Here is a 72,089-nt window from a genome sequence, read left to right as displayed (position 1 = left end):
AATCTTTAAACATGGAAACAGAAAAGATTGTAACAACTACAGAGGTATCTCTTTAATCAGCGTTGTGGGTAAAAACTTCTCAGGTATTGTTGAAAGGAAAGTGCGAGTATTAGTTGAGGACCAACTGGATGAAAATCAGTGTGGGTTTAGGCCTCTTAGAGGTTGTCAGGACCAGATCCTTAGCATACGGCAAATAATGGAGAAGTGTTATGAGTGGAACAGGTAATTGTATCTATGCTGTATAGATCCAGAAAAGGCATATGACCGGGTTCCTAGGAGGAAGTTAGTGTCTGTTCTACAAGTTTATGGAATAGGAGGCAAACTTTTGCAAGCAATTAAAGGTCTTTACATGGATAGTCAGGCTGCAGTTAGAGTTGACGGTAAATTGAGTTCATGGTTCAGAGTAGTTTCAGGGGTAAGACAAGGCTGCAACTTGTCTCCACTGTTGTTCATATTATTTATGGATCATATGTTGAAAACAATAGACTGGCTGGGTGAGATTAAGATATGTGAACACAAAATAAGCAGTCTTGCATATGCGGATGACTTAGTTGTGATGGCAGATTCGATTGAAAGTTTGCAAAGTAATATTTCAGAGCTAGATCAGAAATGTACGGAGTATGGTATGAAGATTAGCATCTCCAAAACAAAAGTAATGTCAGTGGGAAAGAAATATAAACGGATTGAGTGCCAAATAGGAGGAACAAAGTTAGAACAGGTGGACAGTTTCAAGTACTTAGGATGCATATTCTCTCAGGATGGCAACATAGTGAAAGAACTGGAAGCGAGGTGTAGCAAAGCTAATGCAGTGAGCGCTCAGCTACGATCTACTCTCTTCTGCAAGAAGGAAGTCAGTACCAAGACTAAGTTATCTGTGCACCGTTCAATCTTTCGACCAACTTTGTTGTATGGGAGCGCAAGCTGGGTGGATTCCGGCTACCTTATCAACAAGGTTGAGGTTACGGATATGAAAGTAACTAGGATGATTGCAGGTACTAGTAGATGGGAACAATGGCAGGAGGGTGTCCACAATGAGGAAATCAAAGAAAAACTGGGAATGAACTCTATAGATGTAGCAGTCAGGGCGAACAGGCTTAGATCGTGGGGTCATGTTACACGCATGGGAGAAGCAAGGTTACCCAAGAGACACATGGATTCAGCAGTAGAGGGTAGGAGGAGTCGGGGCAGACCGAGGAGAAGGTACCTGGATTCGGTTAAGAATGATTTTGAAGTAATAGGTTCAACATCAGAAGAGGCACCAAAGTTAGCACTGAATAGGGGATCATGGAGGAACTGTATAAGGGGGCTATGCTCCAGACTGAACGCTGAAAGGCATAATCAGTCTTAAATGATGATGATGATGATGATAATGATTGTGCTTAGAGCCATTTGAACCAATCTGAAGCTCGACTGCACCCCAGTGGTACGGTTGCCTGTTGGCGTCACACGTTTGACCACAGTGAGACTTCTGGCCGTGAACATTCCGTATTAAAGGGCTGACACATATGGTGCTCAGTCAGCTATGACACTACGGTATTGGCAAACGGTACTGGAACCATTGTCAGTACGTCTACTATTTCCCAGGTTCCATTTGACTTCTCTGGATAAAAATCTACGTCGACTTTCCATGAGTACTAATTTTTTACGGTAGTGTATATTTCAAGTTTTATGGATAAGACATTTCACACAACAAAAGGAAAGGTAACAGAAATTGCATAGTACCAGTAACCAGAATATTTTTGTGATGTTCTCTATGCCACTGTAACAGACGCAGAATGGAGGAACTAAAAGCTAGACCAGCTATTGCCCTTGGACGGTTGGAAGAACACACAACACTAGTTGCTATTGCAACAGCGTGGCCCATACTGGATGGTCAGTATTCACGAATATTACAGAAACCGTCATCTGAAGCGAACAGATTCGTATGAGAAAATGTCCTATCCTGTATTAGAGACAGAATACATATAGTGTACGTTGTAAATATAATTTTTTTTGTATTCTTCAATGCACTCTTTGGTTTACACATGTACAATAGTTAGCAAACATTACAACATCGGTTTAACAAATTATCAATTGAAGAATACATACCTATAACACATTCATCTCTAAGCACACACGTAATATTACAGCTGTTGGACAGTTCACAAAAAAAATGTTAGAATATCCCGCCGTCAATTGAGTGCTTTTTTGCGCTCTTGGGCGAAAATGTTTTGTTGCTTGTCTGAGAACCTCTGCTGTTCTTTAATGAGGTCACAAGCGTCCATGATGCAGCTAAGGAATTCATCTCTCGTACTCGTCCTTCTTTTGTACACGTCAGACTTCAGTGAAATACCCGCAGAATTCCCTACAGATTTAATTATTTCTTCTTCCTCGTATACTCTACACGCAGAGCAATGAGATGTTTTTATATGTAATAGTTTCTAGAATTGCAATATTAATGGCTAGCAATGGTAATAAAAAAAATAAAAAAAAAGGGATACGCTTGGTACGTTCTTTTTCTCGATAAATACTTGTTAGTTGCACGTCACGTGTCAGCCACATTGTCATACTGGTGCCGAAAATCTAACATCGAGACGTTGAACTGGTGGTAACAAAGAGGCTCAGACAATACGTGGTCAATATTCTATTATATCTTAGTATATTAATAACGACGTTATTTCCCAGAAAAAGTTCATCGAAGTTAATGTACTGTACTAAAATAGACGGTCTTTCTAGTGCGAACGGCGATTACTTTCGACGTGTTTAGTACTTTAAATGACGTCACGTCAAGATCTTAACAGAGGCCTCCGACCCGTGCTTCAAGATGTTAATGCTCAGTACATGTAACGGTAACTGTGCATTAACTCGACGTTGAAAGGGTCTGATCTCACCGTTACAGTATCAGTTTATGCTACATAGGCACATCCCATTCGATCTTCAATGAACACAGCACACCGCTTCACAAAACTGCCTCGACACTGAGGCACGGAGTAAAATTCTTTGTAATGGTGCTGCCACAGTAAGCACTCGGACTATTGCACGTGATTGTTGCATGACGCGTGTTTCCAGTATGACTGAAGAGACCATTCATTCACACATGCGTTATCACCCACTGAACACCCGACAATATTCACTATCTCGTTCAGTTAGGTGATAGTTTTAGCCCTGTATGTCATCTAAGGGCACGCTTCTCCCTCTTCCGCAGAAAGTAATTGTATTTTTACTCGTATTACCTGTTTGGAGTAAAAATTTTGCAAATGCTATAAATAAAGTGAAGTGCCATCATGACTGTCACACATTTAGAAATCTATCGACATCCAGTATTAATGAGAAAGCTTCTCTAAACCGAGCCATACATGTGACAATCTGAAAACTTTCACAGTGCACTGCTCACTAAAAAAGAAAAACAGAACAAAGCTAAATATTACTGACTTCCAGCGACAGAATTTTAACATTGGCCCCGAATACGATCTCAGTGAAATTAATAACATGGACTATGTTTGTCACTCCTGCACTCCCTAGTTTAAAAACTTCGAACTTCAGGTATTTTTGTTGAACAGCGAAACCAACATTCGGTAAGTCAAGTGCAGATGCAACGTACTTAGCACTCCCGTTGCCAGTAGGTGATAGGTTACCGGTCTACTTCATGGCGTTTTGAATAAATACGTTTATTTCCCTCTATCAACATCTTGTACAGTTACGATGTAATCCACGTCAGTAAAAATGTTCATTTGTCTTTTACCATTATTTTACAAAATATCTCCAAATCGCTTTACAAAATGATGAGAAAAACATTTTTCTTAACATCGAAAACGTCATTGATGCTGGATGCTTATTGTAAGTTTACTAATAAACTTATGTCTTATGGATTGTAAGTCTGTTTTATCTTTCGCCAAGGAAGTTTATTCACCTCTTTTTCTATTGTATAGCTTTTTCCTGTATCTCTACAGTAACGCTTACGCTCATTATTATTTAATTCAGTGAATCATACCATATAACGGATACACATGAGTTTCAGACAAATTCGGGAAACGTGCTCAAGATCACTTAGTAGGTAATAACAAATTGAAGGAACACAAGCATTCACAATATTGTAAGGAACAAATAATAGATTACGTAATGTTACAATCTGTTTCGTAAGAATGAATATTAATCTGCAGATAGCACTCTGTGAAATGAGAAATGCTGTAAAATATAATAAAGGTTGTAAGCAGTTTCTGCTTACCTTAGTGGGACATTGCAAGGACAGCGTTCAGAGGTCGGCAGGGCCGTCGTTTATTAACTTAACGCCACTTGAAGTGCAGACACTGTCGTTTCGGAACTGGAAATTTTGTCTAGCAAATTTAATTTAAGGTGTCGAGCAACCTGGCAATGGCACCATTTCTCGTTAGTAAACAAGATTACTAGTTGTGCCAAATTCGTGTTTTCACGATATATATTTCCCTGCCCATTAGTGTCTGCTTTACATATCTACCTTCAGTTCTCACTGAAATAACCATTAAATTACGTGTTGTAACTACCACACTGGACAGCTTTTAAAGAAGGAACCTCAGTTTGTTTGGCTTTGCCTGGAACTCAAGATGTAACTTACCTCAATTTTTGCCATTATCCACGTCTCAACAGATCTACGTAATTTCAACATACTGCGTAAATTTGTTTTAACTTCTTAATTTTCCAATAAGCTCTGAGATGTTGGCTATAGGTATTTTAAAAAGGATGTTATTGTGTTACAAATGCTGCATTTCAGTTGTCAGCACAACATGGTTATGTTCTGTGATGCTATGTGAAACTAATACTGTAGCAAGTAATTATTAATTACATGCATAATGTTTAGATGACTTTTAAAGCACAGGAACTCTCATTTCTTATGTGTATCAGTGTATATTAGTACCCATCTAAGAATGTAGTTTCTTCTGTGTCAGACCACGTGTAGCATTATCTGCCAAAGACGAAAAAGATTAGGAACTGCAAGATAATGTTATTATCATAGTTTGAGGAATTCTATAATGTTTGACACTATCAGTAGAAGATGGCAATTATTTATAGTGCAAGATAAAGACTATCAAAGAGTTTCTGCAAACTATTAGTAATTTTACGACCAGTTTTAGAGATGAATTTTGCAAATTCTTCTTTTGTGGGGCCATGTTGTCCGTAGTCGCTTTACAGTTTCTGAGGGTATGTTTGTTCTGTCGTTGCAACTACAAAAATGCGTCTTTCTTTCACCAAGCGCGTTTCGCTTTATTGAGGTCAATCATTATCAATGGTCTGTAATTACGTTTTCTTACATTTTTATTTACTTTAGATCGAAATAGAGTTCTTCAACAAATGTTGGTATGTACTTACGGTGATGATCTCTTACTTTCTCGCATACATCGGGAAATGCCGTCTGCTAGCTCATCGTTTATGCTTTTCATCTTTAGACACTGGTAGTTGTGGTCTAACTTTAGGTTGTTCTGCAGCATTATGAAATTTTGATGTTTTTCACACCACACTTGTAGCATTGTATACTGTGTAATTTTACATTTCTAAGTATGTGTTGTGGTTGTCTTGTAGTGTTGCCAACATAATCTTCGCACTAGTTTCCCTTTGACCAACAATCCTTCTTTTTTTATGGGTGAGGAAGGGAGAAATTATAGTAGTCTTGGTAGTGTGATGGAGTGTGCGTTGGAGGAGAACTTGAAAAGCAAGAAGTGAAGAAGTGAAATGATAGTGTGAGGGGGGGGGGGGAAGAGTGGGAGGGGATGAAGGATGGAAAAGGCTCTTTCCTTTTTCATGTAATTTCATCAATTACTTTAAATGGAGCCTGGTTTCCAATATTTATTTCGTCATTGAGCAACTGTTTATTTTGTGTTAATGCGTTGTGTTTGTGAAAATTTTCTTGTAGAGAAAGAGGTGTCTTGTCTTTAATTGTTCCTTTGATATTCATACCTTTTTCCACATTGCTTTTACTATAGCTTTCTTGTTTTAGATGATCTGCAAATATTGAATGGTATCTACGGTATTTAAGTGGTCTGCCATTTTCTCTATATCTTGTGTCGAATGTCCAGCCAATCATTCCAATGTATATTTTTTCACAGTCTCTGCAACTTAGCTGATAGATATCAGACCGTTGGCTTTGTCCAGTTTTGATTTCAAATATTGGATGTGCTTTTGTATTGAATTGATTGTTTTGTGAGCAGTGTTTGTGCATAGTGTTTTGAATGTGTTACGTGTTTTATATGTCAATATGTTGTGATTGGTTGTATGTACTGATGTAGTTTGGTTAGTTTTTTCATTATTTTCCTCTTCATTTTCCTGTCAAATAGTCTGCTATTGTTTCTTTGCGTCCATTTTTTAATGTTGTGCCGGCCGGTGTGGCCGTGCGGTTCTAGACGCTTCAGTCAGGAACCGCGTGACCGCTACGGTCGCAGGTTAAAATCCTGCCTCGGGCATGGATGTGTGTGATGTCCTTAGGTTGGTTAGGTTTAAGTAGTTCTAAGTTCTAGGGGACTGATGACCACAGATGTTAAGTCCCATAGTTCTCAGAGCCATTTGAACTATTTAATGTTGTTTGTTTTATACTGGCTAGCTCTTTCTGATAAACATAAGTGTTTAGGGGGATCCTGTTGAGTCTGTTTAACTTTTGACTGCTGCCTGTTTGTGATTCTGAAGGCCATTTGAGGTTACATTTAAGATAATGTCTCTCATTGTGGGTTTTATGTATATGTGAAATGTGTGTTTGTTTATTGTCTTTTCTTATGGTTATGTCTAGAAAGTTGAGTGAGTTTTCTTGTTCTTCTTCTACTCTGAACCTAATGCTTTTTTGTACAGTACTTCTGTCTTTGTATAGTTGCAGTATTCTGTTCCTATGTTCGTCCATCGTGCATATTATGTCATCCATGTAACTGGACCACTGGATAATGTTGTAGTTTTTCTTTTTTATTATGTCTTCAAACATTAGTTTCTCTGTATGATTCACGAATATGCTGGCTAATGTTCCCGAAAGGGGTGAACCCATGGGTAGACCTTCTTCTTGTATGTAGCATTCTTGATTGAATTCAAGATCATTTTGCTGTGTTATTAAGTGTAATAATTTTATTGCTTCATCTGTGTGTCCTTGAGCTAACAGGCAGTGTGTTTTCAGATTTTCTTCATTGTTTTTATGGTTTCTTTAACAGGGATGAAACTGTACATAGTTTCTACATCGAAAGAGAGCAGAGTTGCTGTGTCAGGGATTTTAATATGTAGTATATGTTCTGTCAGTTGAGAACTATTTAGCACTGGGTGAGCTGGGACTGCAGTTTTTTTTTTTTTTTTTTTTTTTTTTTTTTGCTATGTAGAAGCTGCTCTGAAATTCGCTATTGGACAGAAAATCATTATAACACAATCTAACAAAGGCAATACCGTCTTCCTCACGAAGACAAATGAATACATAGAAATACAGATGGATTCATCAGCAAAAACATCATAAAAAAGTTAAAATCAAAGCCAACTTACGGATTTCAAACACATGTCAAAAACATGCTCCAAAGCATTTGCATTTATAGACAGAGAGAAACAGAGAATCGTACAAAAAAATCCTGAAGTCCCCAACATGAGATGTCAACGAAGGGTCCACAAAGAAAACTATCCAGTCCATCCAATAGTAAATTTTATAGCAGCTCCTGCATACATACTAGTTTTGGAGAGTTTATAGGTGAGAATAACATTGTTTACTTGTGGATTACTCTTGAGAGGTGCACTGTAAGGTTTAAATTATATCAGCAGTAGTGGTCATGTGTGTTTTGTAATGTTACTGAACCAGTTTTATGTATTTTCTATACATTAATTGTATAATATTGAGGTACGACATGAAGATCGAACTATGCTCACCTACTATAATTTGTGCCAGTAGAGCCAATAAGAGAGCCATACATATTTAAATATGTTATACATACAATTCAAACGTGGAAATATCTAATTTGAAAATGCTTTGTGGTAACTTAGTGTGCTTCAACAGCTAGATTTTATTTATCAATATGTGCTGCATAAACTAGAGTTTTTATCTGTAGTGCCAACATAAAAGCCAATGTGCTGTTTGAGGCTTTCCCAGCGCTGCATCTGCTTGATAGGTTCCCGGGAATTACGCCGAATAATATTGTAGAAACCGCAGAATATTTCAGCGAGACAACTGCCCGCCATCTTCAGGTGCTACTGTCGCGTCGCTGAGAAACTCGCCAATTTATATGTTGGCTTTCGAGAACAGCGCAGGGGCCAGCGGGGCATAACGTCATCGAAGACCAAACGTTGACAAACAAGCCAATTGTAATTTTTGAAAATGTTGCAGAACGATCGATGAGGAGTGCATGGCTTGTGACATCATCGATGGGTGGCACGTGATGAACAAGTTTATGATCTCAAGGTCATCTGTAGATTTCATAGAAATTAGTCATCATGTGCATATATATTTCCGTTTTACCAGTTTCGACAAATTAATTTGTCAACTTAAGAAACATACAAATTTGAGGGTATTATAAACCTTCAGACCTCGTATACACATCTATGTTAACGTTGAGCAGTGTATTACATGAAACTACTTAGTGTTGTTTTATCATATGCCAATATCTTCTTCATAGAAGTACAATCCCATGACATGTCCAAAATTGTACATATCATAAGCGATTATTGTAAACACAAATTCACAAATTGATGATTATTTAGACATACTATAAGGCATCTTGTTCCCTGTAGCTGATCGGATGAAGTTAGTTGAGCTTTTATAGTTCGTAATTTTTCTGTGTTGGGGGGTTGAGAATAATGATGATAGCATATTCGGCTTACTGCTTCTGCACATTTCACACCTTTATTTAGTTGAGTGAAGATCGACTGTGGGGTGTGCATCTATCAGGTAAAAGAGACATTCGCTAGTTATCTAGACATGAGAAACATCTTAGTTTACTTCGTAAATTATGGGGTTGATTTAGAATCTGTTACATCAGCGAGATTGGTATTCGCAGGTGGAAATTTCATTTTTCGTCTCTTTGTTTCTAGCTATTCAGTGGTGTAGATTTATAATTTCCAGTCTATTTCTTTAGAATTATATTGCGTGCGCGATCGGGAGGCTGCTTCTGTGTGCTTGATATCGAGAAGTACCGTGAAAATCATATAATATTATGGTAAACCATGCGAAAATACTTGCGTACTTGTAACCCTAGATTCTGGAGATGGGTGGAGAAACGCGAGCATGCAGGTTTGGAGCAAAAATAGTAACGCGTTTGTACCGATGGGGGGGGGGGGGAGGGGGACGAGCCAGTCTCTGCACAACAGTTCTTCTGAGAGCGACTTCGATCCACTGACAGCTTTCTGATGTGAATGTTATGTTTTTGTATGGTGGAGGATATAAATTGTATGTTTACTACGTCGACACGATACCCGGTGATGTATTGCTGGGTTGGAGATTGGTTCCACGCTCTTATTTTCAAGCTCGTTCTCAGTGGGAGAGCTTTGTAATTGAGTAAGTGAGTTTCCATATTCGACTACATGTGTGGAGCTTTGCGAGGTTTAGTTGTTGCTACAATATGGAGATCAGTGTAAAATAGTTTATTGCCGCTGAATCTCACAACTGTAGAAAGAAATAAAGGTTGGATGGTGCTTCCCTAGGACTGAGGACCATCGTGACATATAGCCGGTGTGAGTGTAGGTATTCCATAGTTTTTTTGGGTGCTGTACAGATATAAAAAATAACAGCACTGTTTGTGTAAAATGTTTATATATTGCAGTGTAAAGTTAGTGTGGTTCATGTTGTAGCAGGACTTGAGAAGATGACTGTGTGACCTATCGTGAGGGACATATAGGTTCAGCACATCGATAACCACTAGGTTATGAGAGAGATTTTTTACGTGGAAAATTATGTGCGCTATAGACACTGAGATTCAATCCAGAAACACAGCCGTCAATAGGAGACATTACCACTACATCGAGCCGTGTCACACAGTAGCAGCAATCGTAACATTTAATTGTAGTTACACTGGTAAATATGTTCCTGGCTTCCAGTATTCTTGTGAGTCTCATACGTATTTGATGATCTATAAACAACTCTACTAGTTTAACTGTCAATGCACTTTAACGCTGGCCGGAGTGGCCGAGCGTTTCTAGGCACTACAGTCTCGAACCGCCCAACTGCTACGGTCACAGTTACGAGCCCTGCATCAGGAACGGATGTGCGTTATTTCCTTAGGTTAGTTAATTTCAAGTAATTAGTTAGGTTTAACTGGTTCTAAGTTCTAGGGACGGATGACCCCAGAAGTTAGGCCCCATAGTGCTCAGAGCCTTTTGAACCATTTGAGCCACTTTAACGATCTATGCAAGATAATTTTACCACAGGAAGTGCCATCTGCAGAAAGAAAGGAAAGGTGGATGGGTCTTCGATACCGATGGCTGCAGTAGTTCGACGGGTAAATTCGATAAGAGTGAATCATAATGCTCGATTCATTCACATCCTTTGTGCTGGGATATAGGAGCCTCTACATTGGGGTGGGAACGTTTGTGTGTGTTGAAATTGGGAAGGGTAACACATGATGGACTGGGGTATCACTTTACGACCGCTGGGACGAATGTATTCGATGTTATTCTACGCTGTTTGCAGTTAAGCACAGTTAGATGCGTCTCTCATGTCGCGCTAGGAACAATGTGCCTTGTGCTACTCTGTCATCAATGGTAAAGACACGTGCAGCCGGGAGGTGTCTCGCATACGGGAGCAGTGTGAGTGTGCTTGTGACTGTATACCCGAAAATGGAGGCAGCATTAACCTGCGTCCAGTGGTGTCTACGACAGTGGAGTGTTTGCACCTCCGCCCAGTCGTGTCAGCATTGGTGCCTAGGTGAACACGTATGTCGAGAGGAATTTCTCAGGTATCCAGCATGAAATGGATGTCTCTGCCTCATGCGTGTGGACATCTGTGTGTGGTTTGACAGCTCATTGTGATGTCACTTCACAGGAGCTGCCTGTAGCCTCCTCTGGGGTCTAGTGGACAGAGTGTGGGGGTGGGGGGGTTGTGTTTATGTGCATTAATTGCGTGTCTGTTGAATTATTTCGTGCGCAGGTCTGTAGGCTGTGCTATGCATTATTTGGACAGTTTACAGTTTTGTGCCTGCACTGTGTACTGCATTATTTAGGAGCAGATTGCAGGTCTGTACTGAAAGTAATTAACTCCAGCATGTGTTTTCTATCAGCGTGATAAATGTGCTCCATCCCTAAATAAATTGTTCAAAAATTAATAAAGTACACTCATTCCTTGCTCTGTCCATCAGCCTAGCACAGGCAGAGTCGTTTTCCCGCCATTTCACGCCACCATCTTGGATTACATCACTGCATGAACGACAGCTCTTTCTGGTGGTGGTGCTGTGTACTAGGTCTAGACCGCATGTTGATTACACTGTTTGCCGCCATCTTGGATAACGGTACTCGCTTCATCAGCTGACATCACGGACGACTGCGGCCTCTGCTGGTGGTTGTGTGTACAGGTCAGTTGGAGTGTGGAGCTCCTGGTGAACACACAGATGGTGGTGCTGTCTCTAATTGTTTAAATAAAGACTGGTACATGATTTCGATAGTTGATGATTAGCAAGCAAGTTTGCAGAGTCTTTTAGATGGACTATTATTTTGACAATTTGCGAGTTGTTTGGCTCTCTTGATGTAAATGTATTGCATTATATATGAGTGGTTTGCATGTCTCTGGGCTGTGCAGTGCGTTATTTTGACAGTTTACAATTAGCAAGTGCGTGTGTAGAGCATTATACATGAGTTATTTAGGAGTAGTTTGCAGTTCTCTATGCTGTGTGGCATGTCAGAGCGTGTGTTCTGTATCACTGTGATAAATATACTCCATCCCTAAATAAATGGTTCCAAAATAAATAAAGTACACTCCTTCCTCTCTCCAGCAGCCCAATGTAGGCTGAGTCCATCTCCCACCAATCCATAGGAAGAGGTGGAGCGCGGGTAACTTAAGTTAGTGGAGGTGAGCTTTGTCTCCTGTCATTCTGTTACATTGGTAGAAAAATCCCAAGTGACCTATCTTTACCTCCAAAATTCAAACTTGGCGCCAGTTCCTAGGACGAGGTGGCGGTCAGGTGACTGAGGTTAGTCAAAGTGTCCTGTCTTTCGTGCCATTTGCTTAGCTTAGTTGACGTACGTGAATTGACCTTTATCACCAAAATTGAAACTTGGAGCCTGTTCCTAGGAAGAGGTGGCATTTGGGAGATTTAGGTTAGTGGAGGTAGCTAAAGTGACGTATTTTCCCTCGATTTTCTTAGGTTAGTAGAGATAACTATGTGTGATGAATTATCCTGTTGGAATTTTAACTTCCTGCCTTTTTTCTGGGGGGGGGGGGGGGCGAGGGCTTGGCACTTTCCCATCAAAAGCCGCCATCTGGGATAATGAAACTTGCGTCATCAGCTGACGTCATGGCCACCATCTTGGATGACATCATGTGGTGTTGTCAATTCTACTCACTGCTTTGTTGGATGATGTCTGGAGACCAGATGACACGATGACACAGCTGGAGGGTAACCCAAATTGAGAGCCTAGACACAGGATTATAAAAAGCCAAATAACGTTGAGTACAATGAACAACACGAGAGCACAATTGGAAAACTACTGAGCTCCAGGCTCCTGCACTGCTAGCTTTATTGTGTGGCCATGCATGCTGATATGCTGATATGGCCCATACGTAGTATTTTGTGGCAACAGTAGCATTAGAAAATATTAAAAACACCGTCTAGAGGTTTTTGTCTGTTCCTGCGTTCTGCCTGGTTTTCGAACTTTGTCAGCTTGAATAACAGATCTGTCCTCCCCCGAAATGGGCGCATAGACCCTGAAATGTTGTGGAAGATGTTTCAGAAGGTGGTCGATGGCATGACTGGTGTTCCCCCGGAGAGCCCATCATCAGCTGGGAGAAGGAATGCAGACCACCAGGCAATCTGCTAGGAAACAACAGTATGGGTGAAGACTGCTGATGGGTCAGACGTTGCAGTGAATTCTCAGCACCCAAATCCACATCCAGAGGAACTCCGACGGTGCCCTGGAGTGTAAATTAAAGAATTGGCAATGGCGGGCTACTTGGAACACTGAGTGACCCACCAATTGTGATGCATCAGTAGGCACAGATGGAATTGTTTTATGTATATTTGTAGGTGGGGATATTCAACCGCCAAATAATTGGTAAAATCCATGGTAAACATTGAGCTGTCCTTTATTTTGAACGATCTGCTTCGCTATTAGTTTCTGTCAAATGATCACTATCAAACATAAGCTGGCATGAATGGCAGCAGGGTTGTACCATAATGGTATAACATTCCAGCTCTTCATGTAACTTATGCTTGATAATAGTCATTTGAATGAAAATAGTAGCGAAGTGCATTGTTCGAAATAAGGCACAGTTGAAGCTTCGCCATGAATTTTGACAGGTTTGGTGAGTTCCAGGACCCTTGGAGTATGAATGTATCATGTGACCCCACCCATGGCTGGACACCACTGTAACTGGCATCCACAGAGGTTTTGTTCCATATGAATGTGCACGGACCATTGAACATAGGGGATATCATTTAGTGTGTCAATCCAGGTTCCAAAGGCGTTAGGCCTGTATATAGAAGAGTGGCTGTCAGGACTGGGACAAGGCCGGTTCTATGCCACTCAGCATTGTTGCCAGATGTGTCATCGTGTCATCTGGTCTCCATTGTTTATACATCAATGGGGATGCCTTTCTGTGCTCGCCAAGAGACTATCAACATTCTTGGCTGGTCGACCGCTTCATCCTGATCATGCCCGATTCTGGTTACTACAGTCCAGTCATCCATACGTCAGTATAGTTGAGAATTGTTGACATATCCAAATTACCTCATGTCTTATTTCCCATCATACAGAGATTTACCGCAAATACATCAGGTTGGCTTCTTGAACGTTTATTTAAATCTACTAAACATAATGTGATTTGCTTGGAGTTCAACTGTTCCTTGATTGTGCATCTTATGAGGGTACAGAGTGCTCACATGTATTTCCCGTATGTTAATAAAACATATGTATATGCTGAAAAGCCACAGAACCTAGTACGCTTGCCTAATATCGTGTATGAGCCCGCTAGCACGCAGAAGTGCCGCATCATGACGTGCCATGGACTTGACTAATGTATGAAGTAGTGCTGGAGGAAATGAATTCTGCAGGGCCGTCCATAAATCCATAAGAGTACGAGGAAGTGGAGATTTCTTCTGAACAGCACGTGGCAAGGCATCCCATATATGCTCATTTGTATTCACGTCTTGGAAGTTTGGTGGCCAGTGGAAGAGTTTAAACTCAGACGAGTGTTGCAACTCTGGACGTGTGGGACGTCGCATTGTCGCACTGGAGTTGCCCAAATTCGTCGGAATGCACAATAGACAATAATGGATACAGCTAATCAGACACGATGCTTACGTACATGGCTCCTGTGAGTCGCATCTAGATATATTAGGGGTCTGATATCACTCCAACTGCACTTACCTCATACCATTACAGAGTGTTCACCAGCTTTAACACTCTCCAACTTCATGGATTCATGAAGTTGTCTTTATACCCGTACACATCTATCCACTCGATACAATTTGAAACGAATTTCGTCCGACCATCCAACATGTTTCCAGTCATCAACAGTCCAATGTCGGTGTTGTCAGGCCGAGGCGAGGCGTAAAGCTTTGTGTTGTGCAATTATCAAGGGTAGAAGAGTAGGCCTTAGGCTCCGAAAGCCATTATCCAATATGCTTCATTGAATGGTTCGAACGCTGACACATGCTGATGGCCAAGCACTGAAATCCATAGCAATTTGTGAAAGGGTTGCACTTCTCTAACGCTGAACGATTCTCTTCCGTTGTCGTTGGTCCCATTCTTGCAGGATATTTTTCCGGCCGCAGCGATGTCGGAGATTATACGTTTTGCCGGATTCGTGATTTCACGGTACACTGGTGAAATTGTCGTACTGGCAAATCCCCACTTCATCGCTACCTCGGAGGTGCTGTGTCCCATCGCTAGCGCACCTACCATATCACCACGCTCAGACTTACTTAAATCGTGATAACCTACCATTGTAACAGCAGTAACCGATCTAACAACTGGACTTTTTTGTCTCATATAGGCGTTACTGACTGCAGTGCCGTATTCTGCTTGTTTACATATTTGAATACTCATGTTTATATCAGTTTCTTTGGCGCTTCTATATATATAAAGTTCTCCAACGACCCTCTTGTAGTTGCGGCTACCAGTAGAAGTTAATGTCTGCTTGTTGGCAATACGCTGAAGACCAGCTATTTTTGAGGGGGCAGTTAGTTTGAGTTGTGCTATCGGCCAGGACAGAGTGAGCTGAGCTTGGATAGTGCATTCATCGACAATGCTCGGTAGTCGTCTTAATGCTCTTATAGTGTGTCCGTGCTGTGACCGTTTATTGCTTAAGTTTCAGTGTGGAAGCGGTCGGTGACTAACTGCGGCGTGAAGACTGAAACGCTGAATGTTATCAAAAAGTTTTTTAATGTCTGGTGAATATTTGAATAAATAATAATTCGTGACTCCTCAACAATCGATATTCTCATTTGATCAGCCTTCATAGTATCCCTCCTGGAGCAATCTTTTAATGACATTAGCTGTACAAACAGTTTGTTGGAAAAGAGAGATTGTGACCAAATATAGGGGAACTGTAGGAGTACCGACAGGGTCGTTATCATGTACAGATGTCAAAAAGTCAAATCAATAAACTATTTCTACAATTTAGCTTGTTTTTTTATTCACTATCCCCATAAAACTTGTAGCATAGCAAGCCCTTAAAGCACATTGATTAGCCGTCATGCTGAACTAAGTTGTTACGATGCTAATATGTCATATTTGATGCAATTTGTAGCTACACATAACAGTTACGAAAGTATGCAGTTTGCATAATGCAGTGCACGAAACCTCTCATCAAAACAAGTCATTATTATTTTGGTTCGTTGTAATAACTTGTCAGGAAATGCGACGTCTGTGTCTAACGATGCAATACATACTGGTTATCATTTAGTATCTGATCATGGAAAGAAAGGGGATACAGTCTGTAAAACAATGTAGACAGCTCTCAAACACTCATTATGTTCGGTAAATGTCGCAGTCTTCCTTGAAAATTCGTTTCTGTAAGTTTAGCAGATTACAACGTCGAGTAGGGCTAACATCTAAATAACAAAAAAAGGTATGTTAGTCAGTCGACAACTTCATTTACATTTTCTTGTGTAGCGCATTATTGATGCAGTCCCCTGCCCCCGCCCCCTCCCCCCAACCCCCCCCCCCCCCCCACAAAAATGGTGCTCGATGAGGTGAAGCATTATTGAAAAACTTCTAAAAGCATGAGGTGACGGAAGTTCGATCTTTGACTCAATAGTAAAATAACCTAAAGTAGATATGAGTTGGAAATGACAATATCCGTACATATTTTTTATAAATATTCTGAACAGATTATGCATGGGGTAGCCATTGTCGCACTTAATTTGAGGATTAACAGTTTAATTTTGGGTTCCAAGTGTACCTTAACCTGTAAGCAGATAGGTAGTGCCAAACAATGAGCCACGTGTATTTTGCACTGTCATAGAGCAATAATACATACAATTTAAACTTGCGAATAACTTCTTGACATTCAACTTGAGAGTCTATTGTGCTTTGTACCAAGTAAGCTATAAATATATAACATCAGTCATATTTGCGTACAAAGTCGGGGTAGAGAGAGTACGATAACCGACTCTGAGGAAAATACTATTTTGCAGTTTGGTTTCAGTGGTCAGGAGAATGTTGGGCTGTAACCGGCTGTTTTGTTTAGATGGCAGTAAAATAACGCGATGGGGAGAGCATAACGAGTGTGTGTTTGTGTATGTGTGTTTGTGTGTGTGTGTGTGTGTGTGTGTGTGTGTGTGTGTGTGTGTGTGTATGTGTGTTTTCACTTGTCTGTCTCTGATTGCCAAGAAAGATACTTAGTGCAATAGAGGGTAGGGCAGGGACAATGCAAGTACGTGTAAGAGAGGGTAGGGGAGGCACAAAGCAAATATGTAGTGTAAGAGAAGAAGAGAGCGTAGGGGAGGGACAATGCAAGTACAAGGGGAATTGAGGAAGGTTCTCTTGGGCACTGCTCCTCCCTGATGCCCATGTCGTGGATTTCATTCTGAATGCCCAACTGCATTCGTACTTTCATGCAAGAAATTTGAAGGGTAATTTTGCCAAGGTTCATGTATGCAGACTGAGTCTATCTACATACCGTAACGTGCTGTGATGGTGAACCTGAGTGGTGAAAAGTCTGTATAGAAGAATTTGAATCATAGCAAAGAGCAGCTATTGTCAAAGATCTATGTATTGTAATTACTCAAACTTTACAATACTTTTGCGAGATACATCGATAAAGATGAACAACATCCATACTGGCACTTGTCAAGTGGGCTCAGTATTAAATACTGCGCTATATTAATTAGTACTAATACTCTAAATACGAAGGGTATGCAGTAACACAGCAAAATGTGAATCTGAGATTACTGCATATTGTTTGACACTTACGTGTAACTTTTTGCCAGTAAACTTGTTACCTATAAAACTACAGTACCAGCAGATCAGAACTATCTGTTCCATATTATTGCATTTTGCAACGGCATTAACTTAAATGGTGGTAATTACATTCGTTAACTTTAGGACATAGATCGTTCACAAATGCTTTTACGTGCATGCACCTCTGAAGGAACCACACAGGCTCTCGCAAATACAGACACCGCACTTACGTATTTCATGCCATAGCCAAAGCAGTCTGATGAGAGAAAAAAAATCCTCTCCCTGTACAAGAAACACATAATTTTGCGAGCAGAATGGGAACCAGACATTGGGACACATAAAAATTGAGAACAGTTCTGGAAATGTGCTAAGATAGCCGAAGTACTGAAGCTGACCTCTCGTCATGAGAGGGAGATCAGGATTCTACTCACGTTTCGGTGCAAATTTTAATATGATTCCAGCACATTGTATAACTCGTTTGCTACAGTATTCGTCGTTTGCTTTCATATAGTAGTTGGCAAAATATCTTTCACTTTAAGGACTTGGTACGTTATAATTTTACGATTACATTTATACCTGTATCTCATGTTAATCACTGTTTAATCTAGTTTGTAGAGCTTACAGTTAGAAGTTTTACTGTCTTATTTCTTACGAAAAATTATGATTCTGTGCAAACTGGACGTTGGTGCATACATGCTCCTGGTAATTCAAATGAATAACTTAAAGTTAATGAATATGAAGGCCTATTCTTGCAACACAAATTCTGTATAAAGCACGCAGAAAATTGTAATGAAAGATAATAGAAAATCTTATCGAACAGCGTAATTAGATAGCCAATATCGAACATTTACTGCGTTATTGGGATGCAGCACAATCTTAAAGAAGGTTCATTGTATGAAATAATAAAATATCAGCATTGGAGATTGTAAAATTGAAGGGAACGAAAACCAATTATTTATATTTTCGAAATATGTATATCAAAAAGCTGTTGAAATTAATAATCTTACACAATAAAGTACAGGTAAATTTAATATTTAAAAATATGTGATTCATATTTGTTATACATCATTGTAGAATATGTTATTGTACCTATAACTTTTCCAACAAACATTTTATATCATACGTCATGATAAGCTGAAATTAAAACAATACCGAAAATAGTAACTAATTGTCATTAATACGTAAAACTAATAGGGAGTTCTTGAGCTAGTAAGGTAGGTGTTATTAGAGTTGTAACTCAATTGTAAGTTGGTATGAGGGAGTTCAAGTTTGTCGATAAATGGAAACACTCTTAAATCTGTCTAACGAAATTTAGTGAAAGAGTAATACGGTCCACATGACGTATACAAAGTATTTAAAATCCAAGAATTTCTCTGCAGAAAAAAATTAATAATTTACGATCAACTGTAGCCCTGGGTACTGACATTTCTAGCGAAAGAATATATTACATTTCCTGCTCTAGACCACCGAACATACTGCAAAAACACCAGCTTGTTTCTTGAGTAAACTGAAATTAGAGCTACATTTTTATACCAGTTTTCGTCAGCACTAGGAACAGGAACACTAGGAACTAATTCTCTGTTCCTGTCGCTGGAGCATTTGGGCAGCAACTGTTCTGATCAGTGGGGCTGTTATTCTACTGTGAGCGCGTAGCACTGTTTACCCCAGGAGGATCTAGCAATACCTACTAAGTTGGTGCTTGGTAGTAATGAGCGAAACAGGTGAGATTAAGACCACAGTACATATGTTCTGGAGAGTTAGTTTCGTAATGTCGAGCTGGCTGTCCTGATTTAAGTTTAAAGTTGTTTCCACTAACGGTTCCATTCAATTCAGGGATAGTTCTTTCAACAAATCTAAGCTTATCCTTGTTGTTAAACTGATAAGAACCGAAGGGGCTGAAATGTCATTAGAGCTTCAAATATAACGTTGTTGTGGTCTCTCCACACCTCCCCGTGGCTGCTGTAGTATAATGTGGTACCGTGCTAATGGTCAGCTATGGAGGAAATAAGTGAAATGCCATCAACACTGTAAAAGGTAAAATTCAAATACAAAGAAACGGACGCACAAATGAAATAAAATAAAAATGGAATTGAAAGAAATTAAATGGAAAGAACTGACACTTCATTCATAAAACACAACACACGCTGCATCGATGTCAAGAAACGAATTTATACTAAAACGTGGAGCCAATGAAAGAAAGCAACTGTTTGTGAACAGATGGCACTATCAGAAAATTAAGACAATTTGTAAAATCTTTCAGCTGTGTAAGCACTACACTGTTGATACAGACTGTAGATCTTGTAAGCGATGGGTTTGTGCGTTTGATAAAGATAAATGTGGAACACTTCGACATAAATAAAATCCAGTAAGAAAGACGTGCAAGAACTCTATCGCCGAAAGAACCTATCAACAACTGTTTGGAATAGAAAAAGCAACCTTTCTATACTATTTTTCTATCCCGAGAGAGCAGAATACGTTACTAACAAACTTTGTGGAAGCAAAAGTTTTGGAAAAAGTTCAATATGAGGCCAAAACAGTGAGTATAACTAGGTGAAAGACGTGGACAGCACAATACAGACAACAGTGTCTTTATCAAGAAGCTTTCAGTGTACTGTGCTCCTCCACAGTCACTCTAGGGTGACATACTGAAACATTGTCCCATAACACGATATACGAGATTATTTAGTAGCAGTCCGACACTCCACACATTTTTGTTGAAAGGTCGAAAATATATTCCATATATTACATTTTATACCCTAACCTTGAGACAGTTGTTCAAACAAGCTTGTCGCTGTATATGGAATACCCAAATCTGCAGAATTTTTATCTGTGGTGTTTCGCTTCGATTTCAGTGTTATGTTTGTTCCAAGCACACAGAATTTACGAGTATAACTCTGTTAATTAACATTTATACCGATGTTAGTGTTTAAAAACCTACTCATAACATGTGAGTCTCATTGCAGTGTGAGCATCTACTGGTCTGGGCCTACTCGCTCTCAAAGTGCAGACATAATTGTTTACGCCACTGTAGTAGAAATTCAGCCACTCATCGACAAATGTAAAGCTGGTGTTTCATGAAAGGCGCCGCGCTACGTGCCGACAGGAGTTCCATTAGCGTCGGAGAATTGTTATTGGCCAATCCAGATACACCTAAAGCCACACAGCGAATTTCATTTCGGTTTTCAGTATAGAACTTTCGCCTTTGTGTGTACGTGATATAAATAACCGGTCATCTGTGGTGTCGCAGTAAAGAAACCTTATGTTGTCTGCAGAGTATGGGCTCGACTGAATATTCGGAACGATTTGGAAGGTATAAAATACACCAACCGATATTAAATGAACTCTTCAGTGCGCAGGCAGAGGTTTAAAAATAGCTAATACAAGTTCAGTTTCCTTAAATTTTCCCCATTTCAGTAGGCAGACGAAATCGAATCTTCGCAATCCGCCCATAGGTAGTTGATAGTTAATGAGTGATGAAAATATATTTGTTGAAAAGAATACTAAACTTGTGGTGTATATAAGAACAGTAGGCAGCATTTAAAAAATGTTCAAACGTTCAAATGTGTGTGAAATCTTATGGGACTTAACTGCTAAAGTCCTCAGTCCCTAAGCTTACACACTACTTAACCTAAATTATCCTAAGAACAAACACACACACCCATGCCCGAGGGAGGACTCGAACCTCCGCCGGGACCAGCCGCACAGTCCATGCATGCAGCGCTCGGCGCATTTAAAAGTAATAGCATTTCACACTATATGATGTTTTGAATGCTGTAAGAGGCCCTCATATGCGTAATATTTATAACGCTGGAGCGGTGTCACCGCATAAGGTACCGTAAGTGCGAATTTGCGGCATTGGATTGTAGCCGTACCAACAGGACAGGTGCGAGCTTGTTTATAACAACTTCGTGGAACGTGAAGTAGCAAAATATGCCACAGCAGTAGAGTAAAGCCAAAGGACACCAGTCAGTGTTGTTGCCATATTTATCCTAGATGGCGGCTCTTCGTAGGTGATCGGCCTACCTCCTCTCTCTGGGGTGTAGATAGGGCAGCGTCTCAGTTAAATTGATATGATAATTATTTAAATGGTTTATGCAAATTAATTAAATTCAAAATTGTGTATAAATTAAAAATGGTATAATTTCAAATTTTGGAGCCATAGTACACCACCACAGGGTGCTGTTAGATAGCCCTCTCTCCGACTCCCTCTCTTCCCTTCCCCACTTCCATACTTGTGAGCTGGTGGCGAAAAGACTTAAGCTGTGCTGAGCTGCTGGAAAAGAGGGTACATTCTTCATTTATTTTTAGCGAAAAGCTCAGCTTTCGGTGTGGGAAGTGCATGTATTGGAAACTACATGTGCCAGTTACATATCCTTATGCCGGCCGCGGTGGTCTCGCGGTTCTAGGCGCTCAGTCCGGACCCGTGCGACTGCTACGGTCGCAGGTTCGAATCCTGCCTCGGGCATGGATGTGTGTGATGTCCTTAGGTTAGTTAGGTTTAAGTAATTCTAAGTTCTAGGGGACTCATGACCTAAGATGTTAAGTCCCATAGTGCTCAGAACCATTTGAACCATTTTGAACCATATCGTTATGATTAAAAAGTGTGGCTAATTGATATTTAAAACAAAGAGCCAGGATCACCTAACATCTACTGCAAATTGAATAGTACAGGGTGAGGCATAAAGGATGAACGGTTTTCAAATGAACACTACATCGTTAGGATTGCTAAAAAAATTTTGTTTCATTACAGAATAACACTTAAATAATGTTGCAATTTAACAAAATTAATGCTTGAAAACAACATCTCCTAGGTGACGGCCGTTTTCAGCGATACACTCCTTAAGCCACTCTAGGAAGTTCGCTTCAACTCTCCTCAACATGACTCTGTCTATTTGGACGATTTCCACAACGAACAGTTTCCTTCAATTCTTCAAGTGCACGTGGTTTATACACGTACACACGTGATTTGAGGTAACCCCACAAATAGTAGTCACACATGGATAGGTCAGGGGAACGAGGAGGCCAATGGATGTCCCTGACTGGGAAATAAATATACCACGAAAAACAGTCTTAAAGGCTTCCATAGTCAATCTTGCCGTCTGAGTTGTAGCTCCATCCTGCTGAAACAACACTCGCCGTGTAGGAATACGTTTTCTTCTTAATTCAGGTAGGAAGAATTCAGAGACCATCTCTCTACATCGTTCAGAGCTAACGGTTGCAGTGTTCCCATTCTCGTCTTGGGAAAAGCATGGACCAGTAACATCTGTAGCTCTCACAGCACACCAAACAGTCACCTTGGGATTGTGTAATGGTTTCTCATTCGGTAGTTTTGAGTTTTCACTGACCCAATAACGAGAGTTCTGCTGATTTACCATTCCATTCAAATGGAAATGAGCTTCATCACTCATAACCAAATTAATGTAATCATTCTGCTCAAATATGGCACCCATTTCTCGGGCATAATTTAGGCGCTGTTCATAATCTCTTGGTTTTAATTTTGGCACAATGGACACTTTGAAGGGATGAAATTTTAGGTTAGTATGCAAAATACGCCTTACCGAGCGATTACTGAGGCGCAGCTGAGCCAAGTGTCATCTAGCGGATCAAATGATTCAAATGGCTCAGAGCACTATTGGACTTAACATCTGAGGTCATCAGTCCCCTACACTTAGAACTACATAAACCCAACTAACCTAAGAACATCACACACATCCATGCCCGAGGCAGGATTCGAACCTGCGAACGTAGCGATCCCGCGGTTCCAGACTGAAGCGCCTAGAACCTCTCGGCCACACTGGCCCGCTCTAGTGGATCGACGAGGACTACAGAGTATGGCTTACCGAACTCTTTCCACATTTTCTTGTGTCCGAATGAGCGAGGAGCTCCTGGTAGTTATTTGTACATAACTATTCCTCGTGTTGGAAATGATTGTACCCAACGTAAAACGGTGTTACGAGTGGGAACACAAAACTTTGTAGCAAGACTGAAACGGTGACGAAACTCACGTTGCACTGCAACGGTAGACTGACTATTGAGCAAAAAACTATCGTAGCTTAACACACAATGTTGCACAGTCCACGGCTCCATGACCTTGACTAAACAAAATGGCAGGAGCTACCGATCACGTTACCACATCACTCCTCCCACTCCGACCGCCTGAGCCTGAATACTAGCTGTTCTAAAAACGTCCATCCCTTCTGCCTCACCCTGTACATGTACCCTCTGCTGTAAACTCCAAACAGATGTGTGGCGCTACAGACAGCTCCATCACTGCAGTGCGCCAGTGCGCAAACTTGACAAAACGATCGCGATTGCAAGTACATGTGGTGTCTGTGGGACGTTGGGAGTGTGTAACCGCTCTCTAAAGGTCATAGCAGTGCCTTCAGGTCAGGTGCCCAGCGCAGCAGTGGTGTGATCGCATGATCGCATGAGTGAGGTAACCACCCGCTACAGGTGGGAGAGGCCCCTGCTGACAATAGAGTTCCTTTGCAGGACAATAAGGCGTCTTCTTTTGATGGTTATAAGATACCAAGTAGCTAAATGGCTCTACATTTAGGATGCAGGCATTCGGAAGCGCCCCACTCTAAAGCAACAGCGGCTTCAAGGTCGTCCTAGAAAGACTGGTGAACACGGACAAGTAACACTAACTACCAGAATCATCTCATCATTCGGCGGCTGCTTCAAAGCAATCCATGCAGCTAGGAGAATGGTTCAAATGGCTCTGAGCGCTATGGGACTTAACGAGTGAGGTCATCAGCCCCCTAGAACTTAGAACTACCTAAACCTAACCTAAGGACGTAACACACATCCATGCCCGAGGCAGGATTCGAACCTGCGACCGTAGCGGTCGCGTTGTTCGAGACTGTAGCACCTAGAATCGCTCGGCCACCCCGGCAAGCACAGCAGCTGGGAGAAGTTGTAGCACATTGTAATCAGGAATCACTTCACTCTACAGTGACGGTTTAGAAGGTCATCCAAGAAAAATGATGGTAAAAATGTTCTCTCACCGACAAAGAAGAATGCTTCGAGGGACAGTAACATTTTTCTATGACTTCCATGAATCTGAGGAAAATTGTAAAGCCGGCTGTTTTGATGTAGACGACTAAAAGCTCTCCTGAGAGAGGTGCAGAATGCCGACAAAGACTTTCATAGAGCTCATGATTTAAAACCGCTGGTGTCTCTGATGTAGACAACAGACTCTCTTGGCAGGGGCGCAGAATACCGATGAAGCCTTCCGTGGAAGTCTTCAATGACACACTCATTCTATGAAGAGCCTAAAGCTATGCAGTTACACGCTATAAGAGGGGGAACTCTCAGTTTTGGCTGAAACACAATAATTTATCTCAAAGGAGAGGTATGCTCACAAAAGCTTTCCCAGCAGAAGTCGGCAGGTTTGTGCTTGCCAAACACAAATGGGAACATTGGTAGGTTTCCGCTTGTAGGACAAGGACTTTCATTGTGTGTGTAGTCCAGCACTCGTCTGCAGACTTGCCCCAACTTCTTGATCACCGTTCACACGTTCCTATTTTCTGCAACTAAAATATGGCGTGGAACTTGGCCCTATATAAACTAGGTCCTGACACAGTCTACCCCATTCTGCCTTAGCACACAGCTGCAACTGTTCGGCGGATTGCTAGTTTCTGTGACAGTCAGTGTAAGATGAAGCGTTTCGTAAGCACCAGAAGCAATGCCAGTGACTGTAAACGCCCAAGGCAGGAAGTGGAGAGTGAATTTCCATGTAAGTTAAACGTAAATGTCGTGTGACTAGGGCCTCCCGTCGGGTAGACCGTTCATCGGGTGCAAGTCTTTCGGTTTGACGCCACTTCAGCCACTTGCGCGCCGGTAGAGATGATATTATGATAAGTAGGACAACAAAACACCCTGTCTCTGAGCGGATAAAATCTCCGACCCAGCCGGGAATCGATCCCAGGCCGTTACGATTGACATTCCGTAGTGCTGACCACTCATCTACCGGAGGCGGACGCCAGGTAAGTTTATACTTTCGTACGAATTTCCTTTACGTTACGACTACGATTACACATTTTTTGTCAACATATTACCGGTTTCGGTCGATAATGACCAAATTCAGATCTGTTTTATAGCAACAAACGGCGTACTCAGCGGGATTGCAAGTAACTATTCCCAGAAGCCGCCACTGAAACAAGTGCACTGGTGCTAACGTAATGTGTGTCCCTACGTGCCATGGAGAGGTGCTTTTGCAAAACAGATGCATACTATTGAGTACGAATAGGGAGCAGTCAAGTAATACCAGTGTCCTTAGTGTCTCAGCTCTCTTCGACGACGGTGGCGTGCTACACGGGCGTTCACATGAAGATTCATACAGAGCACATGACTTCCAGTCTGTGGAGGGGCAATGGTACGTCTCCATCCTGTGTGTTCGCAAGGACATCGGAGCCAGCCACCAGCTGTCGAAAGTACGCCATCCGGCAGCGAGACCGGCTCCTGCCAGAAGGGTGAGCCGAGAGGGTCAAATCCGGGCTGCTGCAGAGGCCATCCACCCATCAGAAGACGCCTTCCACAGTCGCGGGGGAGTGGATCAGCGTGGCGCGACTTCCACTCGTCACCGGCCGTCATCGAAGAGTTCGCTGCTGGAGTAGCGTGCCTCGCCGTGGCTGTGGCAGCTGGCCCGTGGACAAGGGCGCCGCCTCTTCAGCAAAGCAGAGCGATCGAACAGAAGATTAAGCGTAATCCGACGTGAGTGGGACGGCGGACACGCGTATCGCCTTAGGCAAAGGAACTAAAATACACTCCTGGAAATTGAAATAAGAACACCGTGAATTCATTGTCCCAGGAAGGGGAAACTTTATTGACACATTCCTGAGGTCAGATACATCACATGATCACACTGACAGAACCACAGGCACATAGACACAGGCAACAGAGCATGCACAATGTCGGCACTAGTACAGTGTATATCCACCTTTCGCAGCAATGCAGACTGCTATTCTCCCATGGAGACGATCGTAGAGATGCTGGATGTAGTCCTGTGGAACGGCTTGCCATGCCATTTCCACCTGGCGCCTCAGTTGGACCAGCGTTCGTGCTGGACGTGCAGAGCGCGTGAGACGACGCTTCATCCAGTCCCAAACATGCTCAATGGGGGACAGATCCGGAGATCTTGCTGGCCAGGGTAGTTGACTTACACCTTCTAGAGCACGTTGGGTGGCACGGGATACATGCGGACGTGCATTGTCCTGTTGGAACAGCAAGTTCCCTTGCCGGTCTAGGAATGGTAGAACGATGGGTTCGATGACGGTTTGGATGTACCGTGCACTATTCAGTGTCCCCTCGACGATCACCACTGGTGTACGGCCAGTGTAGGAGATCGCTCCCCACACCATGATGCCGGGTGTTGGCCCTGTGTGCCTCGGTCGTATGCAGTCCTGATTGTGGCGCTCACCTGCACGGCGCCAAACACGCATACGACCATCATTGGCACCAAGGCAGAAGCGACTCTCATCGCTGAAGACGACACGTCTCCATTCGTCCCTCCATTCACGCCTGTCGCGACACCACTGGAGGCGGGCTGCACGATGTTGGGGCGTGAGCGGAAGACGGCCTAACGGTGTGCGGGACCGTAGCCCAGCTTCATGGAGACGGTTGTGAATGGTCCTCGCCGATACCCCAGGAGCAACAGTGTCCCTAATTTGCTGGGAAATGGCGGTGCGGTCACCTACGGCACTGCGTAGGATCCTACGGTCTTGGCGTGCATCCGTGCGTCGCTGCGGTCCGGTCCCAGGTCGACGGGCACGTGCACCTTCCGCCGACCACTGGCGACAACATCGATGTACTGTGGAGACCTCACGCCCCACGTGTTGAGCAATTCGGCGGTACGTCCACCCGGCCTCCCGCATGCCCACTATACGCCCTCGCTCAAAGTCCGTCAACTGCACATACGGTTCACGTCCACGCTGTCGCGGCATGCTACCAGTGTTAAAGACTGCGATGGAGCTCCGTATGCCACGGCAAACTGGCTGACACTGATGGCGGCGGTGCACAAATGCTGCGCAGCTAGCGCCATTCGACGGCCAACACCGCGGTTCCTGGTGTGTCCGCTGTGCCGTGCGTGTGATCATTGCTTGTACAGCCCTCTCGCAGTGTCCGGAGCAAGTATGGTGGGTCTGACACACCGGTGTCAATGTGTTCTTTTTTCCATTTTCAGGAGTGTATTTACAGATTGCCGCAGCGCCTCTCTGCAGCCGTGTGCTCGCCTGTGCACCTCCAACAGCCTCCACTCCAGCATCCCCGTACCTCTGCCGACTTCAGCGCGATCCTCAGTTTGCACACTGATATTGAACGACCAAGATCGGCATTGACGGCTTGTGCAAGATAGGGAAGAAGACTGCAGGACGTTTATGACATAGAAGTGCAGTATATTGTGCCGTGTAAGGGTGGTATGCCCGCCCGTTAGCCGAGCGGTCTAAGGCACGGCTTTCCGGAGCGGGAAGGAGCACTTGGCTCCGGAACGAATCCGCTCGGCGAACTTGTGTCGAGGTCCAGTGAACCGGTCAGTGTGTGGATGGTTTTTAGGCGGTTTTCCATCTGCCTCGGCGAATGCGGGCTGGTTCCCCTTATTCCGCCTCAGCTACAGTATGTCGGCGATTGCTGCGCAAACAAGTTCTCCACGTACGCGTACACAACCATTATTCTACCACGCAAACATAGGGGCTACACTCGACTGGGGTGAGACGTTCGCTGGGAGGGGGAGGTGGGGGGGTCTAACTGCACAGTAACTCTGGGTACGGAATGGGACGGCGGAGTGGTGAAGTGGACTGCGGTTGTCGCCGTGGAGTTGTGGACCACTGCGGCTGCGGCGGGGACGGACCATCTCCGTCGTTTCTAGGTCCTCGGTTAACATACAACGTACAGTTCCTGCAGGGACCTAGAGATATTAAATTTGCTCCGAACAAATTTCCGCAAAGAACTGAAAGAAGGAGATGACAGACGGCCAGGACGCAGGCTGGAATATGTATATGAAAGCACCATGCAGTGCTTCTCCCTCATCAGGAAACCACGTTTTTCACAACAGAAGGGGATAATGAAGATTATGACGCCATGACAGTAAATAGAGAAGTTACTTTTAGATGCAGCCGTTCCAAAAAGATGGTTCAAGTAGCTCTGAGCAGTATGGAACTTACCATCTGAGGTCGTCAGTCCCCTAGGACTTAGAACTACTTAAACCTAAGGACATCACACACATCCACGCTCGAGGCAGGATTCGAACCTGCGACCGTTGTGGTCGCGCGGCTCCAGACTGAAGCGCCTAGAACCGCTCGGCAGCCGTTCTCAGAACTGACAAATAAAAGTAAATCAGGAGTCCAGGAGGCGTACATGTTTATTATTCGTCTAACAGCTAACATAGCACAGACATTAGATCACGGAAGCATTCAATCAGAAATCATTAAATAACTGTTTTGTTCAGTTTGGAACAGGTTACAGAAAACGACGAATTACACAGCTCACTTCTTTAATCTGTAAATAGTAGTTGTTGCAGTTTACTAATGATCCCACGAAAGAACCCCTGACCCATGACACTGTTCACTGGAATCTATTCGGACTTGCTAAGCGCCTTTCCAGGTAATTTCTGACTGCGTTTTGCAAGGCAAATAACTCAATTATAATACGTCTGCGTTATGTATCTTCAAACCCCTACGTGTTCACTATGAAGGTAGAGTTCTAACTGATGCTTTCAGCACGTAGATATTGCACAATATAACTGTGCCGCACTTGGCTGCGTACTTCGGCACATTATACTGACGCAATACTTTCGGAGCCGCTACGTGTATCTCGTGTAACAGAAATTCCGTTTACGGACGTTGAGGATCACGACCGTTACATTTAGTATAGGGACACATGTAAGGAAACGTACCGTTTGCCCGCTACACATAAAACACCACAATTTCACGCATTTTCGGTGCCAGTGACTAGGTCATTGAGTACGACATTTACCGATCACCTCGTGTCCCATGCCCGTTACAAGTTTATTCACATGCCATTCAGTTGAATTTGTGATCTGCCCAGAGAGGTTCCTACAGGGCTATTACAAATGATTGAAGCGATTTCATAAATTCATTGTAGCTCCATTCATTGACATATGGTCACACTACATATACGTAGAAAAACTCAAAGTTTTCTTCGGCTGAAGCCGCACTTCAGGTTTCTGCCGTCAGAGCGCTCGAGAGCGCAGTGAGACAAAATGGCGACAGGAGCCGAGAAAGCGTATGTCGTGCTTGAAATGCACTCACATCAGTCAGTCATAACAGTGCAACGACACTTCAGGACGAAGTTCAACGAAGATCCACCAACTGCTAATACCATTTGGCGATGGTATGCGCAGTTTAAAGCTTCTGGATGCCTCTGTAAGGGGAAATCAACGGGTCGGCCTGCAGTGAGCGAAGAAACGGTTGAACGCGTGCCGGCAAGTTTCACGCGTACCCCGCGGGAAATTGGCTCATGCCACAACTGGAGACCGACAGCGCCGACTTCGTCTTTCAACAGGATGGTGCTCCACCGCACTTCCATCATGATGTTCGGCATTTCTTAAACAGGAGATTGGAAAACCGATGGATCGGTCGTGGTGGAGATCATGATCAGCAATTCATGTCATGGCCTCCACGCTCTCGCGACTTAACCCCATGCGATTTCTTTCTGTGCGGTTATGTGAAAGATTCAGTGTTTAAACCTCTTCTACCAAGAAACGTGCCAGAACAGCGAGCTCGCATCAACGATGGTTTCGAACTCATTGATGGGGACATGCTGCGCCGAGTGTGGGAGGACTTGAGTATCGGCTTGATGTCTGCCGAATCACTAAAGGGGCACATATCGAACATTTGTGAATGCCTAAAAAAACTTGTTGAGTTTTTGTATATGTGTGAAAAGCATTCTGAAAATATATCAAATAATAAAGTTATTGTAGAGCTGTGAAATCGCTTCAAGCATTTGTAATAACCGTCTACTTGCTGTTGTGCTTGGGGTCTTTCTTTATCTGGAGTAACGATTTGGATGACAGTGGACAGGTCGTGGCCCCCAGTTGATTGGGTCTAGCGTTCTACTGACTTGAAGCCGCTAGATCTGTGGTGTTACATGGAACCCTTGGTTTGCGAGACACTTGTGGCATCCGAGAGACACCTACTGGGGTGCGTTATTTGCTGCGACTGATGGTGGAGCACCAAGGATAGGTGACAGTGTGTACCCGAACATGGTATGGAGGAACGGTATCTTTACTGCCGTCGGTGGCTGTCATATCGAGCTCTACTTGTAAATGGACACAGCCGACAAGCAGCAGGAGTCAGAGAGGAACATGTACCGTTGTATTTTGCGGGTAGCAGGAAACGCTTTGTTTTTGGACTTGATTTCCTATGATAAACCTATGATAAACCAAACCAACTTGGATCCTACTGTAAGTCCTCAACGTCTGTAAAGGTAATTTAGTTACACACTGTATATGTCAAGTGTGTAATTATGAGGGATCACTTGACACTTCAGACAGAGGGCCAAAGTTTTTCAACAGTGCCTTGATAACCGATATTTTGAATGTCCGTTAATGGCGTTTTCGTAAGAGAGTGAGAAAATTCTTTACCACTATAAAATAAGCTAGGTTACGAGAAGTTTTATGACGAATACTATTCCGATATGGCATTCAACATAACAGGGAACCAGAAAGCTGATTAAGGAAAATACAGACATGGCAATAATAGGGAAAAATAAACGGATTTTAGAATTTCGTATTTGATCTTTTTCTGTAACGTGGAAGTAAGAAGTGAACGAGGAATTTCCTTACGAAGAAAAAGTCTGAAAATTCACTTTTCCAGTGAAGTTCAGAATATAGTTTTTATAGCAATTTTACAGAATGTTACAGCAAGGAGCTACAGTTATTGAAGGCAGAACACTAATTTTTATCACATAGTCCATGTACCAAGTGTGTACAAATGAATTTGAATCAAAATTCTGCAAATTGTAGTTGAAGAGCTGGAAATGTTCAAACTTTTAGAGGGGAGTACAGTATAGTTTACATACCCGTGTTCACATTAATATTCTAACGATGAAATGTTTTTTTTTACGGTGTGCTCAAATGAGTACCCATTTTCTTGAATGCACAAGTCGGTGCACCTGACAGAATGTGTAAGAAAGTTGAGCGCTCTGGATGGAGATGTCCGCACACGTTTCTGCAGGCTAGAGGAAGACTTTCACAGCGTAGACTTCGCATTCCGACGTTAGCAAGATATGGTTCGGTGTTGCCACTGTTCAGCGTTCCACGTCAATCTAAGAGCAGGATACACATGAGATAAATCATCGGCAGGCTGTTGCTCCACCGGCTTCTTTGAAGGAAGGGCATGAAAATATTTGTTCCACACCGGATGACAGCCACATGGAAGTCATCGTCAACTGAGACAACACGCAACCGTCCCCACACGGTCATATTCACCTCTTCGCATCCATTGCGAACAACAGTGCGACGCTCACAGAACGGTAGAACGCGACCAGTGTTTGCAAGGGACCACCTTGAATGGAACCTGCATCAACGGCATCAAAATCTGTTCAGTGATAAGGGCAGGATCTAATGCCTTCATAACGGCTTTGAATGGTATGCAGTCACATACACTCCTGGAAATGGAAAAAAGAACACATTGACACCGGTGTGTCAGACCCACCATACTTGCTCCGGACACTGCGAGAGGGCTGTACAAGCAATGATCACACGCACGGCACAGCGGACACACCAGGAACCGCGGTGTTGGCCGTCGAATGGCGCTAGCTGCGCAGCATTTGTGCACCGCCGCCGTCAGTGTCAGCCAGTTTGCCGTGGCATACGGAGCTCCATCGCAGTCTTTAACACTGGTAGCATGCCGCGACAGCGTGGACGTGAACCGTATGTGCAGTTGACGGACTTTGAGCGAGGGCGTATAGTGGGCATGCGGGAGGCCGGGTGGACGTACCGCCGAATTGCTCAACACGTGGGGCGTGAGGTCTCCACAGTACATCGATGTTGTCGCCAGTGGTCGGCGGAAGGTGTACGTGCCCGTCGACCTGGGACCGGACCGCAGTGACGCACGGATGCACGCCAAGACCGTAGGATCCTACGCAGTGCCGTAGGGGACCGAACCGCCACTTCCCAGCAAATTAGGGACACTGTTGCTCCTGGGGTATCGACGAGGACCATTCGCAACCGTCTCCATGAAGCTGAGCTACGGTCCCGCACACCGTTAGGCCGTCTTCCGCTCACGCCCCAACATCGTGCAGCCCGCCTCCAGTGGTGTCGCGACAGGCGTGAATGGAGGGACGTATGGAGACGTGTCGTCTTCAGCGATGAGAGTCGCTTCTGCCTTGGTGCCAATGATGCTCGAATGCGTGTTTGGCGCCGTGCAGGTGAGCGCCACAATCAGGACTGCATACGACCGAGGCACACAGGGCCAACACCCGGCATCATGGTGTGGGGAGCGATCTCCTACACTGGCCGTACACCACTGGTGATCGTCGAGGGGACACTGAATAGTGCACGGTACATCCAAACCGTCATCGAACCCATCGTTCTACCATTCCTAGACCGGCAAGGGAACTTGCTGTTCCAACAGGACAATGCACGTCCGCATGTATCCCGTGCCACCCAACGTGCTCTAGAAGGTGTAAGTCAACTACCCTGGCCAGCAAGATCTCCGGATCTGTCCCGCATTGAGCATGTTTGGGACTGGATGAAGCGTCGTCTCACGCGGTCTGCACGTCCAGCACGAACGCTGGTCCAACTGATGCGCCAGGTGGAAATGGCATGGCAAGCCGTTCCACAGGACTACATCCAGCATCTCTACGATCGTCTCCATGGGCGAATAGCAGCCTGCATTGCTGCGAAAGGTGGATGTACACTGTACTAGTGCCGACATTGTGCATGCTCTGTTGCCTTTGTCTATGTGCCTGTGGTTCTGTCAGTGTGATCATGTGATGTATCTGACCCCAGGAATGTGTCAATAAAGTTTCCCCTTCCTGGGACAATGAATTCACGGTGTTCTTATTTCAATTTCCAGGAGTGTAGATTCGGCAGAGAGATGGAACAGGGACAGTAGCTTGAATGGATGTCGAATATGTCTCACAATTATAGTGTATAATTTGAGGGCTGTGGAGTCTTTGGCAGGACTGTCGATGCTATTCTGCAAGTCTGCAATTAACATTATGGCGATTAACGCGTCTTCTAACAGGATAATGCGCGAGCAAAGCGTATTCAGCTCGCGACAACCTCACGCAAAAGGCAAGGATGAGCCGAAAGGTATCGCCTGCCAACATGATCATGACTGAGCGTGCTGGAACAAATCATACATTCAATACGTCATTTCTGGAAACGTCGTCAGAGGCTGGATGGCGTCAAGAGTCAAGGGTGGGACAGGCTTGAGCAGCGATGTCTGGACAACATTCGGGAAAATTGTTCAAATGGCTCCAAGCACTATGGGACTTAACATCTGAGGTCATCAGTCCCCTACTTAGAACTACTTAAACCTAACTAACCTAAGGACATCACACACATACATGCCCGAGGCAGGTTTCGAATCTGCGAACGTAGCAACAGGTGATTCCCGACTGAAACCCCTAAACCGCTCGGCCACCGCGGCCGGCAACAACAACATTCGGAAAGGCAAACCACCGAGGATCCAAGCAGGATATAATAACAGAGCGGAGTAACACGGCACTGAACGGCACTCAGAGGCCGATTTTTATTTCTTTATAGTCTCAGTACCGCCAGTACACATTTTTCATAATGTGGGGCTACATTATGTTTCGGACGTACGAAAATTTTCAGTGTCGACCATACAGCATTTGTTGCTATTGTTTTGTCCTTATTTCCAGATGAAGTAATTTCTGTACTGTCATAAAGCTTATTCTTGACTACCCGGTCCGTCTTGAATGTAAGCCAACGCATGACAGGCGATATGCGACCGTTACAAAACATTTTTTTGGAAATATGAAGCCAGTGGCGAGGCTCCCATTGACATTTGGAGTGTTGGGGACATCAATCTACGACCAGCTACGCTGCTCTTGAGCATGTTGTGATCGGCGGTAATTCCACGCACAGTAAAACGTCTGAAGAGATCAGAGTCGCATCGGACGACATTTGCTACGATGAAACTAGCACTTCCTCTCTAACGCAGCAGCTTTCTCTAATTAAATTGCTCTTGAGCGGCTTAACGGACATAAGAAGGCGAAAGGTTACAAACAGCACAAAAGGCGCTTAAGTTATTTATAGTGTCTGCGAGTTAGTACCTCGTAGCAACTCTAGAAATGGGATTAAACCCTCTCGAAGTGAGGCACGTGTAATACTAGATTTCGTTAACAGCGTTGAGATACAAAACAGCTGTTGAGGAGCGACACAGTACGCGGTTGACTTAAGCTTTAAAGTCCGGAATACAAAATGAAAAAAAAGTACACATAACTCTGCTGTTATATCCAGCAGTGGATTTTGTCGTAAAGTAGAGTGACATACCGTACGACTCTCATGCTACATTATTTTAGCACGAAGTCCGGAACCATGAGGACTATGACAGAAACAAAATTATAGGACAGTATATGTGGGAAAAAGAGAAAACAAAATACATCAAATACAATGATACCAACATTTTCAGAAGAAATGACAATTTTTAGAACATGTCAAACATATGTGGGTTCGTATAGACTTTTTTCCAAATCTGACTGATACATAAAACAAATAACAAATGAACGAAGACAAGCGTGTTAGTTTGGAAGCTACAAAAGCAGAGCTAAAACAAAGACGTCCAGTTCTCTGTCCGTTGTTGTATTACACAATAAAATTATTTTGCTGGAACCTCCGAAGCGTTGCAGCCGAATTAGTGGTGACCATTAAAATCTGAAAAAGAATACGAAATAATATTTTTGCTAAAGCAATACTGTACTGTCACGGCCGCGCCATTTGTGTCTCGGAACAATGCTATCGGGTAGAGACAGGTAGCGGTGTGGGAGGAAGGGTGGGTGGAGGAGGGGCGAGAGAGTGGGAGGAGGGTTGGCGGCTTCCGTTCGCCAATAGCGGGCGCGCCGCTCCTCACGGCTCAGCGGAATTGATTACTCCGCATCTATCGGGGCTGCCCCGACGCCCACAGTGGGCTTGCCGAACAGCAGGGATGTCTGGGCTCTCGCTGCCACATCCACTGCTGCCCGATAACGCCGGTCCACTGATGGCTGACAACACATTAGGCGTTCGGCGATGTAACGAGGGCGCAGATTGGCGGCGACGTGAGGCTGGGATCTGCACTGTAGAGTAGTGGGACGCGGTATGTTCAGCTCTGTTCTGGTTCCCTTGAGCAGCAACGAGCCTCTCAGGTCACGACTGATTTGTTCACTTTCTGGAGAACGAGGGTAATATCAACTCTGATGCATATGAGAAAATGTCACTGGAGAGCCTACAATGATCAGCCAGAACACTGTGCTTACCCACCTGACAGCAGGACAGACGCCTCGGGCGACGACTAACTTGGTTACTTTCTCGAGAACATGGGCAATACTAACAAATTCAATCAACGATCGGGTTCAGATCTGGCGAGTTGGTGACCGAGCTTATAATTGGAACTGTGTTACTACAATCACTGCATAACACTCGTGGCCTTCCGACATGGTGATTCGGAAAGTAAGGAACGATCGATCGCAAATGGAAACCACAGTGACAATCCGATGAAGCTATGCGCAAATGTGTTGGGCAGTGTCTCTAGCACGACCGTCGATCACGTTACGTCGTTCTTTTTAGTTCTGAGCACACAGGGAGCACATAAAGATACCTGGAACAATAGTGTCTCCTGCCAAGTACGAGGGCCTGGTGGGAAATTTCGCCTGAAGCTAGGCAGCCAACATTACCTAACTTTGGTGCGTTTTCTTCTTCAAGACAATTCTGAGCCACATCTGCAGGGGCAATGAAGATGCTCCTGCATCGGTTTCAATTGGAAAAGTTTGATTACGCACAATGCAGCCCGTAATTGTCTCCCTCTGAATTGCTTCTCTGCTCACATGGACGCCTGGCTATGAAGACAACATTTTGGCACAGACAGCGTAGAGAATTGGCGGAAAGCACTGGCGGCTGCCTTCTATAACGAGGGTATCAGAAAGTTGTTACAACGCTACGACAAACGTCTAAGTCGGATCGGCGACTATGGAGATAAGTAGCCGGAAGTTGTAGCTAACCGTTACAAATAAAACAGTTTTTATTTTCACTGTGGTTTCCAATTGGCGACCTATCGTTCCTTACCTTCCGAATAGCCCTCTTATGCCACTGCTGTCGGGGACCATGATCCTCATAAAGGAGTGTACGTGGTCTGTAACCAGTGTACGATATGGCTTGGCCGTCATGGTGCCTCACACGAGCTCCACTGAACCCATGGAAGCCCACGTGAATCTGACCCAGAGCACAATGGAGCCGCCGCAAACTTGTCTGTGTTTAGCAATACAAATGCCAAGGAGCTGTTACTTTCTCGACTACGTGGGCAATATTAACTGAGACGCATGTGAGAACGTGTTATGGAAGATCATAAAAAAAATCAGTCGGAACATTTTGGCTACCTACCTAACAGATGGTATGTTCGCCTTTGGTACAGGTAACGGCGCAGACATATTGAAGCAATGAGGCCTTGGTAGGTTGCTGGAGGGATTTAGCACAACATTTGAGCACAGAAGTCATCTAGCTCTCGCAAATTCCTGAGAGGTGAGCGATGAGCTCTGACGCCACATTTAATCAGACCCCAGATGTGTTCGATAGAGTTGATATCTGGCGAGTTGGCAGGTCAGAACATCGATTGGAACTCACCAATGTGTTCCTCGAACCATTCCATAACCGTCTGGCCTTCCGACGTCGCACTTTATATTGTTGAAATATGTCACTGTAGTCGGGAAATATGATCCTCGTGAAGGAGTGTACGTGTTCTTCAAACAGCAAACGATATGGCTTGGTCGACATTGTGCATCGCACGGGCTCCACCGGACTCGTGGATGCCCTAGTGAATGCGACCCGGAGCATAACAGAGACGCCGACAATTTGTCTACCAGTACAGGTGCCAAGCAACTACTGCCCTCGGAGACGAGGAATTCGCGCTCTCCAGTCGGCATGGTGGAGAAGGTATCAGAATTCATCAAACCATGCAACGCTATGCCACTGCAGCAACGTTTAGTGCCGATGCTCACGTGCCCATTTCAACCGTAGTTGCGGATGTCGTGGTTTTAACACTAGCACGTGTATGGGGACTGCAGAGGCCCATCCCCAGGAGTGTTCGGAGCAGTGTGTATTCAGACACATTTGTACTCCGCCCACATTAAAAATCTGATCTTAATTCCGCCACAATTCTCTGTCTGTCCTGATTTACCAGTCTGCCCAGGCTACAACGACCGATGTCTGTAACGAGAGATGACCGCACAACCCCACGATGTCTGGACGTGACTTCACTTTGATTTCAGCAGGTGCTGAAGACCGTCACCACAGCACTTCTCGAACACCCGATACGTCGTGCTGTTTCCGATATGCTTGTGCCGAGCCCCCGCGCCACCGCAATCTGGCCTAGGTCGAACTCAGGTACATCGCGCACCTTCTCCGTTCTACACACGAACATCGCGGTCACCATGCGTGTGTCTGACTAGCAGTCATTCCTCGCCAGTTGACACTGCTATCGCCTGGACGGGTTTATTTACATGGTAGGTCGGTGATCACAATGTTGTCTCTGATCAGTGAACATCTCGTTACGTTTCTTGAAGTAACTCCCGGTTGATAGTATCACCTATTGAGAGTCCATCGGGGACACAAAAATTTCTTCTTCCGATTTTCTACAAGCATTGTTGAAGGCATTAGGATACGTAAGCTCATGAACATTATACTATTTAAAAGGTGTACAACTTTGCTTCCGCAGTTTGCCGATAGGTGGCGACAACGGTAAGTAGTGATCGAAAGAAAGTAGTGATCACAGACGTCAGACAGCTTGGACCTCGGCCAACATAGCCCCATTCAAAGATTAGTGGATTTGTATCTGCATCATTAAGTTGTTCTTCATTGAAAATGTCAATTTACGAACCTAATTCTCGTCATTTGTGGGAGGTGTTACTGTTTCGTTTCAATATGAAGAAAACTGCGGCTGAGTCCCATCGAATGCTCTCAAGTACGTATGGTAAGGACGCTATTAGTGAAAGAACGTGTCGTGAGTGATTTCAGTGCTTCAAGAACGGTGATTTTAACGTCGTAAACCGGCATAGTGGTGGAGGAGAAAATGTTTCCAAAGATGCAGAATTGGAGACATTTCTGAGTGAAGGCTCGCGTCAGACTCAAGAAGAATTGGCACCATTAGTGGGAGGGACACAGCAAGCCATTTCAAAATGTTTCAAGGCATGATTCAGAAAGAAGGAACTTGGGTCCCGTGTGAGCTGAAACCAAGAGACGCTAAACGGCGTTTGTGTTTGTGAACAATTGCTTCAGAGGCAAAAACGGAATGGATTTCTGCATCACATTGTGACGAGGGGCGGATAATGGGTTCATTACGATAACCCTAAACGCAAAAAATCCTGGAGATATCCCGGCCATGCTTCCACGTCGACGGCCAAACCAAACGTTCACGGCTCGAAATTTATGCTCTACAACTGGTGGGACCAGCTCGGCGTCGTGTACTATGATGTGTTAAAACCAAGTGAAACAATCACAGGTGCTCGTTATCGAACGCAATTAATGCGTCTGAGCAGAGCATTAAAAAACAAACGGCCGCACTACAGCGAGAGGCACGATAAAGCGATTTTGTAGCACGACAACGCTCGAGCCCACGTTCCAAACGAGGTCAAAACATACTTCGACACGTTAAAATGGGAAGTCCTACCCCACGAGCCGTATTCTCCAGACATTGCTCCCTCTGCCTATCACCTTTTTAGATCAATGGCGCATGGCCTGGCTGACCAGCACTTCCAATCTCATGAAGAAGTCACAAATTGGATCGATTCATGGATCGCTTCATAACATGAACAATTTTTCCGAGACGGGATTCGTACACTGCCTGAAAGATGGGATAAAGTAGTGGCCAGCAACGGAAAATATTTTGAATGATACATGTGTAACCAATTTGTTTCATTAAAACTTCTAATGTTGGGGAAAAAACAGCTCAAGCAAAATTGTACACATTGTAACATAAAATAATCTTTTAGACGAATACCAGTCTGGTTCGTGGAGAAATCGCAGCACAACGACTGCTCTTATAATATTGACTGACGAAGTAAACAAGCTGTGAACAAATGACAGACGACTCTTTTGGGCTTTTATGATTTAATGAAAGTTTTCGACACTCTCCCCATTGAGATTTTGCACTGTCCACTCATACTAATGTGACCATCTGCTAATGCAGCACAGAGCATTACGAGACGATTAGGAAGAGGGTCAATGAAGTACTGGAATGTACCGGCAGGGATGTGGAGTCATGCCAGTTGCGGTGCCATGGACAGCTGCGAACTTTATCGGTTGGCACAAACAGCTGATTGAAGTGCTACAGCAGATTCCCAGTCGAGATTAAAATGGTTCAAATGGCTGTAAGCACTATGGGACTTAACATCTGAGGTCATTAGTCCCCTGGACTTAGAACTACTTGAACCTAACTAACCTAAGAACAACACACACATCCATGTCCGAGGCAGGATTCGAACTTGCGACTATAGCAGCCTAGGCTGAAGCACCTAGAACCGCTTGGCCACAGCGGCCGGCATTGAGCTTAAACTTGGGGTGTTTGGTGAGCAGTTGAGTACGGTGAACTCATCTTGTTTCTTTTTGAACAACGCACGTACACTGCGAACTGTGTGAGGCTTTGCATTTCGCTGCTGGTAGACGCAGTCGTGCCGGGGAGAACCAAGTTTAATGTAGGGTTGCACATGGTCCCCAGGGATAGATACATATTTGTTTTGATCCACTGCGCCTTCCAGAATAACGAGATCATCCAGGGAATGCTACTAAAACGTTACCCACACCATAATGCTCCTTCCTCGGGCCTGAACCCTTTGCTTTCAGATTAACATCGTATACGCCAACGACCATCTGTCCAATGGAACACAATATGCGATTCATCTGAAGTGGCCACCTGGCACCACTGAGTGGTCATCCAGCCTTCGTGCTGCAGTCAGCATGGAGGCATGAACCAGGCGCATGCTGTGAAGGCCCCTACACAGCAATGTTTGCGCTATGTTGCGGATATGCTGTTGGTAGATATTTCGTTGATCTGTAGCTCGAGAGCTGCACGCCTAGTCGCCTGTACATGCCTCTGCTTCCATCCTACACATCAGTCCATGAAGATACACTCAGGGGCGATGGAACTACGGTCTTATGCTGGACGTTGCTTTCAAGCCGGTGCTGCCGAGCTGGTAAGTAAGTTGCACCAAATGAGGTATCGAGGCAGTAAACAACTGTTGTAACAACTATGTCCCAAACCTAAAAATAATAATAATACGTGAAGATGGGATTCAAACCGAAACTGTGGCCACACAACATTTTAATTGTCCTCTTTATTGTCTTCTTTGTTATCATGTTAACCCATTCTCATACAGTAGATATTACAGTGTGAAGGATAATTTGGCAGCCACGGTCACTGTTGTTTCTACACTCCTGGAAATTGAAATAAGAACACCGTGAATTCATTGTCCCAGGAAGGGGAAACTTTATTGACACATTCCTGGGGTCAGATACATCACATGATCACACTGACAGAACAACAGGCACATAGACACAGGCAACAGAGCATGCACAATGTCGGCACTAGTACAGTGTACATCCACCTTTCGCAGCAATGCAGGCTGCTATTCTCCCATGGAGACGATCGTAGAGATGCTGGATGTAGTCCTGTGGAACGGCTTGCCATGCCATTTCCACCTGGCGCCTCAGTTGGACTAGCGTTCGTGCTGGACGTGCAGACCGCGTGAAACGACGCTTCATCCAGTCCCAAACATGCTCAATGGGGGACAGATCCGGAGATCTTGCTGGCCAGGGTAGTTGACTTACACCTTCTAGAGCACGTTGGGTGGCACGGGATACATGCGGACGTGCATTGTCCTGTTGGAACAGCAAGTTCCCTTGCCGGTCTAGGAATGGTAGAACGATGGGTTCGATGACGGTTTGGATGTACCGTGCACTATTCAGTGTCCCCTCGACGATCACCAGCGGTGTACGGCCAGTGTAGGAGATCGCTCCCCACACCATGATGCCGGGTGTTGGCCCTGTGTGCCTCGGTCGTATGCAGTCCTGATTGTGGCGCTCACCTGCACGGCGCCAAACACGCATACGACCATTATTGGCACCAAGGCAGAAGCGACTCTCATCGCTGCAGACGACACGTCTCCATTCGTCCCTCCATTCACGCCTGTCGCGACACCACTGGAGGCGGGCTGCACGATGTTGGGGCGTGAGCGGAAGACGGCCTAACGGTGTGCGGGACCGTAGCCCAGCTTCATGGAGACGGTTGCGAATGGTCCTCGCTGATACCCCAGGAGCAACAGTGTCCCTAATTTGCTGGGAAGTGGCGGTGCGGTCCCCTACGGCACTGCGTAGGATCCTACGGTCTTGGCGTGCATCCGTGCGTCGCTGCGGTCCGGTCCCAGGTCGACGGGCACGTGCACCTTCCGCCGACCACTGGCGACAACATCGATGTACTGTGGAGATCTCACGCCCCACGTGTTGAGCAATTCGGCGGTACGTCCACCCGGCCTCCCGCATGCCCACTATACGGCCTCGCTCAAAGTCCGTCAACTGCACATACGGTTCACGTCCACGCTGTCGCGGCATGCTACCAGTGTTAAAGACTGCGATGGAGCTCCGTATGCCACGGCAAACTGGCTGACACTGACGGCGGCGGTGCACAAATGCTGCGCAGCTAGCGCCATTCGTCGGCCAACACCGCGGTTCCTGGTGTGTCCGCTGTGCCGTGCGTGTGATCATTGCTTGTACAGCCCTCTCGCAGTGTCCGGAGGAAGTATGGTGGGTCTGACACACCGGTGTCAATGTGTTCTTTTTTCCATTTCCAGGAGTGTATTTTATCTTCACAGATCGGTTACGAATCACGAAAGAATGGAGGGAGCCTGTCAGCAAGTAAAGATGTGATATCCTGCTTGTAGATTGAAAGGGTGCTGCAGACACAGTGTAACAGGCGTGGCTTCGTATAGCAACCAGAGCCGTTGTTACTCTCGCGACTCGCTGCAAGGTGGCCGTGTCTGCGGATGAGGCACTCATTGAGTACACAGTGGCATTGGCCAGCGTCTGCAGGCAGCAGTCCTCCAGCGCCCGAACACCTGCTAGGCGGCTGCTCTGATCCTGTTTACCGCTGGGCTGCACTGCTGCCCTCCACCCACTGCAGGCTGAACACATCCCGCACGCAGTGAACCCCATTACGTTCGTGAGACCTAGCAAGGCGCACAGGGCTTTACTCGCAGCAAGTCGTGCGTTCTTTACGCTTCATCTCTCTAGCACCGGGCGATCAGGTGAACGGCAAGCAGTAGCCACAGTGTATAAAAGGAGGGCCCTACTCGGTTGGAGGAGTACAGATAATGTGCAAGACAGTCACCAGGCGTGAAACACTACGAGCTTGTTTTCAGAAAAGATGGCGAAAAAGTTCTGTTACGGCTTAGATTTTACACATCATGAACTTTATGTTGAGATTCTTGGGAGAGCCAGCCGTGATAAAACAATTGTACCTGGAGTGCAAGATTCATAAGAAACGATAAATATCGTGAAACTTCAAGAAGAGTGTAGTAATTTCGATTATAAACAAAGCATGTGCTGATACATGTTAAAATTAACTATCAGTTGTGTGTGTCATTAATACAGAACACTGGCACGAATTATTAACGAAAGACTGGATACAGCTCGACCTCGGAGAGAAATGTAAGTCCACACGAAGCAGGAGTGACCCCATGATTTATATCAGAAATAGAGAGAAGGAGGGCAATCCTAACTTTACATTATTGTGTAGATTCAAAGTGTTTGGCAGTGGTGACTGGACTACACTCTTTGCAATGCTGAAGGCAATACGGCTAAAATACAGACAGCGAAAGATTGCTCACAACTTAACAGAATATAGAAGGACAAGAAATGGAGGCAGTAATTGACAATGAATTTACACTGTGTTTGTAATACGTCTTTGATGTTCATCAGCTTGTGTATTGAGAGAGCAGTAAAGGGTACGAAGGACTGACATGGAAAGTGAATTAAAGTTCAGGAAGTAGAAAAAAATATGAGGTCTGCCGATTACAGTGTAATTCCATCAGACAGTGCAAAGGACTGGAGGAGGTGATGAGTGGAAAGAAAAGCAACATGACTTTTGTTGTTTGAGGAGTAAAATAACTGATGATGCTGAAGTGCCGAATAGCATAAAGATTATCATGCCCTGATTTTGTTTTACAGTCTTCTCATTTATGACACATCCTTTCTGTTTGTATTCAACTTTTACATTACTATCTGAAAGACACATCAGAGGTACTCGTTCTCAACAAAGTAAACTACTCTGTGTACCACTACGCAACGCTGCCATTTTCTGTATCAGGTACCCGACTTTGGAACAATTTTCTTCAAAATATTAGAAAAGTTAAAACCCTTTCAAACGTCAAAAGGCAGTTAATGGCCGACGTTTTATCACAATAGCCATCTCTCCTTGGAACTCATTCTCGTCATCACTCCCTCCCATATTCTACAGATTTCTCTTTTGAGTTTCTTTCCTTTTCTGGCAGCCACTGTCACTCTCATTTCAGTTTTGTTCTCAGTCACTATCCCTTCCAGTTCTTCTAAGCTACACGGAGTGGCCGCGCGGTTCGAGGCGTCATGTCACGGACTAAGCGGCCGGACGCTCGAGTCCTCCCTCTGGCATGGGTATGTGTGTTGTTCTTTGCATACGTTAGTTTAAGTTAGTTTAGGTAGCGTGTAAGTCTAGGGACCGATGACCTAAGCATTTTGGTCCCTTAGGAATTCACACACATTTCAACATTTGAGTTCTTCTAAGACAGACAAGGCTTCAGAGGTGCTAAACTAATCAGTATCGTTCTGAATACTTGCATTATTATTTTGTTTTTAGTGTTACTATTATTTCTGCCATTGCAAAGTAATACTTACGAGTATTATTAACAAGGTATTGTCACTGAGTTTGTGGTTTATTGAATAATTAATATCATTTTAAGTCCTCCATTATTTTGTCATCATTGTTACATTTACTGCCAGCGGCGTTAAGTAGGTAATGCAACACGACTTTTTTCCCGTTTTGGTTGAAAACATGGGAAACTTACTGTGGGACATCGTGGAAAATTCCCGCTTGAGTCTCTGCAGTTTAATGAAGTCCCTATAGATGATGGGGCTATAAGTAGCCTTCAAAAGGGCGTCTGGAACGGAGGAGCGTTACCAGCTGAGAGTTGTCACTGGATTTATTTTGGAGGAAAGCCAGAGTAACGTAGATATTCATAGAATATCTACAAGGACCAGCCAGTGAAAAAAAGTACGACGAGTCATTGGCGAGGAGTCTGTAATCATAGCAACAGTGTCGCGCAAACCTCTCATTTCACGCTCGTGCCGTTCGCCCGCACACAGCTGTGACTTTTGCGACGTTGGAACGTGCGGACCCTTTCATCCAAGATAATCGGCGGATCACAATCAGACACCTCGCTACTCACCTCCGCGTCTCTGTTGGTGGTGCTGATACACTCGTCCACCAGTCTGGATACTCGAAGGTCTGTGACCGCAATGTTCCTCGAGGGCCCCACTGTGTGAAATTGCTTGTACGTCACGAGGCTAGTGACGGTTTTAGTCGAGCAGCGTTACACGCGATAAAACGTCGGTTCATCACTTCTAACCAGAAACAGAGCAGCAAACGCTGAAGTGGCTCCACGCCACCTCTCCTCCGAAGAACCAGATCACGGGGTCCTCTGTTTGATTCCCGGCGCGGTTAGGGATTTTCACCTGCCTCGAGATGACTGGGTGTTTATGTTTTCGTCATCATTCAAGAAAATGGTAAGATTGGACTGAGAAATGGTTGGGAATTTGGACGGGCGATGATAACCACGAACTTGAGCGCCCCACAAACCAAACATCATCATCATCATCATCATCACATCCTCCGAAGAAAAAGTTCAAAGTCGCATCCACAGCCGGTAAAGACATGTAGACAGCCTTCTGGGAGTCTCAAGGGATTGTACGTTTTATGTCCTCCTTCATGGTGCAACAACCAACTCGGAAGTATATTGGGCTACCCTCAGTAAACTGACAAAACGATTTCAGCGTGTTCGACGCCGAAAAAATGCAAACGAACTGCACCTTGTCCATGGCATCATAGGGCCTCGGACAAGTCTGCGCACCATAAAGAAACTCACAAAACTTAATTGGACTGTTATTCCTCATCCAACCTACAGCCCGTAATGGCTCTGTGCACTATGGGACTTAACATGTGAGGTCATCAGTCCGCTAGAACTTAGAACTACTTAAACCTAACTAACCTAAGGACATCACACACATCCATGCCCGAGGAAGGTTTCGACCGTGCGACCGTAGCGCTCGCATGGTTCCGGACTGAAGCGCCTAGAACCGCTCGGCCACTGTGGCCGGCAGCAAGACGCTGCCTCCAATGTCGACCAATGGTGTGGTGGCATGAGGGCATACAGGCCCTCGCAGTAAGATGGGGTAAGGCCGTCGCATTGAACGGAGATTACGTTGAAAAACAGGTTTTTGTAACCAAAAGTCTGAGTTACAATACGGTCTACTGGAATCCTGGAAATGACTGACCTGCTCTCAGAAGAAAACTTTATTGTCTTACTTATTGAACGCCCCCTGTGTTACTGCCATTTATTATTTTTATCAATAATGCAAATTATTATTAATATGATTATTATGTAATACTTTTTGTATATGTTGTTCCTCGTCAGATGTAAGAGAGGGCCTGTTCTGGCTAAATAAGTAGTAAATAAATATTAAATAAATAAAATGTAATTGTATCCGTACTAAGAGGATACGACCGAAAGTGCTGCGATCTTCCGTCTTTCCTCGAGGTTTTATACGAATCAACGAGTAAATCCTGTTTAACCTGTGTGGGGCTAATGCAGATTATTACGTATCTGTCCATAATTTTAATAGTTTAACATGGAAATCGATTAAGCAAACACATTTGTTGGTGTGTGCCCGGTTTAAACTCATTCTGTACTCCGTTTACTGCAACTGAAGAGGGTGTATAAGCGCTGAGCTCAGGACGTAAGTCTAGATATTGTTTATTATTTTATCAAAAAATGCATCTTAGTTGTACTTAAGTCGAAATAAAAGTCACCTACATATTTTGACGGATGCCCATACTAACAATTACAGCGTTCTCCCCCATAGCTGTCAGTCTTTTGAAGTGCATCTCACATTTTTATAAACATCTGTGCTGATACTTTAATAAATATACATTGCTAAATATGCGTTTCTGGCGTGTAGAGTAGCACTATACAAGTGGCTTATCACTGTTGGACTCCACGCCCGACCGTATGAACCAGAGGTAGTCACGTCTCAGCACACGCAATATAGTGTGTGTATAATCGCATTTAGAAGATCGTGTGACTGGCAGTTTTGTCGTCATGACCTATACCGGATGGTCTTTTTCAATTACAGTGAGTAATAAACGTTAATAAAAAAAGCGTTTGTTGTTGGCGGTCATTTTGTCGTGCTACGACGCAGTCCAGTGTTTGTCCTCCACTATTACGGATACTGTGGCAAAGGCAGACTAACGTTATGCTGAAACCGGCATTTTTCGGAGAAATAAAGTATAGGTTGTTGACTTATGTCTTTGTGCAAATATTAAATAAATAAAATGTAATTGTATCCGTACTAAGTCTATGTCCGCCCTGACAGCTGAGTGGTCCGCGTGACGGATTGCCGTCCTACGAACCCGGGTTCGATTCCCGGCTGGGTAGGGGATTTCTCCGCTCAGGAACTGGGTGTTCGGTAGTCTTCATCATCATTTCATCACTATCCGGCGTGCAGGTCGCCCAATGTGGCGCCGAATGTAATAAGACTTGCACCAAGGCGGCCGGACGTGCCCCGCAAGGGGCCTCTCGCCAATGACGCCAAATCGTTCATATTCCATCACAGTCGATAATTGTTTAAACGGGAAATTGATAACGTGAGCCAGCAAACAGCGATGCTGACTATTCTACCATGGATTATATGTGGGTTTTATGACTGTCTATTTCTAGTAAGCAACAAATATGGAATAATATACCTTCCCAGAGCTTTTATTCCTGACAGTGTTGGGAAATTTCTTTGTTCATGAGTAAGATAATTCACATACAACTATACATCTCTAGAGGGTCTGACTGTCCTGTTAGCAGAGGTACAGAACAAATCATGCCTTCATGATACGTAAAAGAGGCAATGAGCATTGAGCGCATTTTAGGCAGGAGCCTATCAGAATTATTGTATATGTGACCCTAAGATTGTACCGTAATTCGTCTACTGGGAAAGTAATACTCGCTCAAATGGTGTTGATTATGACTTGTTTTCTGGTTATGGGTCCCAAAATGGGAATACGTAAGGTGATTGGTTACGTGTTGTGGAAAACTGTACTTTTAATGGATTATTCCGTAATGGTACGACTTAATACCTCGGTAATATACTTGAGAAAAGACAACCAGGACAAATAATGGTTTGTAATACTATGTGTGCTATATGTATACAGTTTTAATGTGGAAACCGGTTACACAAAAAACAACGTTATTAGCAGCTGCTGTGAAACCGATCCACCAGATGACAGAAATAACGTCCCCTGGCCTTGTTATTTCCTATAGAAAAAAGACTGGTATACTCGTTTTATTATGCTCTCACAGGTGAGGGTGGCAGAAACGTAAACTTTCCAGATGTGCTGCAGATACTGCCCAGTGCTAATATCAGTATGTTGTAAATAAATACCTACGATTGACGTTCGCATCTGTAAAGATTTATAACTTACATAACATGTTTAGGATTTTCGTGGTGTGTTACGAATTACAGGTTGGATTAATGGAGACAGTCTATAATTACCGCGAGAACTACTTTCATAAAAATCTGCTTTACTGACAGTGCAGCACTTTGTTGCTGAAGACAAACGATCAACCAACGATATCCTCGAAAACCTCAGGTAAACGGTCAATCAAGTGAGTTTAACACTGCTGCATCATGAAAACGACTGTAAGATGGCTATAATTTTGCTACTTGCAAGATCTTATCCACGTACTTTGCCGTGCAGACACAATTAGGTATCATGTAATTCGTTGTACATCGTATATATGAATATATAAAGGACACTGACATTGTCACGTACACCTTGTAAATAATTGTTAACGCTTGTTGCATGAAAGGTGACGGAGTGTCTTTATTATCATACTAGTTGAGGTAGGAACGACAGTGGAAATGAAATGGCAGGCAGAATTCAGGCCCTGGATGGAAGGGCCACTCAGGTGTGTTGGTCCTGCTTAAACACGGGAAGCAGTAAGACGGACGTTGGGACACCTGAGCGCTGGGGTACAATAGAGTCGCGACTGGCCAGTATTGTAGCCGGACGGGAAGGATTATACACTCCTGGAAATGGAAAAAAGAACACATTGACACCGGTGTGTCAGACCCACCATACTTGCTCCGGACACTGCGAGAGGGCTGTACAAGCAATGATCACACGCACGGCACAGCGGACACACCAGGAACCGCGGTGTTGGCCGTCGAATGGCGCTAGCTGCGCAGCATTTGTGCACCGCCGCCGTCAGTGTCAGCCAGTTTGCCGTGGCATACGGAGCTCCATCGCAGTCTTTGCACTGGTAGCATGCCGCGACAGCGTGGACGTGAACCGTATGTGCAGTTGACGGACTTTGAGCGAGGGCGTATAGTGGGCATGCGGGAGGCCGGGTGGACGTACCGCCGAATTGCTCAACACGTGGGGCGTGAGGTCTCCACAGTACATCGATGTTGTCGCCAGTGGTCGGCGGAAGGTGCACGTGCCCGTCGACCTGGGACCGGACCGCAGCGACGCACGGATGCACGCCAAGACCGTAGGATCCTACGCAGTGCCGTAGGGGACCGCACCGCCACTTCCCAGCAAATTAGGGACACTGTTGCTCCTGGGGTATCGGCGAGGACCATTCACAACCGTCTCCATGAAGCTGGGCTACGGTCCCGCACACCGTTAAGCCGTCTGCCGCTCACGCCCCAACATCGTGCAGCCGGCCTCCAGTGGTGTCGCGACAGGCGTGAATGGAGGGACGAATGGAGACGTGTCGTCTTCAGCGATGAGAGTCGCTTCTGCCCTGGTGCCAATGATGGTCGTATGCGTGTTTGGCGCCGTGCAGGTGAGCGCCACAATCAGGACTGCATACGACCGAGGCACACAGGGCCAACACCCGGCATCATGGTGTGGGGAGCGATCTCCTACACTGGCCGTACACCACTGGTGATCGTCGAGGGGACACTGAATAGTGCACGGTACATCCAAACCGTCATCGAACCCATCGTTCTACCATTCCTAGACCGGCAAGGGAACTTGCTGTTCCTACAGGACAATGCTCGTCCGCATGTATCCCGTGCACCCAACGTGCTCTAGAAGGTGTAAGTCAACTACCCTGGCCAGCAAGATCTCCGGATCTGTCCCCCATTGAGCATGTTTGGGACTGGATGAAGCGTCGTCTCACGCGGTCTGCACGTCCAGCACGAACGCTGGTCCAACTGAGGCGCCAGGTGGAAATGGCATGGCAAGCCGTTCCACAGGACTACATCCAGCATCTCTACGATCGTCTCCATGGGAGAATAGCAGCCTGCATTGCTGCGAAAGGTGGATATACACTGTACTTGTGCCGACATTGTGCATGCTCTGTTTCCTGTGTCTATGTGCCTGTGGTTCTGTCAGTGTGATCATGTGATGTATCTGACCCCAGGAATGTGTCAATAAAGTTTCCCCTTCCTGGGATAATGAATTCACGGTGTTCTTATTTCAATTTCCAGGAGTGTACTTTGGAAACTACAAAAATCTTGGACACAGCTGAAAGGAACGAGGTAGCGTCACCTCGGGAACCACGCAGGCTGGGTTATTTCCAAGGGTTTTTACTCATAAGCGTACCATTGTACGACTATAGGTTTTTCCTCACAAACTTTCCGCGCTGGACGACAAAATACTAAAATATGGTTGGTCGGCGTTTAGAAAATTCTGTAGAGAGGGAGAATGTCCTGTGGCTTCGGGAATATGATTTGTTTTCGGAATTACGAGGGTGGGGAGCCTAGCCTTGCAGCGAAGCCAGCGGTGGAGAGACGTGGTCTTGTGTTGTGAGCGCCCTTGTGTGACGGTCGCTCGATATCAGCTTTGTTGATACAGACGGACTTGTTGTCTTTGCTCTCAGGAGAGTTTATAGTTAGAACAGCTAGGCACTGTAATGTTGCAAACCTATACTATTCTGGACTTCACCTCCGGGTTGGAGGTCGTCGTTGAGTACGCAGCGTTCAGTAATTGAGAGCACGTCCTGTGCCTATACTTACGTTGAGACGTTATCTGAACTCCGTCCATGGGCTGGGAGTTCGCGTTTCCGGTCTGTAGAACACAGAGAGGAGAAGACAGTATTAGAGCATATTAGTCATAGGACCGCCTTCTGTCGTCCTAGTGTTTGAAAGAATTTATTTTGTGGCTGGAGTTCTTCCATCATCGTAGACGAGTACGAGAACCATCACTTCGACGCACCGGACACAGTACATATGGTGATATCGCAAATTGCTTCGGCTTATAAGGGCTATATAAGCTAAACAGCGGATGATCACGTTAGTTTATTTCCATTGAGGTTCCACACCACCGTAGACCATTAGTGTCTTCTAGTGTTTGGTACGTAGATGATGTCAGTCATTTCGCGTTGATATTAGATCGCGCATTCATACTAAGGGGAAGAGTTGTGCAATTGATTAGTTGTTTTACTTAGGTAATGTAAACTTTGTAATGTAAAGGTTTTTGTTTATCTACAATAACAACGTTTATCATTTAGTAGTATTACTTGCCTTAAATATTCATTTATGTTTAGGCTGTATTTTTGTATGTTTAAGTCCATTAAAAGATCCTAAGATCTGCTTCAGGGGATAGTCATACCGGCCAAATCTTCATTTTAGCGTATATTATTTTCCGTTGCGCACATTCGTTTTACACCCGCCGGGAGTAGCATCTTGGACGCCCACGTCACAAGGTCTCTTCCATCACGGAAGTTTTGACCTAGAAAGATATTCCATTTGTTCCACAGCCCTTATTTACCCGCTCTGAGTCCTTCTGACATTTTAGATTTCCTTAAATTGCAAAGCGTCTTTAAATGGCGCGTTTTTGTGATTCTCGAAAACGTTCAGTATAATGTGACCGACATGTAAAAGTCCCTACCAGCTGAAGCCTTTCAATGCTGCTACGAAGACTCTGTTGGTGTGTGGCTGCCGCAGGGAACTGATTTGAAGGTGAAAACTACTTTGAAGAGGACAATATTATTGTTTTAAAAAAAGAGGTTTATTAAATAGAAGTCAGCGTCATTACTTTTCTCACGCACCTTGTATGTATATATTCGAACAATTATATATATACATACATACATACACACACACACACACACACACACACATATATATATATATATATATATATATATATATATATATATATATATATATATATATATATATATATATACTAGTCCGAGCTTCAGATCGCTTATGCGATTAGAGAGAATAACATCTGTCAGTCTCTAACTTCTCTTATTTTACGTGAAAATGTGCGCTGGCTACGAATGTTAATTCCCAAAAGCGTTTCTCTCAAAAAGAGCATTTCTCAAATTGATTTCACGTAATACTAGCATGTTGATTGAATCTGTTTGCACCGAGTGCAGCAGTGGTTTTTTGCAAAAGTCTTGTACCTAGTAAGGTGTGTGTTATAGCAACAAGAGGTTCGTTGCTACAGATCGTGGCTACGAAGCTTATAAAACCACATTACGGAATTTGATCATCAATCTGAGACTCATATCACGTTGGGTTAATAGGTGTCGTATATAATAAGCATATGATCCTTAAAAAAATTGTACAGCCGCGTCCCATATGAGGAAACCAAGGCAAAGGGGTTTCATGATAAAATATTTTAAAACTGCAACACTTTACACATGATGATGATACTTTAACGAGTACAACGAGAGCGCCTTTTTTTGTTACTAAATAATACATTTCTATTAATAAGACTGTAGCGGCGAATCCAGCAGCACGCAGAGGTGTGATAAAAATAATATTAGAACGTTCTTTCACTGGTACAGCTTATTCTGGTGCTTGGATCTCTCACGAAGTGACATGATGGGAATCTTATCAAACTCCTTCCGGCAATAGTAGACGCCCTTGCTAGTGTCTTGCCTCCAGTGGATATGGCTTCTTAATTGTTGAATTGTTGCATAATTGTTGCAGTGTGATTGAGGCTGTCGATGTTGGCACGCTGAGAATATCGTTGTTCGACGTCTCTGAGTCACCTGGAGCCTTGTGGCGCTCGCAGAAACAGGCAATAATTTTTGGTGCTTCTGTTATTATCACGTGTATCTAGCCCACTTTTCCGGCAGTTATTATGCATGTATTGTTCATAATTTTAATCATGTTGGTGGTAGGTTAATTGGTCTTTGGGGAACATGCTTATCGACAGACGGTGCTCGATCTCTAGGATTGTAAATTTAATCATTTAGCGGAAGAGATATCGTGACCTCTGTGAGTCTATGAGATTGCGTGTAGGAAAAGACTTTCTGCTGCTCTGTGGCCATTGCACTGTCTCAGACGTATGTAATTCAGATTATTTACACATCTGTTTAGGAGTCTTGCCGTGAGGTTGTACGCTAATAGTGAAAGAGTTACAGGTCTACATCTTCTGCTTGAGAGCCGTGGCGAATCTTGTTTGCACTCTCGCAGAATAGTATTTACGAGTGTTATAGCATCACCACAAACTAATAATATTGCTAATTTTATATATATATATATATATATATATATATATATATATATATATATATATATATATATATATATTCGAATTACTTGGCTTGTCGCCGGCCGCTTGTCACCTTTCCGTTGATGACAAGCTTCAAACACATTGATTACAGCTGTAACTACTGAATTTTCTGTAGCGCACCTGGGAAGGTGATCTGGCTTACGGCTGAGCAACCATGTGGAGTTCTCTCGCTAGCGGTACGCGTTGCGGAGGCGACCGATGCTGCTCTGGAATTTCCAAGCCTTACCAGCATCTCACTTAGCTCTTTCGACCCTCCAGTGCTGGGGGAACCTCCTCTTAATCTAGATATGATACCAGTCGAGACAAAATTAGCGTAATAGGAAAAACGCGTAACGCTGCTGAAAATACAGAGAAAAAACTTAAAAAGAGAAACTTAGATATTTGTCTAAGAGGAGCCTCTGCTGGTGCATGTAATTATGAAGTATTTTTTGTTATTAACAAATAGAACTCAGGTGACGTGGCCTAACGTAATTTTTTACTAATTGTCAAATACAGCCTACAACCCCCACTCCCCCTACACTGTCCATTTACAGACTGTTGTAGATGTAGGAGATCGAGTTGGGGAGGGATGCTTTAGTAGCACTGATAACTGAATCAGTTACATAGTGCATTCCGTTTGCTGAGAGCATCATGACGTCATGAACAATGGGTGGAGTAAGTTCTTCAACTAGGACCTGCTGATTGCGTCCCATTGTTAATTAATGTCCGTCTTAGTCCGTATCTGTTTGTATACGGAACTTAGTGTATTATGTTCTTATGAGCAACCCGTGCCTAGAAATTCACCGTTTGCATATAAGATAGGTTTGATGAACGGATCAATTTCATATCTACCGCTCCACGGTAGTCACACAAACTGAGAAGAGGGCGCCGCCGTGAGTCCCTGTTGTGGTTATGATGTCACAAACAGTTTCCGTCCGACTGCAACAACGGCCGTCAGAGGCTGCTACGTCCGCAGCTGAGAGGTTGGACAGTGGTGCTCCACGGAAGCACTCCACTCTCGACTTCACCAGGTGGAACAGAAACCTACGGCGAGTACTTGAAACGTTGTCCATGCTATAGGCTGTTGGCTCATTGTCTCCTGTGTGTACGTTAAGTGACGCGGGAGATTTGAATGTGATCTGATCTTCAAGCTTATTATACATCCACACGGTACATTTATTGACACGGGCTGCATATCAGTATGTTATATTCTAAATACACTCCAATACCCCTAAGAGCTATTAATAGGAATTGTAAAACACGATGTATAAGTGAAAGCCTCTAAGGAGGCTGAAAGCGTATAATATTAAGGACCCCATTTTAAAGTAGGCCATCGTAGTGATCTACCTGTAAAGAACGTACCTGAAAACTGATAGATCGCTGGATCGAATATCGGCTACACCACGAAAATTCGCAGTCTTCCTTTAACCTTACTTCCATCTCTTAAGCATGTGAGGAATTGGTGGCAACTATGCATTTTAAACTGAGAGTCTCCTTCCTCCAGTAGGATAAGTGGGGTCGACTGGGCACACGCAAGTCGCCCAAAAGTGGTGTCCAATAAAAAAACTAGCTCTGGGCCACTGAGCCACTTGCAGTTGTTATTGTGAACTGCGCCAGCAACCGAAGTCAAAACTACCATCATTCAGATTACAGGAGATACTTTTTGTACAAAAAAGTAACAGAGTTTCGTCTTGAACGTATATAAGATTGAGATTCTTAACTACGACCATGGAAGATGTTCGGGACTGGATGGATCAATAAGAGGATTTTGGCAACCTAAGCCTGACGAAAAACGAGGTAACGTACCGGACTCAAGGACGGCCCTTAACGCCTATTCAGTATTTTGAACATGGACATGAACCCAACAGTGGCCTATGTGTTGCTGGATTAAATCAAAGTCGATATTTGCGTAATGGAAAGTCTTGTCGAAAATCCGACAAATGGGCTTTCGCCAAGGACAGATAACTAACAGATATGTGATAAAGTACCCGTAACTCATGGTAATGCAGGAATATTTTCAGAAAGCAATTTTGATTGTGAGTTTATGTATCTCCTAGTGGAAGGAAAGAGAACATTACCAAACATCAATTAAAATTCGATTGGTGGCTGGAAGACTCAAAACTGTTCAATAAGACACAAGGGTAAGAGCATAATTTTTTCTCACAGTGTTAGGGGTTAGGAGAAGACGCTTATCTAGTCTTTGCAAGACACATATTTAAATAAATATCATATTTATAACTACATGCACCAGGAGAGTCAGTGATGGAAATGGCTCTGAGCACTATGGGACTTAAGTACTGAGGTCATCAGGCCCCTAGACCTTAGAACTACTTAAACCTAACTAACCTAAGGACATCACACACATCCATGCCCGAGGCAGGATTCGAACCTGCGACCGTAGCGGTCACGCGGTTCCAAACTGACGCGCTTAGAACCGCACGGCCACACCGGCCGGCAGAGTCAGTGTTGTTTCGGTAGACAACGACGGGGATGTGGAGCCATGGTGACTACAGTGCCGAGGCAACTGCCCTAGGTTTCACGTTGACGACCCATAGCGCCAAAAGCCCGATCGAGGTGGTCCTGCAGATTCTGAGTTTCGTTTAAATCCATGGAGTTTGGTGGCCAGAGGATTGCGGTAAACCCATCCTGGTGCTTGAACCACACATGTACGCTGCGTGCAGGGGTGGACAGGTCCCAAACGATGGACGAATACTTGTGCTCATTAACTGTGCCTTCCAGAATGACGGGATCGCCCAGGGAATGCCATGAATATCCTGAGGCTATAACGCTCACTCCTCCAACGACCATTTGTTCGATGGATCATAAAACATGATTCATGTGAAAAGGCCACCTGTAGCCACTCAGATGCGGTACCGTCGGGAAAATTCCACCCTTCGTCACTCACGAACAGCAGTCACCATGGGTGCATGAACCGGATGCTTGCTGCAGAGGCTCATACGCTGCAGCGCCCACTGAAAGATCGATGAGGAGACACCGCTGGTATCCTCCAGGTGCATCTGAGCAGTCAGTTGCTTAACAGCTGCACGTCTCTTCGCCCGTACACTCCACAGCCCTCGTTCACCCTTGTTATCTACGGCCTGTGGTGCACCACACTTGTCTCGATGCCGATTTCGGACAGCGTCATTTTGCCAGGCACGATATACTTTAACCACGGCTACTCACGAACGGTTTAGAAACTCTGCCGTTTCGGCAATACCTTTACTCTTGTCCCGGAGGCCAATGATCAGCCCACTTTAGTCTTTGGATAGAACGTGCCGTTTCCGCATGACGGCAACAACTGCAATGTTTTACGGGTCCTCTCGACACGCCTAATATACCCTACACTGCTAGTGGTGCCACCTGTCTTCTGAGAGTAGTTATTGCTTGTTAACATAAAACATTGGCGATGGTCACATTTATGCCACTGGATCGTGTATAATGTAGCTATTTACATTCCTGTAGCTCTTTATTTATTAATTCTGAAAGCCGGACACAAGTGCACTTGCTTTTCTGATAATAACTCTGGTAATCGTTAATTGTCTTGTATTTTGGGCTGGGCAAAAACTCAGAGCTAAAAGCTTATTTAATTCGATTCAAATACAGTGTGTCTCAGACTAAATCGTGAAGGGCTAACACTATGCGACCTAAAGTATACGGAAACCTGGCTGAAAATTACTTACAAGTTCGTGCTGCTCTACATCGGTAATGCTGGAATTCAGTATTGTGTTGACCCACTCTTAGCCTTGATAACAGCTTCCACACTCACAGGCATAAGTAGAATCAGGTGCTGGAAGGTTTCTTGGGGCATGGTAGCCGATTTCAAGGGGTGCTGCCCTGAGGAGAGGTATCGATGTCGGACCGTGATGCCTGGCACGAAGTCGGCTTTACAAAACATCCCAAAGGTGTTCTACAGGACTCAGGTCAGGACTCTGTGCAGGCAGTCCATTACAGGGATGTTATTGTCACGTAACCACTCCGTCACAGGTCGTGCATTATGAAAAGGTGCTCGATCGTGTTTAAATATGCAGTCGCCAACCCCGAACTGCTCTTCAACAGTGGCAAGCAAGAAGATGCTTAAAACACCAATGTAGGCCTGTGCTGTGATAGTGCCACGCAAAACAACAAGCGAGTGTGTGATCTGCGTACTTTAAGACCTTCGGTACACACACCACCAGATTATTTGACTTGTCGCTCTAACGAAGTAGGCGAGTGTCAGCAATATATCTCGTGGTCTTATCATGGCGAGTTTATCTTCTGCCGTTAGGTCATATGATAGAAATGCCACTTGCACTCTTAGAGTAGCAGATTGACGGTGACCAACTTTAAACAGAACTTGATTAATTTTCACACACATTTATTAAAATAATAAAAAGCATAGACATTACGTAACTTGATTCTGGATGCAGTTTGCAATTGAAAATCTGAAGTTCCTTTGGTCTTCGTACGTAATCTTATTCTCACATATCTCTGATACTTGAAAAAGTGTCTATACTTTTATCTTCATTCCTATGTACAGGAATATGATAATCTAATTAGGCGCAGACTGAAACTTGACTATAGACTGGTACAGACAAATGCAGACTGGTACAGACTAATGCAGACTGACTAATCGGAGGTCTGTACACTCGTTTAATACCACGTGCGTTCAGGTATCACTGCGCGAGTGTGATCTGCAAGAGCTCACCTCCAACATCCATGTACTAAATTTTATTTACATGACAAACCCTATTTATAGGGCTATATTTTAATTTGGACTAATGGATTTATGCAGATATTTGTAAAAATGACGATGATACATCATCCCATATTAATGTAATACTGCCGCCTTCTGAAGAAGATAGATTTAAATCTGTCGAAACTTAGGTAAAGATTACTTTATCCATTGCAACTGGTCGGCTGTTTTTAGTCTTATTACGTGGAACCGTTGCTGTTGCGCAGCTATGTTTAAAATACAGAAGCATGGAGGCTGCCGCGGAGTACTGAAAGTATGCAGCGCTATGTCGACATGTAGGGCACAATAATACACTACTGGCAATTAAAATTGCTACACCCAGAAGAAATGCAGATGATATACGGGTATTCATTGGACAAATATATTATACTAGAACTGACATCTGATTATATTTTCACGCAATTTGGGTGCATAGATGCTGAGAAGTCAGTACCCAGAGCAACCACCTCTGGCCGTTATAACGGGCTTGATAAGCCTGTGCATTGAGTCAAACAGAGCTAGAAAGGCGTGTATAGATACAGCTGATCATGCGGCTTCAACATGATACCACAGTCCATCAAGAGTAGTGACTGGCGTATTGTGACGAGCCAGTTGCTCGGCCACCATTGACCAGACGTTTCCAATTGGTGAGAGATATGGGGAATGTGCTGGCCAGGGAAGCAGTCGAACAATTTCTGTATCCAGAAAGGCCCGTACAGGATCTGCAACATGCGGTCGTGCCTTATCCTGATAAAGTGTAGGGTTTCGCAGGGATCGAATGAAGGGGAGAGCCACGGATCGTAAGATGTCTGAAATGTAACGTCCACTTTTGAAAGTGCTGTCAATGCGAACAAGAGGTAACGGAGACTTGAAACCAATGACACCCCATACCACTAACGCCGGGTGATACACCACTATGGCGATGACGATTACCCGCTTCCGATGTGCGTTCACTGCGATGTCGCCAAACGCGGATGCGATGATCATGATGCTGTCTAGATTCATCCGAAAGAATGACCTTTCTTCCATTCGTGCACCCAGATTCGTCGTTGAATACACCATCGCAGGCGCTCCTGTCTGTGATGCAACGTCAAGGGTAACGGCAGCCATGGTCTCCGAACTGATAGTCCACGCTGCTGCAAACGTCGTCCAATTGTTCGTGCAGATGGTTGTTGTCTTGCAAACGTCCCCATCTGTTGACTTAAGGATCGAGACGTGGTTGCACGATCCGTTACAACCAAGCGGTTAAGATGCCTGTCATCTCGACTGCTAGTGATACGAGGCCGTTGGGATCCAGCACGGCGTTCCGTATTACCCTCCTGAACCCACCGATTCCATATTCTGATAACAGTCATTGGATATCGAGCAACGCGAGCACCAATGTCGCGATACGATAAACCGTAATCGCGATAGGCTACAATCCGACGACTATCAAAGTCGACAACGCGGTCGTACGCATTTCCCCTCCTTACACGAGGCATCACAACAACGTTTCACCAGGCAACGCCGATCAACTGCTGTTTGTGTATGAGAAATTGGTTGGAAACTTTCCTCGTGTGAGCACTTTGTAGGTGTCGCCACCGGCGCCAACCTTGTGTTAATGCTGTGAAAAGTTGATCATTTGCATATCACTCCATCTTCTTCTTGTCGGTTAAGTTTCGCGTGTGTAGCACGTCATCTTCGTGGTGTAGCAATTTTATTGGCCAGTAGTGTACACGCGCGAGTGAGATGCGAAGCAAAAAACGATGTAGTAAGGGCGTCGTTATCACCACACTCGATCGAGTGTTTTTTGTAAGGCTGAGGTGACTAGATACCGGGCTTTGAGAGAAACAAATTGGCAGTAGTGGAGTATAAATGAGGCTGAATTTGAGGACAGGACGTCATTCGATTCGAGGACAGCCTAGGCTTAACAGCCGCATCACGACGCTGCAGCACCACCGGACAGCGAGTGACTGGGCAGCGCAAGCAGCAGTCTCTGCTTCGAAGCCAGGCTGCTTCTGCCGCCGCACTGGACCCTTCACGGGACTCGGTGTCACGGCCCTCCCGGCCTTCTGTCCGTGCCTGCCGCCTCCTACAGTGAGGTCCAGGGAGGTCCTCGGGATCATAACACCAACCATCGGCCTCCGCCTGTCTGAGAAGTGGGGTCGAGAAAGGCGTGCAGCCGTTTACGGCACCGCGGAGTTAAGAGAAACGGAGCCACCGCCTGGTCTGTCGCTCCCCGGGAGGCGCCGATGTCGCAACTGGTCGGGGCCTTGCCTGCGCCGCTGGGGCGGAGTTCTGATGCAGCGTCGCCGGGCGCCGTCCTAGCAGCAGACGCCAGCTACACCGTCCAGAGCTCACGAGGACAGGCGTGCCTGGTTCATGTAGACTTGAAGGTATAATAAAATTATATTGTTAAATTGTCCATAGCGTTTCCACTTTTTCCCATCATCTACGGCATCACCAAAAACGCACCACCCTCTACAGAGGTGCCACTACAGTGTTGACGATACAAATGGATGTTGTTGTTGTGGTCCTCAGTCCGGAGACTGCTCCATGCTGCAGGTCTCCATGCTACTCTATACTGTTCAAGCTTCTTCATCTCCAATTAACTACTACAACTTACATCCATCTGAATCAGCATAGTGTATTCATCTCTTGATATCCCTCTACGATTTTTACCCTCCACGCTGCCCTCCAAAACTAAATTGGTGATCCCTTGATGTCTGAGAACATGTCCTACCTTCCGATCCCTTCTAGTCAAGTTGTGCCACAAATTTCTCTTCTCCCCAGTTCTGTTCAGTACGTTCTCATTAGTTACGTGATCCAACCATCTAATCTTCAGCATTCCTCTGCAGCACCACATTTCGAAAGCTTCTATTCTCTTCTTGTCTAAACTGTTTATCGGCCATGTTTAACTTCCACACATGGCTATACTCCATACAAATACTTTCAGAAACAACTTCCTGATACTTAGATCTGTACTCGATGTTAACAAATTTCTCTTCTTTAGAAACGCTTTCCTCGCCATTGCCAGTCTACAGTTTACATCCTCTCTACTTCGAGCGTCATCAGTTATTTTGTTCCCCAAATAGCAAAACTCATCTTCTACTTTGTTTCTCATTTCCTCATCTTATTCCCTCAGCGTCACCCGATTTAATTCAACTACATTCCAGTCTCATCGTTTACCTTTTGTTGATCTTCATCTTATATCCTCGTTTCAAAACACTGTCCATTCCGTTTGACGGCTCTTCCTGGTCCATCGCTGTCTTTGACAGAATTACAATGTCATTCACAAACTTACAATATTGACGTTCACCATCCACAATTTCCAATAATGGACGCTGATTTTCTTCATATAAACAGTGGGCATTTACCAGACCGCTGTAATGAACATGACCAACTCACCCAGAAACACTATTGTAGGTTCTTTTCCTGTTTCGTCGCTAGTCCATCGAGTAAACCTGAGGTGACTATGAAAATAATCATCATAGAAATTGGACGTCCGTAGCTAGTGTGAGTAATTACTGCAAGAGCAGCTAACGCTGGATCTGTCCCACTCATCTGCAATTATAATTCTTCTATGCGTTGTTTTATCTTCTGTGCTCACCTCCTGAACGTACACTCTTTCAAAAAGTGATGCAGCCAGGCATGGGATGGTAGTTTCGCTGGTAAGTGTTTATTATTATTATCCGCAACATTAGAGACATTTAATTAAAACCGAGCGAGGTGGCGCAGTGGTTAGCACACTGGACTCGCATTCGGGAGGACGACGGTTCAATCCCGTCTCCGGCCATCCTGATTTAGGTTTTCCGTGATTTCCCTAAATCGTTTCAGGCAAACGCCGGGATGGTTCCTTTGAAAGGGCACGGCCGATTTCCTTCCCAATTCTTCCCTAACCCGAGCTTGCGCTCCGTCTCTAATGACCTCGTTGTCGACGGGACGTTAAACACTAACCACCACCACCACCATTTAATTAAAAGGTAGGTTCAATTTGTTCTTCGTGAGAATTGTGAATTTCATGCACTACTGAAAGTCACATACCAAAACAGCAGGAATCGTTAACGAAAGTTGGACTTAATATGACGTTCTTACAACAAAGGCGGAAGATAACCACGAACTCCCTTTCGTACTATGAATTAACAGAAGAAGAATGCTTAGTTATGGCTTGCTACTGTTCCATAAGAAATTGAATAAATACTCACGGCCTTCAATCAGTAACGTTCTGCTGTTTATAAACACTGACACCAATAAAAGAAACTTCCTATTGAGTAGTACACTCGGTGAAATCTTTCACATAAACATGTTATTTGTTTGTATTCACATCATAACTTCAGTTCAGTGAGTGTTTATATATATGTTACTGTACAAATTGATCCGTTCTCTTTTGTAAAATAGTCAGTTCAAAACTGGTTTTCTCTTTCAATGAAATTAAGGTGCACAGGCAACAGCTGCACAGCGAAAGAATCGTTCTAGTACAAGAATGTTAGAGACATTTTGTAGACCCTCGTCGGTTATGCGAATCTGATTTCTAGCGTTTTTTCTCGGCAAGTTTTGATGTCTCGAATCAAAACCCTCACCATGGACAACATTTTTCCTTACTCTGTCGTAAACAGTTTAATCTGTTTGTCGCTTTCACAGCAAATGAAACATTAGTTATCTCAAATTCATAAAACCTGACCGCTATTCTTTGAAAATAAATATTTGTTTTCACGAGCAACACATATAAATACAGCACTTACTTTTCTAATTCGTTATTTACAAGCTCTATGAAACAGTTTTAGTAATGAGATCTTCTAATGCAACGACAGCTCTGCTTTATACTTTTATGAAGTATACTCATAATCTCCTTATGTAGTTCATGATTTCAGGGAGCTATAGGAACAGTTACGCGTTTCAAACCCAGGTCTCACATTATGTAATGGTAACAAAAACTTGCATACCACGTTTTGGTGCCAGAAGTTTATGTCTGTTTTAGGTTCTGATGTTACCCGTATGTACGGGTCTAATAAAATGTACGAAGCCACTACTTCACGAACGTTGACGATAATTACACGAAGTTTATGAATGGCATTTCCACTTCTTGTTTCACGTAAGACCTTATACTTATTTAAAAATCACTTAAAACAGATGCGTAAATCGGACATTTTCCTCTGGACAGCTATCTGATGTGGAAAAAGGTAACACGAAGGGCGCAAGCTAGATATTTACAACGAACTAGTGTAACTGTTCATTACATGTCAAGTACCAATGAATGAAACTTTCTTTCCAGTCGGAACTGATTTAGTGTGATCTGTAGCCCCAGGGAAACGACAAATACACACAAGTAAAAGTTGTAGCATGCAATCAAACAGCCAATGAATATCTTCTTAAATTTTTTGCTATGCATGCTGGCTCGAGGCTTATATGAATACGCCTTTCAGTTGCGTAACTGACATTACACAAGGGCGACAAATAAAGAGACGTATCAGATCAGTCAGTGATCTGCATATTCAGGAATTTCCAGTTAAGAACCGTTATCATATTCAGCAACTGCTCCCTCCCTCCTCCGCCTCCCCCCCCCCCCCGACTCACACACTCAGTCATGCCACGAGGTGGTGACATGTGAATAGAGAGAGTACCTCTTCCAAGTAACCTTCCACTAGCACGTCGGCGGACACTTTTGCACCGATAGGATCGCCGTATACAGAAACGAGACACATCCTGGAAAAGCACAGTATGCCATTTTCCCAGTTGACTCGGGCTCTCTAACTATCAATTCTGTTGTCTGTGGTACGGTGTTATCGGCGTACGGCGGGTGGGGACTCGACATCGCAACCCAGCTACCAGTATTCTGTTCCTGACGAATCGTGTGGCAGCCTGCCTGTAACCTCTGCTCGGATTTTAGCTTTTGTCATCATCCTCAACGTAAGAACTAGTCAACTAGTCCCAAGATAATATCGTGGAAAATTCTGCCCTTAAGGTTTTCTTCCTAATCTTCTTCTTATGCTGTTGTACAGAGTCCATTTCGTCACCAGACCTTCTGGAGCCATTGCTCTCCAACCAGCAAGGTGTAAGACCTGTCGGTGTGGTTGTCCGAAGTTCCTCATGCCACTGCTTCTAACTTTCTCAGAATCCAAAATATGGCGATGAGCAGCACGTGCACGTCCTCTGAAAATGTTCTGTTGCGATCACCGCTTGAAAAATTCCAAAAAGTTTGACACACCCAATTGAACTCACGTCGCCCTCACCTGTAGTAATGGCATTTTTGCGAACTGAAAGTACTAAAAATAAACTCCTGTGAGGATGATATCTTAATCAGAGTATCCATCCGGTATAGAAATGCTACGGTGATAGCCAGGTAACCTTCAATCTAAGTGCTCAGGTTCCTGCACTGAGAACTCTACCTGTATGGTATATTTGTGATATGTCCCAAGGGAGTTTTGTGCTTCTGCAAATGTGTGGAGCAGTTCTCTTTGACTACAAGAGTTAATGTTACTTGTAGACAACGTCAGTTGCTTCTTGCCAACCAAACTCGTTATACAGTATCACTCTACTGTTGGCAATTATGATATATGGACACGGATTTTCAGGACAATGATTCTCAATATCGATGTATGTTGAATCATGTAACGTGTCCCAGTCATTCTTCATTTGCGACGGTCACTAACAATTGTGCAACTTGCCGAAGGCGCATTAACTACTTGGCGGGCTGTTATGATGAGACTAAATTCATGGTTATATAATCTGTGTCCCGCTAGTCAACTTGTGATGTGCCACGTGTTATATTAGACTTTAAATAGATTATGTCAAGGGATTTTTCTTTCCTGTTCTTAACGAAGTTCCTCCAGTGCATGACATAGCATTTTGTTTCCGTGATTGTATCCAGCTAAGTATTAAGATCAGAGTTTCAGAGAGGCGTGCACCTACATTCAGACGTTAACTCTTTCTTGGTTAAAATATAGGAACTAAACTGACGTAGGTTTTCAGTTACATGATTTCGTACTTCCATATTTCCTATTGACGTTTAAAAACTTACGTAGCATCGCCATTCTGACACGTACTGCACAGTCTCACGATTGGTTTCATCAGCCTTTATGCACGAATTGCAATTAGTGTGATTAATTTAATGGTCGTTGCTTCACAGCGCTTTCCACAAGCAGTGTGACTTGCTTTGAGATCCACATGCAGCTAAGTGGTTTGTTAGAGTTACTATTACAGAGCAGAGTGGATATCTACATATACAGGTAATTATCCAGTTTTAGGATCATGGCAGACAATTGTATGGTGGGATTAGGAAGCAGTGAACATCTGTCTATTTCTGTATCATTCCAACCTACAATACGTAATTGCATTTGCACCTCACGTACGACAGTTGACCCTACGAAGTCTTGATCGCTGAAGGGCTAGTTAGGGTCTGAAGTGTTTTGCAAATATGCACTTATCATGTTCAAGTCATTAGTTATGGAAGTCGGGGAACAGACTGCAAATTAACGTTTTCAATTTTCACCCTTTGGGTCGAAGTTACTAAGTTATACAGTGTAGGTTTCGGTAAATTAATTTCGCATGTTACACCATGAGAATAGTGATTAGTAATAAATTTCGTATGAAGAAGTTCCAACTACTAAATCTTCGTTCGCAGTTGGTAGGTATGATTCACATCACATTTGGATCGTTGCATTTAGAACGCTCATAAGATTTCACATCCAGACTGATGTACAGTGGCATTTCATTTAGGAAGTGGCAGCATGAGATATTTCACATAAGTTATGTTGAGTTACAGCATAACCACTACATATGCAATATTTGACAGTAGCTGCGGCCTTAAAATTACATTAAGTTACAGTTAGAACATTAAAGTTCGTATTACAATGAATTCCTTTATTAAAATTTTGGCGTGGTCGTCATTTTCGGCAGGATGTGTGTGAGTTCTGTGTTCGGATATCTACATAAAGAAAAATCAGTTTCCGCATCGATGGAAGATCATTACCTGAGAACGGTTCTGCCGGTTTGGCTAATTTTGTGTGTGTGTGTGTTCGTAATTGTCAGCAGGAAGTTTATATGACAGAAACTTTTTGTAAAATCCACAGAAAATGTCTGAAACTTGGATGTATTTTTGTATGAAAATCCCAATGAAAGAAATGAGACAGTCTGTTTCACAGTTCTGCTGTCAATCGTTTTCATAGCGAAACAAAATATGACGTCCAGTTGGATAGCTCTGCTGTCGCTTTTTTTCTGAAGAACAACAAATTCCGCATTGAATATTGATAATTAGTAAAGAATAAGACAATTGAAAGCGATATTTCAGTGTATTATCTGTGGTGGTCATACATGAGGTGGGTTGAAAAGATAGGATTCCTGTTAATTCGTGGTTATTTGGTGTGTTTCGAATATTCAGTTGAGTTCAGTTCCTCGTTTACTACTTTGGAAAAAATGGCACCAGTGAGGTGTCGAAATTTCAGTCAGCGTACACGCAACGCAAGCCAACTACACGATCATCGAGTCAATACGACTGACTAAGAGCATAGACAACGTTCGGGGGCAGCTCAAACAAGAATTTTTCTAGCGCGATCCGCTATGAGTCCGGGATAACAGTCGAGTTCAACTCTCTGAGCTGAAGCATATTCTCTGCGCCCAAGCTGCCACTGAATTTGCACACTATAGCTGAACCTACGTACAACATTGCCAAAAATTCAACAATTGCGGAAGTATACAGAATTCCACAATAATCATTTTGGATGTGTGTACAACGTCGCACGTAGGAGCACTGGGGCACCCTATCATACGTTGAGGGATTTGCGTAACAACCTGGACTTCTTTGGACGTACGATGATTCTGCTGGCCGGAGATTTTCGTCAAACGCTGTCGGTCTTTCCAAGATCAACAGCTGCTGATGAAATAAACGCTTGCTTGAAGTCACCGTTGTAGTGGAGATACCTGAACATTCTCAAGTTCACAACGAATATGTTCGAATTTTTTCTGTGTAGCGACCGTGGAATATAAAATTATGAAGAATGTAGCAAACAGTCACTAAAACATAATTGATTTATCCTGTTGCCAGTCTATTTGGACTGCTATCAGTCATCATTGGTGGTAAACAAATACAAGAGACAGGGCATAAACAAAAACTGCTTTAACAAACGAAAAACTGACAACATCAAAACATAGTTACATCAATTACAACCTATACAGATGTTTCAAATTAAAATATCAAAGTCATAAGATATCATTCTTCTAACCGATATATGTCATAAGTAGAAGTACTGTCCTTGGCAGATTTCTGTCATAAAGTGACACATCATAGGTCAGCATTACAAGACAACATGAGGTGGTGCCACGTAGCAATATGCGCCCTCTATGTAAAATACAAAAGTAATGTGAAATACAATAAATAAGGAATATCTCACATGACATAAAACTATACAGTGATGGTAATTGGTAATTCTAATTTAAATAATTACAAGTGAGGCTGGCCGGTGTGGCCGAGCGGTTCTAGGCGCAACGGTCGCAGGTTTGAATCCTGCCTCAGGCATGGATGGTTGTGATGTCCTTAGGTTACCTAGGTTTCAGTAGTTCTAAGTTCTAGGGGACTGATCACCTCAGATGTTAAGTCCCATAGTGCTCAGAGCCATTTGAACCATTTTGAACAACAAGTGAAAATGTGTGCAACATTGTTTGTCAGATGATAATAACAAATTAAATATATACGTCAAATTACGATAGCGAAAATTGTAAGAGATAAACGCGCTAAAATTATGATTCCATTCACACAAATTAAGAAATGAAACTTATATGTCGTAATGACAATACCGAATAGTGGTATCAATGGCCCTCTGCCGTTCTACGTACGAACTACAAGTGCATCAAGAGGTACCTGTATATTACTTCCAATAGACGACGCTTCGTTACTGAATGCACAAAACCAAAGTTGACAGATTTCAGATAAAAATTACAATACGAAACAAACAATCGTATTACTTAAATAATGCGATTAACGAAGTGTTACGCATATAAAGAACCACGTATGTGGAGAACGACTTTAGATCTACTATGTGAACTATGTCTTCATGAACAAATGTACCATTTGCACATTTTTGCACCTAAGCTGAGCCATTTTTATTCAAGAAAGTGGTTATTAGATGGTAACTGGATTTTGGTGTTAAGAGTTGGTATTAGGTATTTTGAGCGTGGTTCTCTTGTTGTTTTGTGATTGCTTATGAGCACCTATTTTATATCTAGTGGGTGGCAGTGACATGGCAATCCTTATACGTTACCACCATACTTATGAGAAATAAAAGGGCGCATGGTACATTTGTTCATGAAGATATAGTTCACATAGTAGATCTAAAGTCGTTATTCATATATTTGGTTCCTTACACGCGTAGCACTTTGTTAATCACATTATTTAAGTAATACGCTTGTTTATCTCGTACTGTAATTTTTATCTGAAAACTGTGAACTTTGGATTTGTCCATTTAGTAACGTAGCGTCAAATATTGGAAGTAACATACATGTGCCTTTTGATGAACTTGTAGTTCGTACGTAGAACGGCAGATGGCCATTGATGCCACTATTCCGTTTTGTCATTATGACAAATAAGTTTCATTTCCTAAATTTGTGTGAATAGAATCATAATCTTAGGGAGTTTATCTCTTTTTACAATTTTGACGATCGTAGTTTTGACGTATATATTTAATTTGTTATTATCATCTGACAAACAATGTTTCACTCATTTCCACTTGTTGTAATTATTTAAATTAGAATTACCAATTAACATCACTGTATAATATTTTGTGATGTGATATATTCCTTATTGCTTGTATTTCACATTACTTTTGTATTTTACATAGAGGTCGCTTATTGCAATGAGGCGCCACCTCAACTTGTCTTGTTGTAGTGTTGACTTATAATGTGTCACTTCATGATAGAAATCTGCCAAGGACAGTACTTCTACTTATGACATGTATCGGTTAGAAGAATGATATGTTATGACATTGAAATTTTAATTTGAGACATCTGTATATTTCGTTAAAGCAGTTGTTGTTTATGCCCTGCATCTTGTATTTGTATTAGCACCGATGATGACTGATATCAGTCGAAATAGATTTGCAGCGAGATAAATAAATTAAGTTACAGCGACTAGTTGCTACATTAATTATAACTGAATATGTTCGAGGCATTACAAAATGACAAATCGTCGGAAAAGTTTTTCAAGCAGTTTACAAGGGAAATCAGAGTTCGAACGGAAAAATTTTGGTGTACCTTTCTCCCACGTGCCATTCGAAAGTGGAATGGTAGAGAAGTAGTATGAAAATGGTTCCATGAACACTCTGCCAGGCACTTAAGTGTGAATTGCACAGTAACCATGTAGATGTAGATGTAGATGTTGACTCGGAAAATTCCGGTTGGCGCTTCCACTTGCTTCATTTCATTTCCACCTACTTTTTGTCGGTTCATAAAATCGAAAGAAGAATTGATAACAAAGATGGTCCATAGTTTTGCTACAAATTAAAAGCTACGTTTCGTTGAGCGAGCGAGCACTTCCGGCAACGAAAAATAGAAACGTAACGAATCTCAATAAAAATATTCAAAGTCAGATCGGTTGCTTTCAGTTAATTAGATCGATTCCATTACCGATCTACACGAAGCTGCCCCAATTCCTGGATTCATTGGATTTGCCAGGAATACCACGGCACAATTTACAGCTCAACATCGGCTCAGGGATAATTATGTTACTCAGTCCGAACCAACAGAAAACTATGCAGTGGAACAAGATTCGCTGTGAAGCTGATGATCAACGTGACTGAAGCAACGATAATTATAGGAAAGTTCTTAGGCGAGGATGTTCTCATGCAAAGAAGACCACTGCTTCAGTTTAAACGTGTCCGCTTTCCGGTGTGCCTAAATTCGCATTGATAATTAATGAAAAGCACGGCCAGTCTTAGGAACCGTGTAGAATAAACCTTAAATTGCTATGTTTTTCCAATGGATGGTTATACGTGGCGAGAGTCGGTAAAACGTTTTCTCTCCGGGCAGGAAGACAGAAAATATTGTTCAGCACCAAGCTTCGCTATGAACACACCAATAAATTATTTTCAAAACCAAGAATTTACATTTATTTCATTTCAATAAATTCACGAACCTGCTGAAAGTGTTGTGTTTCTATACACACACAGTCAATCCAAGATTCGGTAGGATGAATCCCTTCTCAACCAACTGACTGACTGGTGGATAGGCAGCCTAAGTAATTGGATGTATAGAGACATGTTATGTGGTACACACTTTCTGTTAAATCGGCTGCAAAGAAGACAATGGTAAGCAGTGCTGATAAAATGTGTGGTTTTGTTTTCCTTTTCATTGTCCTTTTTAGTAGAAAATAGGAAATAGTAGAAAATAGGAAATAGGAATTTTATTGCTAATTTTGTAGTCCTTCTTGTTTCTACATGAAAACCATGCGACATACTGTCATTAAGGCTATCATCCTCACAGACCTCACAGCTGGAAAGATTTCTCTCTCATACCCCATGAATTAACTATTTAAATCGATTGACCCATTCATTTTGACTAATACACCCAATAAACTTAACAATAAAAAAGGTCAGAGAGAGGGAGGAGGAGGAGATGGACAGAGAAGAAGGGGAAGAAGGATATGGAGCATGAAATGGATAAAGAAGACACGGGATAAGACATGTACAGGAAGTGAGGGGAAAGTGGCGTACTGGAATAATGGGGGGAGGACGAGGAGATGGACAAAGGAAGGAGTAAACTGATGGAGAGAGGGGCAGAAGGAGATTCCCATAGGTACTAAGCAATTGTGACGGATTCCTGGGTTTGCTAGTACTAAAGAAATCGATTTTGACTAATGAATTACCAAAACTTTTCTCCCAAAAGTGTTTTCCTTTGTATTTAGAAAACATCATCAGTACAACTCTCATTGAACATCATTTTGATGTTTTGAACGAAATAAAATGGTATACTTTCTGTCACCTTGCAAGCCACGGCAGCAATTTCACGCTATAGGTGACTGTCGACAAAGGGAATTATGGTACACTGTCGAAGCATTTCTGCATTTCCGCATTTGGATTTGCTTAATTAAAGCGTGCTAAGTTCTGCAAGTACCTGTGTCAGCACTCCAGATGAACTCTAGCTGCCTTTCAGCGGGAAGTTCGCTCCGGTCCATCGACATGGCTAGAGCCTGTGGTCAGCAGAGTTTGCCAACTAATTTCCGTCGTTCGCAGTACACACAGCGCAGAATTAATTATCCTCGTCCAGTTCACTGAGATCTGCTGCCGACGCGTACTTCACTTACCTTCCACTTTAGAGCTACTATACTGGCTTCTAAGGAAACATAATTGTATTTACATGTTTGTTGTACACAAACGATTTACAACATACGATCAGCAACGATGTCAAAAAGTTCGTTGCCAATGCAACTATGAGGATAGGCAGCCTAATCGGTCGGAAATCGGAAACCACTACGAAAATCCGGAAAGGCTTTGCACAAATATTGTGGGCAGTATCTATAGTATGCCCGTCGATCTTGTCGCGTCGCTCTTCTCAGTTTTGAGTGAACAGTGATCACTTAAAGATGCGTAGAGAATAGCGTCTCCCGCCAAGGAATAGGGCCTGGTTAGAGATTTAGCCAGTGCTATGCAGCCCACATAACACAACTGTCGAGCAGTTCCTTCTTCATGCCAATTCTCTGCCGCACACTGCAGGAGCAATGAAGACGCTCCTGCAACGTTTCCGATAAGTAGTGTTTGATCACCCACCATACAGTCCTGTAATTGGCTCCCCCTGAGTCTCATCTCTGCTCAGAAGAACCGTTGACTATGAAGTCAAAATTTTTCCACAGACAGCGAGCTGACCGAAAGCAAAGGCAGCTGCTTTCTATGACGAGGATTTTGGAAGGTTGATAC

Source organism: Schistocerca cancellata, chromosome 6 (assembly GCF_023864275.1).
Source record: "Schistocerca cancellata isolate TAMUIC-IGC-003103 chromosome 6, iqSchCanc2.1, whole genome shotgun sequence".
NCBI classification, from domain to species: Eukaryota; Metazoa; Arthropoda; class Insecta; order Orthoptera; family Acrididae; genus Schistocerca; species Schistocerca cancellata.
Note: the sequence above shows the minus strand (reverse complement) of the source record.